The 72,089-nt window shown below is 40.9% G+C and overlaps 1 protein-coding gene across 3 annotated transcripts; it reads right to left on the reverse strand.

Annotated features, from left to right (window-relative positions):
- Positions 1-5,909: 5,909 nt before the first annotated feature.
- LOC100136799 (paired like homeodomain 2) lies at positions 5,910-52,399 on the reverse strand. 3 transcript variants are annotated; one of them, XM_014211930.3, is made up of 4 exons: positions 52,322-52,399; positions 13,992-14,060; positions 8,359-8,561; positions 5,910-7,134 (listed from the first exon to the last, which is right to left on the reverse strand). In XM_014211930.3, exons 2-4 carry the CDS (start codon positions 14,035-14,037, stop codon positions 6,571-6,573), a joined length of 813 nt encoding a protein of 270 aa, XP_014067405.1. In that variant the 5' UTR covers positions 14,038-14,060; positions 52,322-52,399; the 3' UTR covers positions 5,910-6,570.
- Positions 52,400-72,089: the final 19,690 nt, after the last annotated feature.

The following is a 72,089-nucleotide window of genomic DNA, read 5'->3' on the forward strand; positions in this document are numbered from 1 at the left end:
TGCATTGCTAGTAAGGCACTATAGATGTGCTTAAAATGCATTATGAAATGGATATTCAAAGGAAGTGTGACCAGCTTTCTCACCTCAACCTCTATGCAAAATGTGTCTTCAAAAGTTTGTTTCAGGTTTAAAAACTCCTCACACCGTAAAGGCATAACTCCTCCCATCCACCAGCAAAGTCAATGTAATGTTATCCTCTTTCTGCTCGTCTGAGCTGCTTCAATAACGTATGGATTACCGTTTGTTTTGTCTTATCATGTACAGCAGACGTTAAAACATTCCTATGACATGTTAAACAAGTCTTTCTGTCTCTGTTTTTCCCTCCAATGAAATGGATCACAGGTCATACAGCAACTACAGTACATCACACTGACATAAGAAACACACATCTATCCATTCAAGCATTTATTCAGACATTATCGTTGTTGTTTGAAGCCCCTGCTGTGACCTATATCAATCACAGGAAGCAGAGTGACACCACACGAGCAGGGTTCCTTTGTTTCAAGTGTCACACGTCCCGTCTGGCCATGTGCTCATATTTATTTTGATCTAAAAGGAAAAACGAAAACCAGATCAGCACTCTGAGACTCCTTGATACATCAACTAGCTCTCACAGTCTCACGTCAGAATTACATGTTAATCCATGTTTCTCAAACATCTAACTTCGAAGTTGTTCCAAACATCAAATTTCGAAGTGGTTAAGGTTCAATTTAGGCATTAACTCAGAATTTTTAAGGTTAGGGTTAAGTTTAGGCATTAACTCCAAAATCTTAAGCCCAGGCATTAACTTTGAAGCGTTAAGGTTTGGGATAGGCTTAAAACAGCAATATCTAAAACAACTTTCTAACGCTGGATTCAAACTTGTAACCTTTGGAATCAGAGAATCAGATGCTTACTCCCTTTCACCATCCCCACCCACAACGCCCTAGCAAGACCAAAACCTTGTTGAAGGTAACAGCGCTCACTGTTGCCCCTAGTGGCCGGTTTCCAGGTCCTCTCCCGACATCCTCAGACATGGATGGACGTCAAATACTGACTTCTATCACGGTGACCTGGCTGGTTACATATGGCCGGCCCAATGGCACCCAAAAGACACTTAGTGCACATCCCTAATAGGCAATTGCCCATTACTGTAGACGGGTTAGCTGACAACGTCACAAACATTATGAACGTGTTTGATGTGGCTGGAAGACGTTCCTTGTTATGATTCTGTATGGTCAGATAGCTAGCAACAATGACAAGAAGCTGCCAAATGGGGAATCGTAGGTGGCTCGTTTCAGCTCGTTGTATCTTGTAATTGATTCCATGTCTTGTTTTGGCTGATGTCATGTCTATGCTAATATGGCTAAAATTCGCTAGTTAGCTAACCAACAACTGTAACAATGTATTTGAGAGAAAGCAAGTGCTCATTGTGCAAACATATTTATGTTTTCAAGAAACATTTGGGGACTAAATATAGTTTACATGTTGTCAACAGTCTAAGCCAACCCCATCTGTTTTACCTCATAGTTGCACACGAGTCGGTTTTGTTGCTAAACAACCAACCCGTCCATATATTTGTGACAAGACTACAATAAAAGTGAATACTCAATATAACAACACATGGCTGAAGACAAGACTGTTAGAAAACAGGGCTGTTTATTTAAGCAATCCAGCCATGGATCATATCATTTTTCTATTCCAGGCACATTAGGGCCGTGGTACCGATCCTTTGAACACTTTCAAGGGTGAAGCCAACATGCTCAATGTGTAGCAATCGATTTGGAGCCAAAACATCAGAGATGTGGTGTTTTTTCTGCAGCCTTTAATATAACTTCACAGAACAGGAAGTGTGTGAGTCATGAAATTTGCCCTGGTTATCTGCTTTCACACGCTCCGGCCAGCCGGCCAACGGCCCTCGGAAAAGGGACGCCTGTGGCGGGAGCAGCTAGAGCTGTTTCAGCGTCACACACACTTGCACTCTCCCAGCCTTCAAAGCATGAGCCTGTGACTGACACAAGCAGACTTATATACACACACAAGCACACTCATTTACAAATGCACACACACAGGCGTGCACGCACACACACACACCACAGACACACACATACACATGCAAGCTAACAGACAGGCATACACACACACACACACACACACATCTAGGCATACACAGGCACACACACACAGGCACACACACACAGGCATACACGCATACAGACAGACAGACAGACAGACAGACAGACAGACAGACAGACAGACAGACAGACAGACAGACAGACAGACAGACAGACAGACAGACAGACAGACAGACAGACAGACAGACAGACAGACAGACAGACAGACAGACAGACAGACAGACAGACAGACAGACAGACAGACAGACAGACAGACAGACAGACAGACAGACAGACAGACAGACAGACAGACCAAATGACTTTAGAACTCCTTCATAGTAAGGTTCTCACTTTTAGGGGGGAGGGGAGGGAGAATGTGTGGGGTCAGCTCATATGACCTCTTGCTGCAGCCCCTATGTCAGGATTGGTCAGAAGCCTCCCACTGACTCAAAGTGTGGTCAACGTTTTTGTGTGTGTGAGAGAGGAGAATAATTGGAATTGATCTGAATGAACAAGTTTGTCTGAGATTATTCATTGTCTATTCCTACTATCCAGACAATTCAAGAGGGCTTGCCATTCTCTTTGACATTTATCTGGTTATGACAATACCAACATGAGTTGTATAATACAGTAGAGCCATCAAAAGGAAGGTATGCACCTTTACATGACTGAATGGGAATTTGCATTTAGTGGAAACCTCTAATGTAGGCCTGCTCAATAGTTATCTGTTTATTTTTAGCCAATTCCACTTATGGGAATATTGTATTTTACCAAAAACTAGGCCTAGTATTGTCAAATAAGGTCGTCAATTCCGCTAAAGTAACATGCTAATAGCCTTGACTACAATGTAACAGTGTTGAAAGTGTTAATACATTGGTAGCTTTTTAAATACTGTAATTCAAATTGACACGTTGGTAAAAATCTAAGGAAGAATTAAAGTATTTTATTTTATCCATGTTGTTTCGATAGTTAGACTTAATTCACCACCGTTCCTTGTTGAAAAGAGCAGAAACGAATATTCGCCCCCATAACTGGTTTGCACCCATATGAAAACATGCATTTCTATTTTAAAACATAGGCCTACATATTCTGTCTGTCATGAATTATTAATAATAATCCATTAATATGACAAAAACTATGCTTGATTTGATTGGGAGGGTGGACAATTTCCTCCAATATCTCTGTGAAATCAGAAACATTTGAATACAAATGTCATTTAATATGAAATTGCTAATGCATGTATTTATTTAAACTTGTGCACCCGTGTATATGAAATGAAAAATTGCAAGGATATTTCGAGTATATTTGCACAGAACAGAAAGGCCTAAACAAGTTGACATGAATAACAAAGTCGGTGGAAAATAGCTTTCAGAAGATCAGAGTTGCATGTAATTGGTGTGTGTAATTGGACAATAAATAGACACCATATTGGCAAAATGTCTCACATGTTTGGCACACCATGACATGAATATTGAGAGCTTGTTAATTATTTAGATTAGAGTTAACGAGACAGGCACGGGTGTGCTCTCACTTGCTTAATTTGAATTCCCAGTAGTGGAACAGAGGTGATTGGCTCTCTGCATTTTCTGTAACATCCTTATCATAAGGAACCCAACATGACTTGACTATTTTAGATAAACGAATTGAATCAGCATTCCCATTTTGTTTCGTGATAAGTAGGCTAAAATCACAATGGCAATAAAATAGGAGAACCACAAATAAACGGAAACATTTGCAAAGGTGTAACACATCTGCAAAAAGGTTAAGAAAATGTTGCTTATTCTCTAAAGTTTGTTCGAAGTTATTATATTGTTGCTGTTCAGAAATGTGGTCAATTGATTTCCTTCCATAATAAATGGAATCTTAAAAATGTTGCATGATTTTCACTTAAAACATTTGGAATCTTTCGGTCACTGAAAAAAAATGCAAGAGCAAAGCACTTGTGTTCAATTACCAAAATATAGGCATGTTGACCCTGTTAGAATGTCGTTATTTAGAAAACATCGAAATATATTTCTTACCGGGTAGTCCATGCTTTACAGAAAGAGAGGTCCGATGTCTTGGGCGGTTTCTTTGCGAGTGAGATGTGAGACTTGTCTCTTCAGGCCCTCAGCGCCCAAATGTTCATTGGGTTGTGTATTGAGACGCAGACTGCGTAGTCGCAAAGCTGCCAAGACTTATCCTTGTTAGCCTATTATTGCTTCACGTTACCTACTCAATCAAGCTCGAGATGATCTGAAATAGAAAATGTATGGCCTCCAGGTCTCTAGAAACACATTAGGTGGGCTCTTTTTATGGAAAAGTGTGTTTGGTGTGGCGCTCCAGCTGGTGGATTCTGCTATTAGGGCAACATTTTCACCAGGCATGTTAGGAGCAACAAGAGGTCCATTAAAGCATGTAATTTTAGATCATTTATTTTCCCCAATATATTTTTCTGACTAGAATAACTTTCATATCATGGGCCCATGAAAATACTGATTGGCTGTGGCTGCAGCACAAACAGGATTCCATAATAACATGAATCACTTTCCCCTCCAAATTAGGTCAATTGTTTTTTCTTTCATTGCATGATGAATAACAAGTTATAAACGTAACAATAGGTCACCTGAAAATGTGAAATAATCCCACAAGCCCAAATAAAACTACCCTGCACATTCCATTTGATTTGGAACGGAAGGCTATTTCCCTCGACATCTGCTGAAAGTTTGAAAAGGGATTTGTTATTCTTAATCATTGTGGCCAACAGTGGTAACTTTTCAATTTTTCATCTGCGCCCTAAAATGAGCTTGCGCTCTGCCCTGAAGTCATGAAATCACACGTACCCGCCTCCTCCGTCCCCTAGCTATATACCTCTCTTTGTTTGTTTGTTCAAACTTGTGAATTATATTTTCTCGGTGCGGTGGAGTTGTTCTGATTTTCTATAAACGCACTGGTGCATTTGATGACGGACCACAGCACATCATAAACGGGACTGTCTAGACAAAACTACAATGGCGGATCAAACGTGTCAACACAATGTATAAAATAAGGTTGGCTATCTGGAAAAGAATAGTAGGCTAGGCCACATTAAAAAAAAAATGTATGCACTTTTCAGCCAGGTATAACATTGCTATTGTCGTAGTCATAGTTGTCCGATTGTTATTGGTATAATGATGATTATTGTTGTTATTGTTATCTAATTGAAAAGACAGGTTGTTGTCCATCTGCCCAACAAATAAGCTAGAGCAAAAGTTCACATATTTACCATATGAACGCCTACGCCTAGAACATAACGTCATAGGCCTAGCTCTCAATGCTCAATAGGCTACAGAATAGTTTTGCAATAGTTTATCGTTGTGTTTATGAGAGATTCGTAGAACATTGCACTGGTCAAAATACAATAGCCTAACCTTGTATTATTGATTATGGTAATGTTTTATGTACAATTATTGATATAGACGAATAGGTTATGTAGGCCTATAATCACATGATGTATCAAAAAACCCATCTTAAACTTCCAGTGCTAGGCGATATTTAGCATCTCTTTTCAAGAGTCGTGCCCTCATGATTAATATACCTCAGAAGTTAATGAGCTCGTGCCTTTGTTGTTCGTTCCAATTCCTGTTTGTTGATTCCAGTGTTATTTCAAGCACCAGTGATCACTCGGGGGCCTTGGCTAAGAGGCAGACATGTATTCAGCCGTTAATCTGACGGGGCATCTTGACTCATATGTGTATTGGAGAGGGCCATTGTTTTCGCTATAGATTAGGTTAGTAGCTCGCATAATCGAACCCCAACAGACACATAGACTCGACAAAACTCACACGAATACTTGGATCGGCACAAAAATCCTCAACAAAAGTTTTGAACAATGTATTTACTTCCATTAAATAAAACACAATAGTTTATTTTTTTGATGTTGAAAAAAACGAAACAAAATTCCATACCAAATAGTATACACAGAGCAAAACCAATGTCATTTTGCAGGAACCTTTCGATGCGTCTTTTTATTCCCAGGATTGCTACTCTAAATCGATATTCACACAGACATTTAATAATAAATTTATATGTTAGAAACACACAACTGGTGCGTTTAGTATGTACATTTCCTTGTTTGCAAGCAAAACATTATTCCTTTTAGGGGTTTCCACATGCTTTGTTAAATTGAACCTTGAGAAGAGAGCAAGAGCATTCGCCTCAATAAACTGGAGATGATATTTAGATATATATACAACCTTTCAGTCAATTAACGTCCAAAATTCGAAACTTTCAAATAAACACGCTTCGAAAATAAAGTAGGTCTATCCTAAATTCTGCACTCGCGGGTGAAGAACAAAATACTCATTACCAAAAAAAAAAGCCTAATAACTTCCGTTTAAGTTTAAAGCTCCATCGCAGGGTTTAGCTCATTTCAGTGGTTTAGTCTTCTAGTGCCCTTTTGAAAAAGAAAAAAGGTAGTCTATCGTTCCTGTGACTGGGGTTTATGTATTCTCAGGTATTAGACTGGTCTATCCACGGCGTACTGGCAAGCGCTCAGATTTGAGGCCGGATTCTGAACACTGGTGTATCCAAAACTCGAGTGCTGCTTGGCTTTCAGTCTCAGGCTAGCCAGACTGGAGTTGCAAGTGTCCCTGTACACATAAGGGGGGGTCGGCGGGGCGTATGGGCAGGTTGGCGTGGGAACTCCCGAATTAAGAGAGGGGTTGCTGAGGTTGTTCAAGTTATTGAGACTGTTAAGGCTTGAACCGGGCACGCCAGTGACCGCGGACGGCACCATGCTAGAGGTCATGCTCATTGAAGAAATGGAGTTCGGCGGGGAGAACATCGTCTGCGATGACAAAGGATTGACATTCATGGAATTGAAAAAAGGGAAGCTTTTGGTAGACAGGGAGGCCGACGTTAGCCCTTTTGCGGCCCAGTTGTTATACGTGTAGCTGGGGTACATATCATCGTAGGGCTGCATAAGTCCATTGAACTGAGGACCGAAGCCGTTCTTGCATAGCTCAGCTTGTTGATTCCTTTCCCTTTTCCTCCATTTTGCTCGCCGGTTCTTGAACCAAACCTACAACAAACAAAAAGAGGAGTTCAGAATTTGATAATTATGTAGGTCTTTAGGCTATTAATGCAACATGTAAGGCCTCATGTGCTTTATTTTAGAGCCGACGTAAGAACGACTTGTTGGCTATCCAGTGCAATTCAGAAGAATTGATGGGTAGCCTATTTGGTCAGCAATAAACCAGATGTCGTATTTTCTTCCTTCATATGTGTGGCCTTTAGATGTGTCTTAAATCAAAATCAGACATACAACTGTAAATCAATTCAATTAATTTCTCACAAATGACAAATCTGGACCTTATCACTTTGCAAAAATATACCCACAACCAAAAGAGTTAACACAGGATATGCCTTAAATGTATAGAGTTGTTCTCAAACTTTTAATTCATTGACGTTATCAAAACAACTATTGTAAAGCAATTTATTTCAAAGCGCAACGCTCCTTGTGATACAATCCTATGTTGGATTGCAACAGGGTGTAATTGAGTCCCTTTCTCTCGTGCAAAGCAATCTGGGTTGATTCCAATATAATCCCAACACACATCAAGCGTTCCTAGCTGTGTAGGCCTATTCCTCCATAGGCAAAGACAAACACGTTAGTGACCTTATTTATACATCACTAGAGTGACAAATACAAAATACAAGCTTTGCACCTCTTTCACATGAACGTAGTACCACGATTGGTATCTGTCTGGGGCTAATGTCAATAGTCCTAACCTAATAGCTTAGCCTGTAGTTATTATTTGTTTTCTACAACAACTAATAAACAAACTTACTTATCTTGTTATCGGCAATGTTAGATGTCTAACAATACTGTGATATTATTCGTAAATATAGTAAATGTGTGAAATTGTTATATTCCAACCATTTCCATTGTATCCACTTCATTGATATTGACAGTAAAATCGTACTTGTTTTACAGTAAAACATATTTGTGCAAAGTGGATGGCCTATCATTTTAGTTTTTCTAAATAACAATAAATTATAGGCTTAGCCATCTAATGTTTGGTGTTTTGTAATTTGTTAATTGAGTCATATAATTGTAAAGAATAGCCAGTCTTGAGTATTTGCTTTTAGGCAACCTATTATGTCCTAAGAAAACATGTTCTGGCCGCCCGCAATTAACGTTATGCCTGTGTAATTCACGTCCTTGCCTCGACTCAATATAAGTGGCACAAATCCCCCGAAATTATGCACATAAATAGTGTTTGTTTATTCCCAAGGGCCTTACCCTGACGCGGGCCTCTGTGAGGTTGGTCCACACGGCTATCTCCTCTCTTGTAGACATGTCCGGATAGCGATTCCGCTGGAACGTGGCCTCCAGTTCCTGAAGCTGCTGGCTTGTAAAGTGAGTCCTCTGTCGGCGCTGTCGCTTCTTTTTAGAAGGGTCATCTGAAGAGTCGTCATTTTTGCTCTGGCCCTTTGAGTCTTTCTCTGTGGAGAGAGTAAACAAATACATCATTCATTGTGATCGGGTCAGTCACAGGCGTGAAGTATCTTCGGTGATATTAACCTCGTGAAACTTGAACCAATTTTAAATCCTTTGAATCAAAAATCAAATCAAACTTTATTTGTCACGTGCGCCGAATACTACAAGTGTAGACCTTACCGTGAAATGTTTACTTACAAGCCCTTAACCAACAGTTACTCTCATGCTAATACCACTAATAATGTTACGATTCCTTATTTTGGAATGTTTATGCAGATACATGACAAGAAGGTACTATAAAACGTGACTCCAAAACAATGTCAGTATGACATTGATTGTTTTGTTTTATTTGCACAATGTGCCAATGGTAATACTGTGCAAATGGTCATTTAAAACGTTTATCTGTTTTGTCTTTCATCGAATAAAGGCTTACATTTCACATTTTAAAAGTATTACACGTATAAAGGTATGCGCAAAGACATTAAACATGATCACAACAAAAATAGAACTTCACCAGAGTCAAAGGTTATGTAAGTAATGAGAGCGTCAAGTTCGGTGACACTTATAACACAAATAAACCAATTACTGGCACAATCACAATCCGAATATCTGCATAGTCAAACAAAGTGACCCTCTGTCAATCTGATATGTCCAATGACTATTTGCATTCGTAAAATAATATCTTCCTCGGTCTCAAACTGCCTTTGTTGAGAGGGGCTGTAGGGAGCCATCTTTTGTTTCTTATCAACAGAAAAACGGCCATTCCCTCCTCTCAAAGTCATGTGCTGACAGTATGCACCACGGGATGATTCTTACCTACGGACTCTGGACTGGAGGTGTCCGATACTGTGTGTACCTCTAACCGGTGTTTGGAGTCCACAGACCGCTGCAACGGCTGCAGACTAGAGGCCATTGCTAGTGCCTTGTGGTGCGTGGAAGAGAGTTTAGTCCCGGTTTGGTGGTGGTGGTGGTGGTGGTGGTGATGGTCTAAATTCAATGGATCCTTCATAGAGTTCATATGGATAGGAAAGCGCTCGACTCACTGTCAGAGGCAGATTAAGTTCTCTCAGTGCAAGCAAAAAAAGAGAGACGTCCGACGGATAGGAGAACGTGGGAATCAATGGTGTCAAGATTTATAGCAACGCTTCTCCCTCGCAAATTAAAGTAAAACAAAAAAAAACACCTTTGTTTAAACTAACTAAAATATATTTAGAAGAAACGCAGCATAATTCGCGTCGGAGAAATAAAACAGTGTTTTGATTGAAGTAGGGGCAAATAGATAAATCGGGCTGATACTGCTTGCTGCGCGGAGAATCAGAGTGACAAGGACAGGTAGGTGATATTAGATCCAGAGGCATACACACACTACGCCGCTCGCTCTTCATTTCAGCTGTTCGCTGCGCCCTGGCTGTACCACTGTGCCTTTCTCCTATGCCTTTGACGTCACCGAGAGCACTCCCATTTTCTGACAGGCCGTCAATGTGGACATGAAGGTTTGCCCAGCCAACCCGCGCACGGGGAAATAAAATATGTCTGCCAATGTGTTCATGCGGGATACATAGCTTATTTTTCTTCCAAATAAAACCGTGTAAAGAGAGACGGGACGCATGGTGTATTGTACCGACGATGCACCGAATGCCCATTTTGCAGACCCCCAAGATAAAAAATATATACAGTCTTCTTTCTTTCAATGAGAAGTCTATAGTACACCGTTATAAAACACCAGTATTGAAACGCACGTCACTCACGTCGTGTGCATTCTACTCTCAGACATTTACATAAGGATTTTAATGGGAAACATACCCAACTAGGGAAATTGCATCTAACATTCAAGTCATACCAACAGGGGCTCATGATGCGTTTATTTGGTCAAAATTGGCTAGCCAATTTATTGCGTTCTTGCTAATCTTATGTTCTCCCCATTGCAGAAACCATGCAATAGAGATCACCTGATGAACTGACCTTCCATAAACAGTCATCTTCCGAGCAATGCGCAAAAGAGCAACGCTATATTTATATGATGGGGAACCCAGGATGCACTGACCCCAGTGCCGATAGTTCACAGAACGGATGTTGACATTTTTCAAGTTGTTGGCCATTTCGAGCATAGCAGATAAATGATGACCTGCCAAATCAATCGTATTAGAAGTCAAGTGACACAATCTAGTCACACATTTAACCTTATTAGTCACCAAACAATTGGGCAAAAATGCAAGGGCCTTGGTTTATGGCAGTGTTTCCAGAAGTCGGTCCTGGGGACCCCAAGGGGTGCACGTTATGTTTTTTTGCCCTAGCATTACACAGCTGATTCAAATAATCAACTCATCATTAAGCTTTGGTTGTTTGAATCAGCTGTGTCGGTGCAAACAAAATTGTACCGATTCGGGTCCCCAGGACCGAGTTTGGGAAACACTGGCTTAGGTCATTCGATTTGCTCGAAATTACACATTTTATCTCGGTGCTTAGCAGGGTATCCTGTGCGCTTAGACCTTTCAGCTGTTCTCAGGAAGTCGACTTGTAGTGCTTTTTAATCTAATAAGATTCTCATTTGCCTAATAATTTGGAATAAGGACTTTTAATGACATCTAGATGATTTCCCATTGCAGATAAATGGCCGTATGCATGGGGGTTATTCTCTATGCAGGCTTTTGACAGTAGTTCACATGGGACTAGTATTCTTCCCCTTAGGCATGTGCGTTAATAATGCAAACAGCATTTAAATGTCCATGGAATTAAAATGAAATGAATATGTAACATGATAGAAAATGGTTTGATTGTCAGTCTCCACATATCATATAACAGATTAAATGTATTATAGTCCGTTGAATGCATTGTTAATAGCAATACTAATAATACAAATAACTTTCTTCATAACTACCAAAATGTATTCTAATTGTTTCATGCATACTTTGTATTTAATCTGGATGTAAACTGCAGAATATTTAGACATCACGCATCTTTTCTTCCCAATCTCCCGGATATCAGGATATGGGCGCTGCTAATACATTATTGGGCTAATCCAGTGAAAGCCCTTGATATACACCTCATTTGCACTCTTGTGGGAGAGCCGCGCGCGGACCATGGAGCGAGGGAGAGAGAGCGGTCAAAACCATGGTTATGGTTATGCCTCCATCCTCCCTATAGAGTTATAAAAATAACCTTGCGCTGTGTGTTTAGCCACCCCACTGTACACAGCTGGACAATAATATATGCAGATCTTGAATGAAGATGTGAATGTAGCCTGCATGTCTTCCTTACATCATTTATTTATTCAGTTTAGCTGAATATTCTCACGCCTGTCTTTTCGTGGGCCCTCGTCAGGCATATCAGGTGGATTTTATTTGTTTAAATCCCCCTCATATGATTCGGTCAGAGGTTGGGTCTATCACAGGTCATTTGGTGCAATGCAATTCGTTTGGGTCTTATACGTTGTGATCTACAAGTGGAAAGCTCATTTTATTTGAATATGACGTAGTCTCGGGCCTTATTAAGCAATAACCTGCATTCTGCGTGTTAGCAAGGATTTTGTGAACAACTTAACTGTTAAAATTCCCATTGGGCACAGAAGTCAACATCTATTCCGCGTTGGTTCAACGTAAATTCATAGAAATTTAATTGAAATTACGTAGAAACAACGTTTATTCAACCAGTGTCTGTGTGGTATTACCCTGAATTGCAGATGGTTTTAATGATACTACTACCACCACTACTACTACACTACTACTACTACTACTACTACTACTACTACTACTACTACTACTACTACTACTACTACTAATAATAATAATAATAATAATAATAATAATAATAATAATAACAATATACTACTATAAAAATAAAAACATTTAAATTGCATTGAACTCTAAATTTTTCTGTAGGCTCTGCAAGCCAAGAAATGTTGATTGCTCAATTATTTTGCTGAAAGTAATACTAGATTTGCAGTGGATTATCGGGTTCCTCTTCATTTTTACCTTCAGAATGCTTTATCTCTCTTCTGTGGATTACCGCGCGCGATACGCCATAGAGGGCCATTAATTAGCAATTCAGTCAATATAAGGGGAGACGACAAGGCTTTTTACATAGGATTAAGGGGACATCAGATTCCTCCATTAGTATATTCCTCCTCACGAATAAGCTTTCATTATACATTTAGTTTTCCCTGGAGTCAATCTGACAAGACCTGAATATATTAAGGCCGTTGTAAAACAGTTGAAAGGGATCGCCAATAATCAGGTGGCTCGAGTGTCTCTTCACTCCGGTGCCTACATGTGCAAGCCTCGTTGGCTCGTCTTTGCATTACCTCATATAATTATGTGTTTCTATTTATCTTATTATTGTTAATCAATGAGGGATCACAACGCCGTCCTCGCTCAAGTTGCTGCTATGGAGAAAAGTAGCCCCACGGGCTGATGCCTGCTTTGCCACTTGATTAGATCCAATATATCATGAATGAAAATAAAATTAGCTAAATTAAGAGTTGGCAAACTGGTAATTCGTTTAGCACTTCAACAAGATTCGTTTTATGTTATTCCCTAATTACACAATAAATGAAATCCACTCCAACCTTACAGACGTGGCCCAGACGAAATACACTGTATTTTTCGTTATATGCAATGTAGCCTATGTGAATGTTGTTCATGGGAATATTTCTGTGTATGGATTTAAATGCATCATCATATTTTGACCTAACTGATATGAGCCACAACTTGATGCAAGATGCATTGATAGCCACACGAGTGCAACACAAATAACATTCTGATACTTTTTAATGGTAGTCCCTTAGACAATAAGAGTGCCTTATATTTGAGGAAATATAATTAAAAAGCCTTTTATTCATAGGCCAAAGGTGGGATATTGGACTACTTGGTAGGCCCTACTTCAAATGAAGAGGACAACATGACAACAACAAAAAAGCAGCCCATATATATCGTCGCGTGTTATCTGTAACCCCTTGGCAGTATAACGAAAGCTGGGTGTATGACGATAGAATGAATATATGCTTAGGTCTTTCCCTACTCTCTTTCCCAGTGGCGCACTACTGCACATCAATACCCAGCCACCAGGTGGCAATCTAAGACAGTATAAGACCACTTTTCCTCAAAAGAACTGGGCTGATACACCTATATAGGCCTAGACGAGCGTTTCCCAAACTCGGTCCTCGAGATTAGTTGATTATTTGAATCCGCTGTGTAGTGCTAGTGCAAAAACCAAAACGTGCAGCCTTTGGGATCCCGAGGACCGAGTTTGGGAAACGCTGGCCTAGACAGATCTATAATATTTTAGGAACAAAAATGCATCTTATTTTCGGATATGCAAAGGGACCAAAACATGGAATGATGCTGCTATAATCTCAGCATCTGTTTTCTTCAGCGGGCGAAATTTGAGGAATTTCACATTGAAGTGTTGTGACACAGTAGTTACACATATATGCTCACCTATTTGTACACAAGTTGACGCAAGCTTGCGGCAGTGGGAGTCCATTATCGCAATTAGGGGAACCGCTTCTGGAAAAGAAAAGGGACTGGATTTAGTATGATAATGCTGAAACGGTTGCATCGAATACCCACAACCTTGGTGTGCTTAAAATCACAACATTTTTCTTAATGTACAATCAAGACATTGCAGTATAGGGTCAAACAAAATTGTCACACCTGTATGTTTCAATTGTCACACAATTGTCAGACCTGTATCATTTTTGATAAGGCCTAAAAGCACTCCACTATTTTCCTCAAGTTTTGTCAAATGTCGATCATTGGTTTTGAACCCTATAACACAAGGAGCTCTTTAAATGCAGTTCCTACAGAAAAACAATGCAACGGTTTACAGGGTGCTCTGTGACGGGGTTGGTGTAAATTGTTCCGGCGGCATGCAGCAGTTTGGGGCACTGGAAGTTGAGTGATTCCGCAGTAAAATCACGGGATTAGTGTCTGATTGAGATGTCTGTCGGTGGGATATTAAAAAATTCATTATCGCAGCTCTATACTAACTCGATATGAAGTAACACAGATGGGATTTTATTAGGCCAGGCTTCCGACTGTTTGCTTATGATAATTTAAGATGGGAAATTTGCATGCAATCATGCTGTTAACCGTTTTCCCCAATCATTCTCTTTCACTTTGGACCCGCCAGCGCCACACAGAACTCCTACTCGCCTCACCTGCTATATAGTCTACATCTGTGATTTTATTCAAAGGGGTTAGACATTGGAGGTTAAGTTTTACATGGTGTGTACCTGGAGAACCCTGGTTTGAGTGGAGCAGGTTCTTGTGTATTTCGAAGTAAAATGAAAGATGGGGTGTCAGGTTGTAAGGTTATTGCAAATCCCTCATGTCATCTAATCAGCGGCAGTAATGAGCTTTCATTCAATATTTCAGGTGGCTCCCCCTCGCCCCTAATCCATTACATTGGGTTTGGAAATGGCATTGACAGGGAATAGTAATTTCCAAGAAGTCTCACATAGAAATATGCGGCAGGTGGCCTAGCAGGTAAGAGCCTTTGGCCAGTAACCGAAAGGTCTAGGTGAAAAAGTCGATGTGCTCTTGAGCAAGGCACTTAACCTAAGCTAATTGCTCCGGTAAGTGGCTCTGGATAAGAGTGTCCACTAAATTACAAAAATTTGAGAAATGTACATTTGGAAAATAAAAATAATATTCTCTTGAATTTGGAATTTCCTGTTAATTTTTATGCCTGAATAAAATGACATTGCCCTAAAAAGTAGCAATAGCCTTGTACGCTCATAGACCTGTATGTGAGAAATTTTAGAATTTATTTGATAATATTCATTCGATTAATTTGACTTACAAATAAATTACAAAGTAATAACCGAGTAATTATTCAAATAGCCTAATAATACACGATTAGAAGGTCTCTTTACCTGGTTGTAGAAGTTGATATTCTACTAATTCCAATTTAACTTGCATGCATAGTTAGTGCACATTTGGGCTCCACGATTACAAATAATATAAATGACTATGTAAGTCTCTCGTTATGACAACCACTTTACTGCTACTAGGCATTTATGGCAACCACTTTACTACTACTAGGCCCACTGCTCCTGCCTCTATTAGGCCTACTACTACCATCATAGACTAACACTACCACCATCAAGGAAAACATAATAATAATAATAAATAGGTCCATTTAAAGTGGTTTATTGTGATACCATTAGTGTCTAATTATTTTAATGATATTATTCCGTCTATATTCGTTGTTAGCATAGTTGTGCGCCTAAATGATCCGTATTTAGGTATGTCATTATTAACGTGCCTTTTACAGGTGTAAATGATCCATGCAAAAGAAAAAAGGAAGTAAAACATATTTTTTAGGATTATTAGTCTACTATAATAAGCATGGAAAGATAATATAAATAGCCCATACTATTTTTATTTAAATCTGATCCAGTTTGAGATTTAGAGTGCAATCATAGCAATATCCGCAACGCAATTGATATATAATCAGTCCAGTAGACCACAACAAATTGTTGAATGATAGTCAACAATAATCTGTATTAATAGATTGTTTATTTCTTAAGGTTGCACCATTCACTTCAACAGCACGAATTCAACAGCCTGTCTGTATTATGAAAATTAATAACCATATGTTTCTGCATTAATTTGAGGCGCGAGACCATGAAGTCCAATCCATTCCATGTTCCATTCAGTGCTAACGTTACATCATTATCATCAAGCGGACTTACAAGGTGAAACCTGCCACGAACTCACTTATCATGTCCCTTTATCTTACTGCGGTGCTGATGAAATTCACATCAGACTTTCACAGATTACGCCAAAAAGGCTAACCCGAGGTGGAACGAATTCCTTCACTTGCATTAACTCTCGGCAAAGAGTGGCCTTCGCACTTACCGTAGTCGAAGACACCAGCGCTTTACGCCCTTTCTTGTTTTATTCTTGTCTGGTTAAGAGGTAAATTCCACACCGATGGTTCTGCTTATCACCCTTCAGATAAGAACCTGAAACATCGAACTTCCAGGTCCAAAATATTAAAGTTGCTGTCCGTCTCCCGAAGGAAAAAGTCTCAGCGCTACATAGATATCTTATCTTTCCCGCTTATCTGATCAAAACGCGATGCCACGTATGATTGTGTATTATATAAGCGCATACAACCATCTAGCTATAGTGCTTTTAGAAATTGCGAAGCAGGCGCTGTCATTTCAATAGGTCATTCTTTCTCCTTGGATCGTCTTCAGCCTCAACAACTTTTTTCTCCAGACAGACACCCTAAGAGTGGCGCATTTTTTTCTCTCTCTTGAGCTTTGACAGAGCGCGTGGGTGTGTGTCTGCGTGAGTGTGTGTGCCTCAGTGGGTGTGTTTGTCTGCGTCTACGTGCATGTGTAGTTAAAGACAGTGTAAACTTAGAAACGCTCAATTTACAACAACAACGAAATAAAAACTCGAATAAACTAATTGTAATAGAATTGAGTAAAACGTCATTCATAACACATAGCCTACCATTTGTATGTTCTTGTTTTTAGGCCTACATTAATTAAGATACTAGAATATGGAATGAATTCACAGTCTATATATGCTTGCATAAGCAAATAGATCTACATTTTTTTTTTACTCTAAAATTTCCGTTCAAAATAATAACTATTTCTATCTGTCGGTAAGATTAGTGCATTTGAAGCCTATGTTATTTCAAAGTAAATCTTTTCTTTGCAGCCTACATAGGCTACAGGAAATTTGCTGGAAGAGAGCCTTATACATGTTGAAATTTACCAGAAATCACTCTCAAACGCTATATATTCATGAATTGATTAGATTTACTAACCAGCATCACAACAATAAATGATAAAAGTAGAATTTAGTTGACAGGTGCAAATATGAGGATTGTGAATGTTCATATCATGACAACAACAATAAAAAATAAGTGCCATTTGAAACAGATTTACAGCGTCAGTGTTCACATTACATTGTGATGTCTTCAATGTTAATTTAAAAACATTGACAAACTATTTGGCAGTTCAAAGTGAATGGGTTTTGCGTTACAATTTCTGATGTAAATTCTTGCAGTAACGGGAGTAATAGTAGGCCTACGTTTGAATTGACACATTTGTTTTGGGATAGACTTATTTTTTTATTCTTTGGAGAAGCGAACAGCTGGCTGGGATGCAAATGCTCTTTATAGATCCGTAAGATCCAGACTGATTTTCTATTCGCATCTTAAGTGAACCAGCGGACCGGACGTAGGCTACATTTCATGTGCCTAATCCTTCTTTTACATTTTTAGTCATACTCCAATTAAACAAGTAATTAATGCACACAACCACATGGGAATTTCGCTGCAACGAGGCATTAAAGCAAAAACATGCACACGTAACGGCCTTATATCTATGCTTTTCCCACATTGTCCCTTTAATTTAGTAATGCGCGCAGAATACCATTACCCATAACATTTGAAACACTTTCCTAAAATGTAGGCCTATAGGCCCTGTGGGTAAACTATGCATTCGACGTGCATGTCTAATGGAATATTGTAAAGATATGATTATACCGATGCTATCTATCATTTGCGTGTTCTAAGGCGTCTGAGAATTGTGATAACAACGCAATCAGCAATTAGAGGAGGTTTATATGATCCGTGGACACAGGAAATCAATTAGCCTTATTTATGAGAGTTGCATCCCTGATTTCTTCTGCGTCCAGTCACAGGCCCAAAAACATGTCTATAGATAAATTACGAGCACATTCGTAGGCTAGTATGTACCAAGCCTGTAATGCATAATTGATAAGCAGATACATTTTCTGGTCTGTGACGCCCTATGTTAATATCAGGTCACTCAATTATCTGAAGATGACCTATACACACCGATTACATTTGATCTCCGTGTACAACGAACGCGCATGATTTCAAATCCCCCAACGCTGTTATCAAATATCAACCTGGCATGCATCCCTTTGGTACAGCAAGCCCAACCCCGCCTGTCATATCAGAAGGGGAAAAACGGTGGCGTCTTGAGAGGCACGTTGTTCTACTAACCACGCTTACCTTCATCTGGAGAATAAAGACGAGAGCCTGCCTTCTCTTTCTCACGAAGAAAGGTGCATAGGAATGCCTGAAGTTCAGTAAAAAGGCTGCTGCTAGTGCTATGAAATCTTTTGCCTCGGGGGCAAACCGGCGGCTTCTTTTCATTTCAAGCACTTATCGATTCGCTGTTGTCATCTTTGGCGACGCAGAAGGACACTTGAAAGAATTTCTAATGGGGCTGTGATGTGAGAAGGGAGGTGACCTGACCAAGCGCGCTCTTCTGATTCTTAACGAGGACATCAACCACTTTGCACACTATCAGCTGCCGACAGCAATACTATAGGCCTATTGAACATTTCAAGGTTTTACTTGTGCACAGGCCTACTCTATGAAACTTGTAGACATGCTCTCCCTTTCATGTAGCCTATATGTATGCATTTTATATTCCACTAAATGCATGTCTAATATAGCCGCCATATAACCAAATAGTGGTCAAATAATATGGGATTGACAAGCAATCGCTGCACTAATCAAGTCCATTATAGTCTATTAATTGTGAATACGGTATAATAAACATTGCAGTGCAAATGAAATGTGTACAATCCTATGTTCTTTGTTGGATTTAGTTATAGCCTACATCAAACTTGTATCTTCCTAAATTATTTATGATTTGATGTATGTTAGTAAATGCTTCCTTGACTGTGTTGTACTAGAGCAGAACAGACCTATCTCTCTATAGGCCTTGTTGCTGTGAGCCCAATAACTAGATTGTTAAGTGGGGTGGGTGTATAGAGGGTGAGTGATCACTGTCTTTAGCACACATTTGTTACAGATAATTTATCACTGATTCAATTGTCATTCATCTGTACTAGTACAGGCCTACAAAAACTCATGCACCAAAATCAGAAGAGTTGAGATATTGACATATTTGGCATTAGATCTCACGTTTCCCTCCACAGTGTAATTAATATTATACCCCTGAGACAAAGTGTGTATATTTCGGGAACACTTTCTTTCTTCTGACATGTTGGATAAATAGTTTGCCATAACCAATTCTTTTTAGTGTCCCAGTTTCGAGTCATTAAAGTCAAATCCAGTGTAGACCACGAGGAATCAATTAAAGTATAGTTAAATCGGACAGAAAATGCCCCAAAGCTGAACTTTATTGAAATGTTTCTCAAAGTGAATACTTCTTCCACTACCACTACCCTCACCTAAACCAATCAGATCTCTACTGTCAATACATTCCATTCCAGGTTGACATAAACTTCTAAAATGTTCATTCCATCTCACACCAAAAGAATCAAAAACACTGCACTATGCATGATGACAAACATATGGTCCACTATCAATCTATCTTGCAGCTTTAAATCTCTCTTTCAGTGGCAGGCTTTTTGGTAATGTGGACGTGAAGTCGATTACTCAGGAGTGTACGTCTGCCTGAGAAACTGAGCTGGCTTGTTTTTTTGCATCAGCCCTCAAAACCACAAGCGATTGTCGCCTAACGCTATGTCTGGCCGGCGCTCTGTGGCCATGTAATAAAATTTGGAGTCAAATTGGTCTTTCAAAGCCACAAATCTTTAAACAAATCAGTTTATGTACTGCTAATACGTTAGACAGAAAGTAATGGCTTGGAAGTCACTTCAAGTCAGCTTTATTGTGGGTGTAACTCCTCGACCATCGTTACATTCGAGTGAGGGGAAGGAGGCAGGAACAGAGAGAGAGAGATAAAAGGAGAGAGAGAAAAATAGAGGGAGGGGGCGAGAAAGAGGGAGAAAGATAGATTAGAGACACTACTGTCAACCCCTTCAGCAGAAAAAAAACGATATGTGTATCCATCAGTATTCTAAGTCGCATTAATAACAAAAAGCCGCCTGTAAATTAACTAAATTAAAAGGATGACTCTTGGATAGCTCTTGAGCTTGTTGAACGGCTTTCTGCCTGATCCTTATTATAGCCAGGCTGTGTCACAACACCCAAAGGGGAAAGATCCAGCACGACAGTAGGCTAGGCTACTACTCAGTCCAGCTAAACACGAGTCTGTGGTTTGACTTTAATAGAGCTGGCCCATATAATAATTTACATGGTTGCCTGCACTCCCTCCTGCCTACAAGCTAATGCAGTGTATATTTAAAAAGTACTCAGCTGTTTTGCCTATATTACCTTCCTTGTAATTATCCTAGCCTTGAGTTCCCAAAGAAAATGCATCACTGAAGTCATGGTGGTTTTGGACCTCAAATGGCTTCCAATGTCATTTCTGGTCAGGTTTAACAGGTATGGATTCCCCTTGACATCGGTCAGGCGGGAGTTCAAAGGTTCCAAAGAACAATGAAGAATACACTAGTAAGTCAACCCATGCTTATAGAACACAGTGCAACATTTTCAGTCTAGCAAAATAAAGATTGACACATAGATACGGGCATGTAGCATGGTGATCTTAATCACAGATGCAAAGGGACCAATAAATTGCTCAAGCAGTTCACTGATCAATTCCATGAAGAATCAATGGCGAACTACCACTAACCTGCCGAAGGGGAAATCGACAAATAATTAAATTGGTGTAATAAAATGGCCATGATGCTTCCATCTCATCAATAACATGTAAAACAGATCAGCTACACAATAACTCCCCTGACCGTGTACCCAGGTGGATCGCAGGGCGCAATCGGAATCAGCTTAGCCTTAATTGGTCTACTGCGGCAGAGAGTGACTGTGAGAGAGAGAGATATGGCAAGACAGATGTCGACAGTAGTAGAGGAGGGGGAAAAAAGGGGAAGATAAATGTGGTAGATCGAGAAAGCTGGTAGATAACAATAAAGCCTTTGCCACCTTTTGCGATCAAACCCTCATTCTACAATCAAGACCAATGGATTGCGTCCTTTTATCTATGTTAATTGGTTCCAATTGTGGTAAAATTGGTCTCTTTTTCATGGTACTACTCACCTGTGTTACATTGTATATGTGTGTACACAAACCATTATAACAGAACCACCATACATGCAATTGCCAGATGCCACGTTGGCCCACACTGATAAACATGATAACCTTCATGTTGATCATGCATCGTCTTGGTGATGATCTCCACTCTGACTCTGTTGAACTGTCGATGAGCTATGTTTTTATCAGTATTGTATTCAAATGATAGTCAGTGAGACACAAATACAATTTATGGATTATTTATTTATTTTACTTAACCCTTATTTTACCAGGTAAGTTGACTGAGAACACATTCTCGTTTACAGCAACAACCTGGGGAATAGTTACAGGGGAGAGGAGGGGGGGGGGGGGATGAGTAAACAATGGTAAAACAGTTCATATTAACATGGGACGAACAACACAGATCTATGTAGCGTTGTGGCCCTTTCCTCAAGTCAACTAAAGAAAAACTAATCCATGGGTGAGGGACTGTCAGGGAAACGCGTGTGTGTGTTTGTTTGTATGTGTGTAAGAGCGAGTGAGTGAGCGAAAGGGGCGCCTATAATCCAGTCCCTGTGTGAAACTGTTGACATTTGTGCTTTTTTCCCCTTCATTATGTGACTGAGGCTGTTTTGCGCTGGATTAGCTACAAATCTCCCATGCAGCACATTCAGCATGCCACTAGTAGTTTAACTTCATTAATAATGGATGAAGAGATTGTAATCCTCAAGCAAAGGAGCAGGAGTAGCAAGACACTAGGAGACAGGAGCGAGAAGAGATTGAGGGAGTCACAGTTTTTCATCCCAACACTATCCTGAATCGTTGACAAGCTGACAACATTCCCAATCATCGTTGTCCACTTGTAATATCCAATCTCATGTCAATAATACTGTTCAGGATGGAATTTGCCGGGAACTCACAAAGGTTGGGGTGTTTAAGCCAATGCCGGGAGAGGGGGAAAAAGAAAATAGGGGGAGAGACTTCGGAAATCTCGGTGGTGCGTATCCCAGTGTTTACCATTGATTGTGTTTACTCAAGCTTCTCATTGACGACTATTATGGAAGACTGAGGAACTACCCTGCCCTAACAGCTGAATAAAGGGGATTAGCGTGCAATGTATTCACAATCTCTCCACCACCGGCGATGCTTTATATCAACATAACGGGATATACATGAGCCATATAGCTGCTTATTGCACTTGGGATGAGTATGTAGTGGGGAATCACCCCAGACTTCAGTATCTGAAATGACTACATATCATTTATTGAGACGTGTTGTTGTAGCTGTGTTGTTTGGGTGGGGTTGGTTTGAGGTAGAATAGTTTGTTCTCCAACTATAGCTTTGTGGTGCTGGTGAACTCGCTGGCAACAGGGCCATCTGCACTGGTTCCTTATTGAGGGCTTTGCTTTGTGTTGCGGCTGCTGTCTCATTTGGACGACTGTGGGCATCAAAGGGGAGAGGTTGGTAATCCTGAGGAGACTCTCCACAACCACCATCTTTAGTAATTATGTCACATTCTGCTTTAATGGAATAATTCTAGTAAAAGAGAGGAGAAAAGAGAGAAAAATAAGAACAGAGGCTTTGATCTTTTTCTAAACCTTTTCCCAGAGGAATCTGAAGAGTTAGAGATACTGCCGTTCTAGTATCTGATGTGCTTCTTCTTCACTTCTTTCTTTCTCTTAGTAACTAAGATGAACTGTATGATATTATACCATGGGAATCTCATACAGTATCCATTAGATAGCTCAGACATATTTATTTAACAAGGCAAGTCAGTTAAGAACAAAACCTTACTTACAATGACGGCCTACCAGGAAACAGTGGGTTAACTGCCATGTTCAGGTGCAGAACGACAAATGTTTACCTTGTCAGCTCGGGGATTCGATCTAGCAACCTTTTGGTTACTGGCCCAATGCTCTAACCACAAGGCTACCTGCCACCCCTTATATAGAGTGGAATGAGGAGTAGATTAACGTTCCTTCCCTGTATCAAATAGATATGGACTACTTTTTAAAAGGGACCAGGGTTAATCAATGGCATAAATCTAACAGGGCAAGTTGTAACGAAGTGAATACTGAATGCTTGACAGGGGCTCCAGTATGCCTTTGATGTTTATAAACAACTCTGCGATTGCCATTGTCTACAATTAGAGGAGTGGAAAAGTACTACAGTAGCAAATTTGGTCCAACATGTTAGCCATTATGCTATGAGGCCTAGACCTTTTGAGTGCACAAGTAGCATTTTCCAAGTTACACTAATTCATGTCCATATTCAAAAGTGTCATGGGTCTCCAGTTGGGGACTTTATCGAAAAGTGTAAAATGTCACAATATTTAACTATTATTGTTTATCATTTCCGTTCAAACTGTTTTTAATGAAACATTAACTTTAAATCTACTAGTGTGATGTCACTTTTTAATTGTAATGCCTTACAAAATGCCTTACAAAATAATTTGCCTGGGAGGTCTTGCTAATCTGCTGTGGAGAACACGTTGGGAAATTAAAGGGAGGTTGCGCCTAGTGTGGCAGCTGCTTTCAAAGCTTCTATAAATGCCAAAGATAGAGAAGTTTTCCTTGGCACATCAATGAACTTTTCACAAAAGACACAAACTTGCCCCTGGAATGCTTCTCGTTTTGAACATGTTCATGTCTATGTATAACCACATATTGGTAATCCTGTTTGTTCATGTCATTCTAAATGGAGCTCGATTGCACAGCGATGCAACTTGTACCACTCGGATGACTCGCAATGAAAATGAAATCACCTCTCCATGAGATTTCAAAACAAGCCTGCTGATCCATACTTTGTATTTGCATGTTGTATGATCAAAATAACAGCAGAGAGGGAAGTTTGGCTTTGAATGAATGCCTGTGCTAAGATAAACAAAATCTATACTTCATGAAGAACATTGAAATTGTGACCTTGCAACAATGTTTCTATTAGGAAACAGCTCTGAAGCTAACAATACATTGAAAGAGGTATCTAACAATTAACTTAACACAATGAAGGCTCTAGGAAACCTGGCCCACCCTGGTCAACTTATTAAAATTGCTCAGAATTTTAGTACAGCTCTTCATGTGCTAATCTTGAACCATTACAATTTTGCATCTACTGTCTGTATTAAGTTCTAGTATCTAATCAAACACTGTGAGAGCCAAGTGAGTTATATAAAATATCACACTATAGGCATCCACCACCTGTCCATTTTCAGGTTATCAAACTACATACATCAGAGTGGAAACATGCCATTTCCAATTGCCCTGTCTTGATTCAGCATCCAATGTCATGTAGGCCCATTGCTGTTCCTTGCATTTGCTTCCAATGTCGTGCAATGCATTGTTACAGCTTGGATATGTTCCTACATTTTGCTATGAGCCTGTACAAGGCATAGTAAATACTAACAGGACAGCTTTGATATGTGAGGTGCCACATTGTGACAAATAAATGTGTAGTAGACTAAGCTTAGGCATTATCATCACTTAATGGCAGATGCGTGTCTCGTAAATATTGCTTCAAATAAAGTTTCTGAGGACACGTTTTGACTGACACCTTGGTTTGCCGCAGGGTTCGTGACCCCGGCATGCCTTGGAGGCTACGGTACAATACTAGAGTTTCATTGTAAACCCCCCCATTAGCTTGTTTCAGCCTTGATGCCTCTGTGAACACCATTTTGTCATCCCGTTAGGACTGTAAAGCCTGAAGGAGATGGTGGTGTCAGTAATGATGGCCTCCAGAGATGCTTTCCTGTCTACATATTGCTATTGAAATACCAAATGGGGTTAAGAATGAGAAGTTCATGAACACAGCTAGAACATTGGTCACTTGATTCTATGCTCCCCTTGATGATCACTGCCTCCACCTTTTCCATTCAAGGTCAGTTACGTAAACAAAAACACATCGTAAGTTATGATAATGGTTTTCCGCTACAAACGCCAACGCAACTTTGTTTAGACTAATTATTAAAATGTAGATTGTGTCGCTCTTTTGATTATTACATTACACAGTGACTAGGTTTTGTGTCATTGGAAGGCATTGGAAGGGGACTGCATTTTCTCAGAGCTATATTGGCATATCCCCTCACCTCTTCATATTTCTCACCCCTTGCTTCCTTCCTGGTAATGCTTGAACAAGTCAGTAAATCAACCATATGCAAAATGGTGTCCCCATTTCATGCCAGATACATCTCTTAATAGTCCCCTCCAAAATAAGCCACACCAAAGCAACAACTTTGTCACGAATGTGGACATTTCTTTGGCCACGGTCTCTATATGATGTGAGTGCTAAGACAGAGAAGGCTGAGTACCAAGTTACATCTGGACCCCCTGGTTGGAGGGAAAGCCAGCCAATTGACTTGAGCTAAGCTGCCGCTGGACACCTTGTTGCTTTTCCTGTCTATGGGTCTATGTATCCTATCGCATGGCAATGTGTCAGCCAAGGCCATATGAGCCCTGGGCACATTCCACCCTTCTAGCGTTACAATTAATTGCAGGGCTGTCACGAACAATGTTTAGCTAACAGGAAACACATTGGGCCACAAAGCAAAGTCCTAGATTGTTGACTGATGTCGTTAGAAGTGTTAAATCTTGTTCCAGGTTGTTTCACTCCCCACCCCTCCCCTTCTGTCTGTAGACCAATGTACTGTACTGTACAGTATGTTTCATAAGGAATAAAGCAGAGTCATGTCTGAAGACATTAGCGTTGTGTAATTCCAGGAGACACTCTGATGTTCCTTCGTCCTTTAGATGGGTACACATACAGTATAGTTGCCAAATGACACATCATTAAAAATAGAATGATAATTGTTATCATTTGTGATATCAAATCTTGTACCTTAGAATCAGACACCACAGGAATCGAAGCCAAAGACCAGGAAGACTTGTGAGGAGAGGGAGTGACGGGAGGAGATTGTTAATTACCAAAGTGGGGGTTACTGAGTTGATAAAAAAGCCTGAGAGCAGAGAGTGGTGAAGTGAGGCTGAAGCCTTTGCTCTATAACTGCTTTGATAGATAATTTAAATTAGATCATCCCTCTTCCCTATGCACATGACTTCATTTTGCATGTCTGAGAGAGTAGATGTTTTCGGCTTGGCCATTTGTGGCCCCCTGAGTAACTCCTTTATGCATCCTCTTCCATCTATGTGTAATTAATAGGAAACGTGTCACAAAATAAATTTGATTATCACAATGAATCGCGTATTATTACATCACATTCCATTTTGATGAGTCTCAACTCCAGACGAACCTTTTGAAAGAACCTTCTATCTTGACAAAGTTATCTGAAGTTTACAGTGAGGAATATATGAAAGTCTCTACCCTGATGTTGTAGGCCAAAATGCGGAAAGGTTATATTGCTGATAAATAGGGCTCAAGTGGTTTCCTTTAGGAAAATCAATCCCAAAGCCAGACAATGCATAGACAAACTAACTCATAATTTCTGTACGTTGCCCAAGGGACTGTCCTAAATTAACCTAAAGTTAAGTTATATCATCCTGAAGTAAATGTAGCATGAATAATGAATGACCTAAAATCACCTGGTGACCCTCGCTATCCTGTTCTACCATCAATAGTGAGGTGCTTTTCTTCAGTCATGGAAGGATAGCGGTGCATGGAGAAGGCTGCCACTGAAGTATTGGAGATCACACTTTACATTAAGGTACCCTTCATAGGGAGTTTATACAGTTGAAGTCGGAAGTTTACATACACCTCAGCCAAATACATTTAAACTCAGTTTTTCACAATTCCTGACATTTAATCATAGTAAAAATTCCCTATCTTAGGTCAGTTAGGATCACCACTTTATTTTAAGAATGTGAAATGTCAGAATAATAGTGGAGAGAATTATTTATTTCAGCTTTTATTTCTTTCCATCCTACAATCTAACCTTGATGCCCTGAATCTCACACAAATTATCTATGAACCTACCAGGTACAACCCTAAATCTGTAAACATGGGCACCCTCATAGATATCATCCTAACTAACTCACCCTCCAAATACACCTCTGCTGTTTCAACCAAGATCTCAACGATCACTGCCTCATTGCAGAACACCCATGCCGCAGACCGATGCCGCAGACCCACCCGTAATGAGTCAAACGCTCCCTAAAACACTTCAGCGAACAGGCCTTTCTAATCAACCTGGCTGGGGTATCCTGGAATGACATTGACCTCATCCCGTCAGTAGAGGATGCCTGGTTATTCTTTAAAAGTGCCTTCCTCACCATCTTAAATAAGCATGCTCCATTCAAAAAATGTAGAACCAGGAATAGATATAGCCCTTGGTTCACTCCAGACCTGTCTGCCCTTGACCAGCACAAAAACATTCTGTGGCGTTCTGCATTAGCATCGAATAGCCCCCGTGATATGCAACTTTTCAGGGAAGTTAGGAACCAATATGCACAGGCAGTTAGGAAAGCTAAGGCTAGCTTTTTCAAACAGAAATTTGCATCCTGTAGTACAAACTCAAAAAGGTTCTGGGACACTGTAAAGTCCATGGAGAATAAGAGCACCTCCTCCCAGCTGCCCACTGCACTGAGACTAGGAAACACTGTCACTACCAATAAATCCACAATAATTGATAATTTCAATAAGCATTTTTCTACGACTGGCCATGCTTTCCACCTGGATACCCCTATCCCGGTCAACAGCCCTGCGCTCCCCACAGCAACTCGCCCAAACCTCCCCCACTTCTCCTTCACACAAATTCAGATAGCTGATGTTCTGAAAGAGCTGCAAAATCTGGACCCCTACAAATCTGGACCCTATCTTTCTAAAATTATCTGCCGAAATTGTTGCAACCCCTATTACTAGCCTGTTCAACCTCTCTTTCGTATCGTCTGAGATTCCCAGAGATTGGAAAGCTGCCTCTTCAAAGGGGGAGACACTCTAGACCCAAACTGCTACAGACCTATATCTATTCTACTCTGCCTGTCTAAGGTCTTTGAAAGCCAAGTTAACAAACAGATTACCGACCATTTCGAATCTCAGGGTGCACCTCAGCCACGCTCAAGGTCCTAAACGATATCATAACCGCCATGGATAAGAGACATTACTGTGCAGCTGTATTCATCGACCTGGCTAAGATTTTCTACTCTATCAATCACAACATTCTTATTGGCAGACTCAACAGCCTTGGTTTCTCAAATGATGGCCTCGCTTGGTTCACCAACTACTTCTCTGATAGAGTTCAGTATGTCAAATCAGAGGGCCTGTTGTCCGGGCATCTGGTAGTCTCTATGGGGGTGCCACAGGGTTCGACTCTCTTCTCTGTATACATCAATGATGTCGTTCTCGCTGCTGGTGATTCTTTGATCCACCTCTACGCAGACGACACCATTCTGTATACCTCTGGCCCTTTGTTGGACACTGTGTTAAAAAACCTCCAGACGAGCTTCAATGCCGTACAACACTCCTTCCGTGGCCTCCAACTGCTCTTGAATCCAAGTAAAACTAAATGCATGCTCTTCAACTGATCGTTGCCTGCACCTGCCCACCCATCTAGCATCACTACTCTGGGCAGTTCTGAATATGTGGACAACTACAAATACCTAGGTGTCTGGTTAGACTGTAAACTCTCCTTCCAGACTCACATTAAACATCTCCAATCCAAATTTAAATCTAGAATTGGCTTCCTATATCGCAACAAAGCATCCTTCACTCATGCTGCCAAACATACCCTCGTAAAACTGACCATCCTACCGATCCTCGACTTTGGCGATGTCATTTACAAAATAGCCTCCAACACTCTACTCAACAAATTTGATGCAGTCTATCACAGTGCCATCCATTGTGTCACCAAAGCCCCATATACTACCCACCACTGCGACCTGTATGCTCTCGTTGGCTGGCCCTCGCTTCATAATCATCGCCAAACCCACTGGCTCCAGGTCATCTACAAGCCTTTGCTAGGTAAAGCCCCAGCTTATCTCAGCTCACTGGTCACCATAGCAGCACCCACCCGTAGCACGCGCTCCAGCAGGTATATCTTACTGGTCACTCCCAAAACCAGTTCTTCCTTTGGCCACTTCTCCTTTCAGTTCTCTGCTGCCAATGACTGGAACGAACTGCAAAAATCTCTGAAGCTGGAGTCTCTTACCTCCCTCACTAGCTTTAAGCACCAGCTGTCAGAGCAGCTCACAGATCACTGCACCTGTACATAGCTCATCTGTAAATAGCCCATCCAATCTATCTCATCCCCATACTCTATTTATTTATTTATTTATTCATCTTGCTCCTTTGCACCACAGTATCTCATCTTGCACATTCGTCCTCTGCACATCCTACCATTCCAGTGTTTAATTGCTATATTGTAATTACTTTGCCACCATGGCCTATTTATTGCCTTACCTCTCTTATCCTACCTCATTTGCACATGCTGTATATAGATTTTCCTACTGTATTATTGATTGAATGTTTGTTTATTCCATGTGTAACTCTGTGTTGTTGTATGTGTCGAACTGCTTTGCTTTATCTTGGCCAGGTCGCAGTTGCAAATGAGAACTTGTTCAAACATTTCGGGTAGCCTTCCACAAGCTTCTCACAATATGTTGGGTGAATTTTGGCCCATTCCTCCTGACAGAGCTGGTGTAACTGAGACAGGTTTGTAGACCTCCTTGCTCGCATATGCATTTTCACTTCTGCGAACAAATCTTCTATGGGATTATGGTCAGTGCTTTGTGATGGCCACTCCAATACCTTGACTTTGTTGTCCTTAAGCCATTTTGCCAAGATTTTGGAAGTATGCTTGGGGTCATTGTCCATTTGGAAGACCCATTTGCCACCAAGCTTCAACTTCCTGACTGATGTCTTGAGATGTTGCTTCAATATATCTACATAATTTTTCTCCTCATGATGCCATCTATTTTGTGAAGTGCACCAATCCCTCCTGCGTCAAAGCACCCCCACAACATGATGCTGCCACCCCCGTGCTTCACGGTTGGGATGGTGCTCTTCAGCTTGCAAGCCTCCTCCCTTTTCCCCCAAACATAACGATGGTCATTATGGCCAAACAGTACTATTTTTGTTTCATCAGTCCAGAGGACATTTCTCAAAAAGTACGATCTTTGTCCCCATGTGTAGTTGCAAACTGTAGTCTGACTTTTTTATGGCGTTTTGGAACAGTGGCTTCTTCCTTGCTGAGCGGCCTTTCAGGTTATGTCAATATAGGACTCGTTTTACTGTGGATATAGATACTTTTGTACCTGTTTCCTCCAGCATTTTCACAAGGTCCTTTGCTGTTGTTCTGGGATTGATTTGCACTTTTCGCACCAAAGTACGTTCATCTCTAGGAAACAGAATGCGTCTCCTTCCTAAGCGGTATGATGGCTGCGTGGTCCCATGGTGTTTATACTTGCGTACTATTGTTTGTACGGATGAACGTGGTACCTTCAGGCATTTGGAAATTGCTCCCAAGGATGAACCAGACTTGTGGAGATCGACAATGTTTTTTTTCTGGGGTCTTGGCTGATTTCTTTTGATTTTCCCATGATGTCAAGCAAAGAGGCTCTGAGTTTGAAGGTAAGCCTTGAAATGCATCCACAGGTACACCTCCAATTGACTCAGATGATGTCAATTAGTCTATCAGAAGCTTCTAAAGACATGACATAATTTTTTGGAATTTTCCAAGCTGTTTAAAGGCACAGTCAACTTAGTGTATGTAAACTTCTGACCCACTGGAATTGTGATACAATGAATTATAAGTTAAATAATCTGTCTGTAAACATTTGTTGGAAAAATTACTTGTGTCATGCACAAAGTAGATGTCCTAACCGACTTGCCAAAACTATAGTTTGTTAAACAAGAAATTTGTGGAGTGGTTGAAGAACGAGTTTTAATGACTCCAACCTAAGTGTATGTAAACTTCCGACTTCAACTGTACGTGTTTTATAAATTGCTCATATTAGGCCTATGTTAATTATTAATCCCATAGTTATTTTTGAGTTATAACTGTTTATAAAATAATAATTAATAGCCTATAACACCTTACACTTGCATTTTACATTTTAGTCATTTAGCGGACGTTTTTATCCAGAGTGACTTACAGTTAGTGCACTTATTATCCCGTAAAAGTGTTACAATGATGGGAGATAGGGACTAGGAAGATTTTCAGAAGAAAAAAAAAGAATAGAGCTAACCACAGGCTTTCCACCAGACACTGGGAGACAAGTTCACCTTTCAGCATGACAATAACCTTAAACATAAGGCCAAATCTACACTGCAGTTGCTTACCAAGAAGAGAGTGAATGTTCCTGAGTGGCCTAGTTACACTTTTGACTTAAATCTGCTTGAAAATGGCTGTCTAGCAATGATCAACAACTAACTTGACAGAGCTTGAAGAATTTAAAAAAGAGTGATGAGCAAATATTGCACAATCCAGGTGGGCAAAACTCTAAGAGACTTACCCCAAATAGACTCACAGCTCTTATCGCTGCCAAAGGTGTTTCTAACATGTATAGACAGGGGGGTGAATACTTATAAAATCAAGATATATTAGTGTATATTAGTGTATGAAAGTGTTTCACTTTTACATTGAAAAAGTATTTTGTATAGATTGTTGACAAAAAAATAGAATTATATACATTTGATTACAACTTTGTAACATGATAAAATCTGAAGAAATCCCAGGGGGTTGACTACTTATGATATGCACTGTATGTCACCTTTGGAGGAAAAAAATGGAATTAATTGATGTGTCTTTTTGACAAATGTACCTTTTCTGTAAAAAAGGAGCTGATATATGGGACGCAAATGTAGCTGTCTGTCCCGAGCTCATTTGTGCAGGAAACTGTGAGGGCGCAGTTGTAACAATGTTGCCATTTCGCTAGCAGGCTGGACCCAGTTGATACAATGTTGCAAATTTGCTATCGAAAGCTCAAGACAGACAGACAGAGAGCGAGGCAGACAGGTGGAGCAGAGAAATGAATGAGATTGAAAGAACCTGAACCAACTGTCACTGGCTTAAACCATGACAGGGAGGCGGGGGTGTTACTTTAATTTGGAACAAATGTATTTTCATATTTAGCACTGTAGCAGTACAACATTGCATTTTAAACAAATATGAGAACAGATAAATTAGAAATCCCCCCCAAAGTTAGATTTTTGTTGCATTTAGGGGAGCTCATGTCTCATTCGGGGGGCTGAGCACCCATGGAATAGAGCTAATCATCTCTGGAAACAATGACTGTGGCACCATACTGTAAGTGACTTACATTGTATACCCATGTGTGATGCTGGTGCCGTAGTGTGCTTACAGAGGGTGACATGGCCTAGGTCCAAGATCCCAGCAGAGAGAAGTGACTATCCTCCAGTGTGTTCAAGGCTTGGCCCCTACGAACCATCCCAGTCTTAACCTCCTCCTTGGTGCTCATGGGTACAACACCAGGCTTCCTGATGACTGAACTTGGAGGGCAGTTCAAATACCGACAGGTCACTGAAGGGGGCAATGTTAAGAGGTTCAAGGCTTTGCAGCCAATCCCACTCAACTTCTAGGATCTTTAAGGAAAATCGATCAACTCCTACAGTATATGACTCCATGACAGCTCCATGACAGTGGAGAGAAAAACATCACAAAAGGCACAACCGAAGCTTTGGAACTTCATCTACCATTTACAAAGATTTACAATTACTTACAAAATGTGAAGACCAACAACAAGGACGGTAACACTATCTCTAATATTGAAGAAAAAGAGATTATAGGAATGACTACGATGAACAAGCTAGATTAAGAATACACTCTGAAGAATTTGCCAGAAAGCCTAATAGAAAATGGCTGCCTTTTTTGTGTGCCTCACATTAAATGAAGACCTGCAGTGGGAACAGCTGCATGTATCAGTCTCTCCTGACACCCAATTAAATATCCATCCAATTAATTACCTCAGCTCACCACACACACACACACACACACACACACACACACACACACACACACACACACACACACACACACACACACACACACACACACACACACACACACACACACACACACAGTCTTGCGCAGCTAACCTTGTGGGGACATACAATTCAGTCCCATTCAAAATCCTATTTTCCTTTACCCCAAACCCTAACCTTAACCCTAACCCTAAATTCAACCCAAAAACCTAACCTTAACCCGAACTCAAACTCTAAACCTAACCCTAGCTCCTAACCCTAAACCCAATTCTAACCCTAACACTAATTCTAACCTTAACCTTTAAACCCATAGAAATAGCATTTGACCTTGTGGGGACTAACCCCCCCACACACACTCAGATCTCCTCAGCGTTTAAACCCAAGGATCCAATGAAAATGACATCTTGAAACCAGAGTAGGTGCGTCTTCCAACAAGACATCGAATAAAACTGGAATGAACAAACAGAACAGGGGTTCAGAAACACAGTTCGGCCCTGCGTTGATGTAGGGGAATGTTGGAACATTGCAGGAACACTGCAGTGCAGCAGCAAGCGGAGGGAAGAGTTGGCACAGAAGGTGGAACCCTCCGCCCGACGCATCAGAAGGTCACGAATGGGAGGGTGCAAAACACACTAGGTCGCCTGCCAGCTCTGCTGCCCAGGACCAACAGTTTCCTGCTGACCCACTCCGTCACGGCTCCAGAACTCCAGAGCTTTGAGCTTCGAGAACAGAGGCCACAGCCATGCAACTCACAGCAGGGCAGAACAGTGGAGAGGAGCAGGGAGAGGGGCAGTGATAGTTGGAGGAGGGTGGCAGCTGTTCACCTCAGCCACACGTCAACTCCACTGTCCTCCCTCCCTCCATTGCTCAAAGTTCCCTCAAAGCACTTTAGAAGGTGAGAATTGCCAGCCCCACAACAATTGAAAACAGAGCTGGCGGATCAGCTGTAGCCATCAATCATACTTCAATCAATCACTGTCAACCCCCTCCTCTCCACCAACCACGCGTTGCCCTCCAACCCCAGGCACGCAGCCCTCTAGAATGCTGGGTAATGAGGGATGCCACGGGCATCCAGGCATACGATTTATCCTCGTATTTGAGAGGGAAGGGACGCCCTCAGTGTCTATGTGTGTGTGTGTGTGTGTGTGTGTGTGTGTGTGTGTGTGTGTGTGTGTGTGTGTGTGTGTGTGCGTGTGCGTGTGCGTGTGCGTGTGCGTGTGCGTGTGCGTGTGCGTGTGTGTGTGTGTGTGTGTGCGTGCACTCCCAAGAGACTCTGCCAGCGTCATTTAGACGGGGAAATAAATCTAATCTGTGTTTAACGAAGGCACATGTCAAGTGCTTAGGAAATGTCACCAAAGACTTGACCATGAAGGAAGGCATTGCTGTATAAATCATTGTTATGAAAAATCATTCTAATAGATGGTAACAGACTGGGGTGTTTTGATTTGTGATAGAAGTGATGGAAGCATATACCTGAATCATTAGGCTACCTACCATGAATGACATATTCAGATATACTGTATTTCTCACGTAGTTATGACAGTGTGCTATCTTTCTGCTTGGTTAGGATAAACAATTTTGCCCATGTGGGGACATGATAGAGTGGAGACACGTCTTCCATATTGATTTGCAAAAGGGACAATTAAGATGTACTTAAGATGATCCCAACTTTTTGTGTATTTGGAGGTTTTCATGGATTACTGGGTTGTATTCTAAGGAGTGTCACTCTAATTCTAGAGCCTAAGAGAGTTACATCTGAATGTGCACTTGGGGTGAATCTGCATCTTCTAAAATACAGGCAGCGCATATCATCTTATGTCATAAAACGTTGGTGTTAATCTAATTGACAAACAGCAACTGCTGAAAGAGGGCCCAGTGTGGAATTGACGGTCAAGCCTCCTTCTTGAAAATTGTACACAGCGCAAATGGAAATTCCATCAGAAAAGTCTAACCAACGTATGATTTATTGTGTCCCTATGCAGATGCCTAGCTACCAGGTGATGAAAACCGAGGGAGATGGAGGAAACTCAAGTATATCATCTGGGACTTTGATATATTGCTATCGAGATCAGTGAACAGGAAAAGACAGGATTTAATATAGCATCTGCTAACTCAATAACATTATGCTTAAGATTTATTAGACATCATCCGATTTAGCATAAATACATTTGCTCGGTACATTTCCAAGCTGTGGCACATGTAGTCCAAGATGAATATCGTTCAAGAGTTACAGAAAGGTGTGCTGGTGCTATGACTGTGTGCACTGGGACCTGGTTCAAATGACCTGTTCAATCTTTTCAATACAAAGCTGTGCTTGATTGGGCTTGCCTGGCAACGTGGAATAAATGGAATAGTCCTGAACATGCAAGCCCACTGTCCTGGAACTCCAGGAAGGCTCAAGCAAATGCTGAAAGTATTTGAAAGTTTTCAAATACTGCCATAGCCAAGGGAAATAGGGGTGCTGAGGGTGCTGCAGCACCCCGTGAAGTTAAATACATTTTTTTTTTAAATACATAAAAAAAAATAAGTGGTGCACTGGGGCTTTAATATGCCTGTATTATCGGACCGATATATCCATCTGCAGCACGGCAAAAACCTTTTTCCACCCCACTCCCTCCCGCCGTTGAAGAAAAAAAATCGCAGCACCCCACTCTCAAACTACTTCCTGCGGCTATGAATACGGCAGTTTCTGTGAAACATAAGAACATAAACAATGCAACAGACTATAATACCAGCTATTCATTGAATGACTGAACCAACGTTTCACCACAGTGCCCTTGTTGGGTCTGTGTAGTCTCTAAGATTGCACTAGTGTCTACATGAGTAGCTCCAACATTGCCTTTATTTGAGTGTCATCTGTAGCCTGCTAGTTCGGGGGATGATGATGTTCTGCCGTTATACCACTCCCAGTCACCCCCTGTACCATTACTAACCTCATTATCAAGGAATGTGTTTTAGTTCCTATCCATTGCCTTTAGTTCCTACCATTGCATTTAGTTCCCTACCCATTGTATTCTCCCACTCTGCTATCACTTGTTGCCAGGACATGGAGCGCTAGCCATCTTTTTAATGAAATGAACTGGAATGGAAATTGATTCCTCTTATCTTTTATATGTTCTCCTTTCCAACCTCTTATTGTTGTCAACTTTTAAAAGGTACACGGGATGAGTTTCAGAGGCACATTATTTTGATAGCCAGACAATCTTCTCTCCTGGAATCCATTAAGAAGCATATTAAATGTCTTCCTAGCAGTTTGATTTGTAGTTTGAGCGTTAAGCTCAATGTCTGTCTGAGATCCTTGTGAATTTAAAACCCCAGAAGTGAGGGATTGTTTCAATGTAAATGGGGCATGAAAGCCCTTTATTAACTTTTGTTTGTGGTCTTGTCATGCTTGATTACAATTACCCAGTCACCTCTACTTTGTAGTACTTTGCTCCATGTGGTTTGCAGCATTGATGTACACCCTGTATACTATGAACAGTCAGACAAACAAAACACATATCACAATCCCCACATAGAACCGTTGACATTATTTCCTTCCAGGCGAAGTATAATCTGATCACTTCCAATTCCATCCTGGTTTGTTCGTCGATTTGTTGCTAGTCAAGAAAAAAGAGTTGTAGTCTTTCCTCATACAGAAACGGGAGGCTCCGCGTCAACATGGGATCTATGTGTTGTGACAGGGGGATGACTGTGTGCACAAACACAGGGCAAATTTTTGTGGGGAGGTAACTAAGGCCGGCGTGGTGTTGACACCTCCAGCTGTCTCCGGGGTGGAATAAAGATCTGACACCAGCAGCAGTATAGAGCTACAGACACCAGCTGGGCCTGGAGCCAGAGGAACGAGGAACTGTCTCTCCAGTCTTACCTCCTCCAAACTCTCTCTAGTCTTCTCTGTTATTTTCTCGTCTCCCTCCCTCTTCCCTCCTGTCCTTTCTTCCCATCTGCGTTTCGTTCTCCCTTTTCTCTTACTCCAGTGGTACCTGATCCAAACTCTCTTGACTCTGCTCAACTATTTTCTCTCCTTCCTCCCTCCTTCTTCCCTCTGCTCCCTTCTCTCCTTCCTCTCTGCTTTTCAGTCTGCCTTCTCCTTCCTTACTCCAACTGTACCTCCTCCAATTCTCCATTTCTCAAGACACACACAGACTCTGCCAACTTTACTTCACTCCTCTAACATTGCTATCAGTGATATGGTAGCTCTTTACTCCAGTGATTACTAAATTCCACCATTCTCTTCGCCCATGTGACAGTCTGAGAACTTGACCAGGGAATGAGGAATCATAGTAGCCTAGTGTTATGGAAGTTTGAAGCAGTGATGATAGGACATTTCAGTGGTACGAAACGGAAACTATGGGAGATATACCTACTACAGATATCATTTGTCTGCACCCTCTGAACAAATGTTTCCAAGCTATGTTAATTTTGGTTCGCTCAAATGTATCTCCATTTATTGTTCCTCTGTAGTAGCTAGCTAGAAAGTGCATCATGCCACTAGGATTTAAAACGTCTACACTCTTAGAAAAAAGGTCCTATCAAGAACCTAAAAGGGTTCTTCGGGTGTCCCCATAGGATAATCCTTTGAAGAACCCTTTTTGGTTCCAGGTAGAACCCTTTTGGTTCCAGGTAGAACCCTTTTGAGTTCCATGTAGAACCCTTAACATATAGGGTTCTGCATGGAACCCAAAAGAGTTCTACTTGGAACCAAAAAGGTTTCTCCAATGGGGACAGCCGAAGAACGCTTTCGAAACCCTTTTTTCTAAGGGTGTACACAGTTAGCATACTGTTATGGAAAAGTACAGCATAACTCATGCATACTCTATGCTTTAGCCAAATACACCATTACAGCCTCTTCAGGAATGACTATTCTTTCAGCCTGAACCCACTTTGATACTGAAGAGTAGAGCCAAATTAATATGTTAAAGAAATGTCTTAAGTCCTTTGGCCCTTTTGACTCACATATAAAAATATATTTCCAAGTTCCAATTCATGCTTTTGTAAGAAAAAAGGTTCAATGCAGAAGAAAACTCCAACTTAGCTGTGCTTTGTACATTCCCTTCCCGCAGCCGAAAGCTGCCAAAATAAACTGGTATAACACTGACATGTAACATATCAAATTGGACCAAAAATATCCTGTAACTTTTGCAGCCTGTAAGCAGTGGTGGAAAAAGTACCCGACTGCCATACTTGAGTAAAATTAAAGATACCTTAATAGAAAATGACTCAAGTAAATGTGAAAGTCACCGAGTAAAATACTACTTGAGTAAAAGTCTAAAAGTATTTGATTTTAAATATACTTAAGTACCAAAAGTAAATGCAATTTAAAAAGTTACAGCAAAAGTATAAAATCGGTTCAAATTCCTTATATTAGGCAAACCAGACTACACGATTTAAATGTTTTAAATTTATTTTACAGATATTCATGGGCACACTCCAAAACTCAGACATCATTTACAAATTAAACATTTGTGTTTAGTGAATCCGCCAGATCGGAGGCAGTACGGATGACCAGGGTTGTTCTCCTGATAAGTGCGTGAATTGGACCATTTTCCTGTCCTGTTAAGCATTCAAAATCTCACAAGTACTTTTGGGTGTCAATGAAAATGTATGGAGTAAAAAGTACATAATTTTCTTTAGGAATGTAGTGAAGTAAAAGTAAAAGTTGTCAAAAATATAAATAGTAAAGTAAAGTACAGATACCCCAAAAAACGACTTATGTAGTACTTTACTTAACTACTTCACACAGATGGCGGTTACCAACAAAAAGAGCAACTGTTTGAAATTGAAGAAGAACTGTCAATCAGAAGCATTCACTCACAAATAATGCTAAGCGTTTTCAAAAGTGTAGTGGAGGCACTTCACGCAGAGAGATGTAGCCGTGTTTAAACTTGAGATGTCTGTAATTTTTGCCTTGAAACTGTGCGTTGCAAACCAGCACTCTCACCACGTGAAATTAGCCTTTGTGTCTTGCCAGGGAACATTCACGTTCCGGCAAAGAAAATGGTGTCACTACTGTAGTTTAGCTCCACTGTTTGATTATAACCAAAACACTGAACACAGCTATACTGCATGTGAGAAATCATGCAGACAGAAGGAAAATACTGTATGGGCAATTGTGCAGCCACACAGGTACACAATTCAAGACAATAACAGCATGTTTGTTACCTATATAACTTACTTTAAGCACCAATGTCCCAGGAAATACATGATTAGCCATATAGTTCATGGCCCTAGTTTATACAGCTAAAACCACAAAAAGATAAAGATGAAGATAAAAAAGAAACAAATTTCACAGTTAAAAGGGTGTCATAGGCTTTCCTACTGCACAAGCATCACATGACATGATATCACATGAGTAAATATTCAAGCAGAGACTTTCACAGTGATTTGGCCCATAGCATGGGACCCAGTCAATTTACTGCAGTGCCAAGACCCACAACTATAAAAGATAATTGTTATTTTAAGAATTTTCATTGAGAGAATCACTAGCCCAGTTTTGCTGGAATATAAATTAGCCCAGAAAAGTCTAGATGTGCAAGGAAAAGGGCAACATTTGCATTTACTCTTAACTGATGCACCAAATAGTCCAATTAATTAGTCGTCTTTGGTGTGGTCACTGAAACCACATACAAGAAACATCCGATTTACTGACAGAGCTTTCGACACCAGGAATTTCCCCTCAGCTCTGTCTGTCTCTTACTTTACTCTCCCGTTCTCCCCCCTTTACTCCCTGACAGGATAAGTTACACATATAAAGACTGTATCAATGTAATGGTAAAAGTCAAACAACTTCAATTGAGGGGGTACTTTTACTTTTCTTGCTATAAAATGAAGGGGGAAAGGATTGCCTTCAGATGTCATTTGGAGGGAAAATACAGATGCTGTGGTAAACGATTGCAGACGAAAAGAACGAGTAAGAGAGAGAAAAAGGAAAATAATGATAACAGACTGACGTGGTTCACAGCCAAATTTTTGTGGTCACTCGGCAGAATTACAGAAGCAAGAAATTTACAGTTTTTCAGCTCTTTTCTTTTCCCTGGTCTTACACTCTTTTTTAGGGCCCCATATCCTCCTCTATCGCTGGTAGAGAACTCTGTGTTATGGTATAAATGGGGAATAACGTAGGTGGAATTTCTTGCTGCTCTGATTTAATTTGAGTTGGATGCTTTGTCGTCGGGATTTAGGCTGCGTTTGTCTTCCGAGGTGATGATCGCATCGTAACCCTACCAATATCCCAGCATGCTGTTGGGATTTCTAGGAACAGAGGGATGCTTTCCCAACATGGTCGGTTCAAGCCCCTGCGGCCGTGCCACCATGCACCTCCCTCTATGGCACCCTCTAGCCATAAAGTCACTACCTCGTTGACAATGGATGGAAAATTGTGTCAAATAATTTCAGAACCTTTTGACCTGCTTTGGTTTTATGTGCATTAGGGAAATTATTCTTTGATTTAAACCTCTTGGTGACAAGAAAGATGGGCCCGTGGGCAAACGTGGGTAACCGATGGAGCGGGTTGCCTCTTCAGTTGCCTCCTAGCCCAGTGAGAGAGCAGCCCTGAGAGGTAGACACCAAATACAGAAGGCTATTTCTTACCAGGGGTGGGTGGATAACTACTAAGTAAAATAATGTACAGAAGGGTAACAATATGGTAACAACACATGCAAAGTTATGACATGCATTCAATCAGCATTTATTGTCTTTTAAGGAAACTGTGCTTTTGGAAGTACCATGATTTATCATGTTAAAATAGACTTGTCTGTTCATTCACCTGTGAATGAATAATAGACTAACCTGTTTCTTTATGTCCTAGATTTCCTGTAATTATTACTCATGGCTAACCGTTCATTTACATCTGCGGCGAGAGAGAGAGAGACAGAGACGACATGATGAGACTGAGGTATACGGCTGTTGGCAATATGGACCTGGCTGGAGGAGCATCGAGACGAAATTAATAAATATAGTAAAGATTTGGCAACATGGACTTTAGACACAACAAAGTCTACAGTTCACTGGAGCTAAATCAGGAAAAACTTGGAGAAATACTCCAACGTAACCCAACCAACGCGTCAACAAACTAAAACCCAAAACACATGGGTGGGGCACTTGCTGAAATTCCTTATGAAGATTTAAATTTCATTATTCATTAAAAGCACCATCTGTGGCTGAATACAACTTAGTAAAAAAAAAAGATGTAAAAAAAACACAAAGCGCAAATGGAGTCTAGACTGGAAGCTACTGTAACAAAGATGGTGCCATTTGTTTTGAAGGGTGTCTGCACTCTTTCTAGAGTCTTTTGTTCTCAGCTGGGTTTGTGTTCTTTGGAGAGCGGCCCAACAACCAGATGTTTCTCTTTGAGCCACTGAAACTGATACTATTTTTCAAACCCACTCCGACTGCTCCACTCAACACCCACATAATGCTTCATTTTTATAAGTGGAATCAATATGGTCTTTGAGGTAATATTCTCCGTCATAATTTAGTTGGTGCTAGAATGGCATCTTTAAACTTGCTGAAAATTATATTTCCAAAGTAAAGCTATACGTGGGAGGATTTGGTTTCCGAGAGGGAAAAATGCAACAACAAAAAAACGATCAATATGATTGTGAAACAAACAACATATCATTAATTCCTGTGCTTTGTTTGGCAAGCAAACACAAAAACACATTTCTCATTTGGGGCAGGATTTTCCCCCTTTCCGTTCTCATATTGCCTTGTGCCTTGGTGTTTTCCTCCTCTGCAATAGTAAATTAGTGCTGGGGCTAGAGGAGGTTTGCTCAGGGAGTATAGTGATTCACTGACCTTGGTAATTAGAAGAGAAAGGCTGCTCTTGGACAGGGCTGAACTTTACCACATTGTATTTACACAATTAACAGTTGGAAATAAGTAACAAGTTCCACAGTGATGCACAGAGATAGCAAAGATCAATACTCAATGAAAAAGAGGTGCATCAAAGACACAAATAATAATATACTACTTGATTAGTTTGGATCGTTAAACTTCAGGAACTTCCTACTTTCACTATTCAATGCTCTCATGGTATGTTTGCATCCTTTCAACACTGGATGAATTTATAGATGCTACTGCGAAGTAAATCTCACTGAAATAAAGTGTGCCCAGGCTCTATAAATATCGCCACAGCCAAAAATACCTCTGCCCTTCCAGGAAGTCTTTTCACTTGTTAAATCACCAAGAGCATTGGACCAAACTACCAGGATGGAGTGCACTACACAGCTTTTCTCTCTATACAGTTGATCCTATGACACAATATCCCAGTGCACACAAGACAAAAGTGTAATTCGTCACAACAGATGCCAGCCTCCCTCCCTCCAGCCTCCCTCCTCCCTCCCTCCTGAAAAAACTAAAATGCCAACAGTGACACATTTACCTCATGGGGACCATTTGAATTGTCGCTATAGCTCACAAAAAAATATGTGCCATTGATATACCTGAGACAGTCTTGAACAAGTGGCTCCTATTTGCTTGTTGATCAGGCAAGGTTTAATTTCCTTATCTGTACCTGTCATGAGATGGTCCCAGGGCCATTAAAACATACCAGATCCCTGAGAGAAATAAAGTGATGGCTTTTTTAGTGGGTCAATCCATATATGTTTCACAATAAATAAAGGAGGCCTTTGTTTGAATATTTTCCAGAATTATCTCTGCTACAAATTGATGAACGTCTCTGATTTCAGCCCTGTTCCAACTTACACACCATACATTTCTTTCAGGCATAGCTTCTTTGCAGAGTGGGCATTACCATTGTTAAGAAAACAAGCAACATGCATGGGGTGAGATGGATCACATCATGCACGTTCCTGATTGTTTTGTTTGGTTGAACTGACCGTAGTATTTTCATAGGGATGCTTTCAGACTTTAAATTTAGCTCCCTGTCGTAATCCCCGACATTGTTCTGTTAGTTGGGAACTATGTCAGACACGTCGCTGGATATAGGACGGCCAGGCTAGAACATAGAGGGAAGAACTCGGGGAGTCAAGTGCAGTCCAAGTTCGCCTCGCGCCACTGTGTCAACGACCAGACGTGAAGATGACTCACCACACAACTGGAATCGCAGGGGGTCAGCGGTCAGGGTTTCGGGTGTCTCTTGAGGGCAACAATAACCAATCAATGTTAAGAAAACAGACCAGAGAACAACTTAGACTAGCACAGGAGGGGGATCACATGTATGCAGTGTTCAGTTTCTTGACTTTGGAAGTGGTCGAGAACAACTTGCACATGGTTGTTTAAGCTCTTGAGATCTATTAATGTGGCTACACAGTACAATTTGTCAGTATTTCCCAATTTCCTCGGCTGTTGTTTCACCTTTGAGTGACGGAGAATCCCTTAACGTGATGCGGATACAAGGCAGCATGTTGAAGCGTTCTCTCTCCTTCTCTTTCTCTCTCGCTCTGTCTCTCGATCAATGTCGAAGTTTTTCAAAAGCTTATTTTAGAAGTGTGATGTACACAAATATCTGTGTTGTTTATGGTACACAGGAACTTACACTTAAACTGTGATCACAATGTATTGTTTTTGACATGGTCACATGGTCTCTTGTTTTTACTATGGTTTCCCAACAAGGGTTAAATTACATGTGTTGTCAGACATGTTGATAGCCGCTTGTAAAATCGACACACGCTCGCAAGAGGTGTGCTCATACTGACATTCCCCATTTTGTTTGTCAGTCAAAAGGGGTGCGTGGCGGTCGAGGAAATTAATTAACTCTGCAACACGGTATCAAAGGGGGAAACCCAATATCTATGCAGGCTACAGTGGAGAAACCCACCTGTTTAGGCAGGGAAGAGGGAAGGGGGGTGGTGGGGTACTCCATCCACAGTGCCCATAATGTGCTTGACGGGGTTTCCATATTACCCACTCCTCCCACACCTTCCAGACCAAAGAATCACAGGTGGGTTCGAAATGGCTGTCCTAACGCTACACCGGAACGACAGGTGGGCAAGTGCTTTTTATTTTTTACGATGTCTGCCCTCTCCGTCTGTAACATTTGGGAAACGCAACACGAGACGTCAGAAATGCCAGCTGTAAAGGAGGTGGACAGAGGTGGACTAGGGGGAACTGTACACCTGGACTGTTAAGTTTATGGTTCTGGTCATAGTTACGTGATGTGGTTAGACCATTACTAGGGAACCAAAAAAAGCTATTGTTTTGAATGAAATGTGAGACGTGATATGTTGGTTGTTTAAAGTGATCTGTAAAGAACAAGTGAAATTAGACTAGTGATATTGTGGTTATCATGGGTATGCTGTATGTAGACTGAGCATAAGTTCCTCAGCCCTTCATCACTCTGTGTAATAGATATAGATAATGTATCCAGTGTGGTTAAGTCCAACAGCAGCCCCGTCACTTTGTTTGGAACAGAGCAGGCAATCGTTGGTTCTCCGTCCCTGTCTCATCCACCACTGTTCGACCTATACTGTACAAACCCAGTAGTCTAATAATAATCGATAATTGGATAAATATGTGAAAAGGCCAACTCAATCACCAAAGAAAAGGCAGTCCCTGTACATAACTGCAGCAACAGAGATATGCACTGTGGGAACATATTAATTCTGCACTGTCCTATATGTGGTTCTGTATGTAGATTAGGCACTGTGTGGCCATTTTTAATACTGCCTATTTTGATATATGTTAGCTGTCAGTCGAACTGCGCAAAAGTTCAACAGAAACTCAACTTTGGACATTCATTCTGGGTGGTTAAGGGTTAAGGTTTAAGATAGGGTAAAGAGTAAAGATAAAACATTTAAAGGGGTGCATAACACTGGGATTGAACCTGTGGTCCTCATAGCTGTAGCTTGCTGTTTAAGGCTTTCCTCTTACCCCATGCACAATGCCCTAGCAAGCACTGAGCCTACTAGATATTAATAGGCACTCGCGTTGCCCCTAGTGGACGGTAGGAAACTTGCAATGGAAATAATAATGACACCTGGGCATCGTAATCTGGTGCCTGCAGTTATGCACCCAGGAATCATATTCCGTACGAGGACGGCCTGGAAATGGCTCTGCCAAAAGAAGGTATTTTCTACACTAAGCCCTGAGCCAGTCTTCAAAGTCTACTGTGCCTAAATTAGACTTGATTTAAAATAGGGTTCAGCATGTAGAAGTCAGGTCAAAGTAATGATTCATGACAGTGAAAGTGATAGAAACCAGACATCACCGACAGAGAAGTTGATGAAAGCCCAAAAATGATCATGTCATCATTACTAACATGCAGTAAAACGATATTAGCCAGTATTCTTGGAATGAATGGAATCTCTCCCTTAAAAACGATTGCTGTAGACGGTACTTAGTCATTTAACTGAGGTTTTCTCAAGTTCCGACAACTGTGTTCAATCGTACTCAAGTTCCCTCATTAATGTAAACCATAGGACTGCTCAAGCAAGGGTAGAGTAAAATGTAGAATCCTAGTAAGTGGTAGCTGCAGTATTTGTCAGCTAAAGGGTTGATACTTTACGCCATGGCCTCAAGACATGTGCAGGCAGCCAAAAGGCAGAAGGTACTGAACGCTTAAGTGAACAGCCAAAGCCAGGTAAAGCCCCATCCAAACCACTTGGAAAATATCACTTGTGAATTTCCACTCCCAAGTTGGGGAAACTCCAACTGACCAGGGAACTAAGCATCTCCAAACCACCCTTAGGTTGCTTACTACTTGACTTTAAGTCTGGTGTAATTACAAGACAACATAATATTAAAATTATGGCAATACAAATTACATAATAAAGACAACATTTATATTGTAGCTAGGTGTTTATATTTCAAATGGGTCCTACCTTTTCATCATAGAAGTTGTTTCTGGTATATGGAATGCACAAAAACCAAAGCATGAAGATTCATTTTTTTTTACTTAAAATAATGTGCACAAGCATTTTTGAGAACAAGTTGACTTTTAGTATGTATATTTTATATTCATTCCATTTGAGGCTCATAATTGAGGAATCCTTTCTCAAAATGTGTCACCATAGATTTCCCATTACATTTCAAAACGTTTCCACAGCACCTCAATTTCTGTCCCATTGAACTACGGACAAATGTTACATGTTCATCATACACAACCCTATATGTTAACTAAATTACCATACAGAAGTGATAATTATTCTCGCTGCTCAAGGGGCCAACATATAGTTAGATCAAAGTTAAGCTCCATCTCAAGTGGAATCTGTTACCGTCCCGTCAATCTTTAGCTCTCCTTACTAACTATCTACTATTCTGGACTTGACTGGAGATTTACACCTTTTCCATCATGGAACAGAGTAGAAGAAGATTTGGCAATGGCTAAACATCCATCTTTTTATTTAGAAGCTTTAAATCCTCTCTGTTGGCTAACTGGATGTGCATCCTCTATTTCTGGAGAAGAGGAGTGATGGGCTTCTAAAGAGTGTACAGCTTGTTTCACTCTTGATCAGGACCTATTAATAAAGGTCCCCAGGGTGTGTGTGTATGTGTGTAGAGATAGTGTGTGTATGTGTATTGTCTGTAAGTGAAACTGTGTGTGTGTGTCTCTGTGTGTAGCATGTAGGAGAGGGCTGGTTAGACACGCACAGGGCAGCACAGGGGACAGACAGCTGGTGGGGTTCAGGATTCTGAAGGTTATGAGCACAGTGCCCCCAACACACACACACACACACACACACACACACACACACACACACACACACACACACACACACACACACACACACACACACACACACACACACACACACACACACACACACACACACACACACACACACACACACGTGTGCCAACATACACACTTGTGCACACATATACACACGCATACAAACATGTTAGGAATAGAGAGTTTCGTAACAGGCACACACACACGCCACGGCCTCTCGCCTAGACAGGTGGGCCGTGGTTCTGGTTTCACCACTGCCTTTTTTCAATACAAACTCACTCCGCAAGAGGAAGGGTACACTCAAAACGCAAGCAATTCCTGCAAGAACTCCTCTAGAGTGAGGACCTGCAAGAGGCCGACCCATCTGTCCGTCAACAGGCTCTCACTCTCTCCCATTCTCGCTGCCCTTTTGGTCCCCACCTCCCCTCCTTCTCTTCTCTCTTTTTCCATCCCTCCCTCCCTTCGTCTCCCTCCCTATCGCGCCAGCTGTGGTCTAGTACAAAAACTGATTTTCGGAGTGTTAACCATGATGTTCTTCCTACCCGGCAGCCAGATTTCATTTGCAGAGCACAGGGGGCAATATCTAGGGTAATTCCCGGGTTTAGTGTCACTGATCTTCTCACAGCTCACCTCGGGAGAGAAATTAAAGCCCAGATAAGGCCCCATTTCTGCTTCCAGCTCTGTCTTCCCTAGGCTCACCAGGACCATTCCTCACAGAACTGTACTATCAGGGCTGTCTGAGATGACACCATGGTCCTCCTGTCCTACTGCATGTCCACCTTCCACTGGCATTTTAATAGGTCAGATCTAATCTCTGATTTATACAATTTACATACATACACATACATACGTTGAGTGACTGACCAGATGATTACAGGTGAAAGGTATGATCCCTTATTGATGTCAATTGTTAAATACACCTCGATCAGTGTAGATGAAGGCGAGGATACCGGTTAAAGAAGGATTTTTAAGCTTTAAGACAATTGAGACATGGATTACGTATGTGTGCCATTCAGAGTGTGAATTGGCAAGACAAAACATTTAAGTGCCTTTGAATGGGGTATAGTAGTAGGTGCCATGAGCATCATGAACTGCAGCGCTGCTGGATTTTACACGCTCATCAGTTTCCTGTGTGTATCAAGAATGGTCCACCACCCAAAGGACATCCAGCCAATTTGACACATCTGTGGGAAGCATTGGAGTCAACATGGGCCAGCATCACTGTGGAACATTTTCGACACCTTATAGATTCCATGCCCCGATGAATTGAGGCTGTTCTGAGGGCAAAAGTGGGTGCAACTCAATATTAGGAAGGTGTTCCTAATGTTTTGTACACTCAGTGTACACTTCACATACAAATTCTACACTTTACAATTGCATTCATAAACACCTGAAATTATGACATTAAGGCAATAAAAGCAAGGTTTAGGACATACTAATGGAATATTTGATCTCAACGTGTCCTTACCAGATCACATAATAATGTAATCGCTGACTAAATATCATTGTGTCATGTTTGATTTTAGTTCTCATGAAGATGTACAGTATGTGTCCTTTAGCTAATGACACACAAATGTTAGGTAACATTTTTTAAGTGCAAAACGCATTGAATTTAACGTATTGCGATGACTTGGGCATTTAGATTGAGGTGATGGCTACTTCCATGTGGATTGCAATGTCTTGTTCGTTGGGTAAAGGCCATGCAGGGAAAGCAATAAGAGAGACTCCAATGATTTTAATTTCAGAAATAAACTCCAATGATTTTAGTAGTACTTCTCCCCATTTCAAGCAGCAAACGACTTGCCTGGTATTTATTGAAAACCTTGTCAACTAGCCTTTTTAGGACTCCGGTAAATGTCATCTAGTGAAAATGTGACTTCATAAGAATCCTAATTTAATTTAAAAGCTGTTAAAATCGACAGCATCCGCTTCAAAGGGTGGTAGAGGACATATTACTCCTGATTGTAGCAATGTGATGAAACATGAATGAAATGTCAGAAGATGTGTTAATTTTCAAAATTCAATCAAAATGTGGCAGAGCGGCACACTTTGAATATTGAACTGAATATTAAAATGCGACAAGGGCGTCATTTTGGGAAAAAAATGCTTTTTCACCAGTACAGGCGCATCCTAGTTTAAGGTTGGGGGTTCTGCCAATGACATTGGTTGTCATCGCTCAAGTAGTGTGTCTGAGCCTTGTGGTGGGAGCAATTAAAACAGGAGGACTTGTTAACCATGTGCTTTGGCTTAACACAGTGGAAGTGGAAATACAAGTTACAGAATAGGACACAGAATAGGGCACAGTCGTGTGCTTTATGGCGTTCTCTAAACATGATACAGGTGGCCAAGCGAAAACACACATGCTCATACCCACACACACACACACACACACACACACACACACACACACACACACACACACACACACACACACACACACACACACACACACACACACACACACACACACACACACACACACACACACACACACACACTTAAATCCTTATATAGTAAATCCTTCCAACCGATTAAGGCTTCCACCTCTAATTGTTTAGTACACATTATCATCACTTCTTCTCATACTAATCTCAATATTTTTCCATCTGGCACAAAGTATGCCTGTTGGTTGGATTGACATGTTAAAGCCAAGAGCCTCAATGTGTTTTCAGTTGGAAGGAGATATGAGGTCCCATTATGTGACATGCTTCCCTTTGAAATCATGTGCCAGCCTGAGGAAAACATAAGAAAATATTTGCCACCAAGCACGTTCAAATTCCCTCTTGAGAAAGCCACAGCTTCACATGAGAAGCATTACTGGGAGGGAGGCCTCTGAAAAACATGTTTTTTGAATTAAAATATTATGAGCTCGTTCAAACCAGATCAATTCTCTAATTGGCTCTTTCACAACATTTGCATATTGTTAGATGGAAGAGGTTGATTGGTTGTGGTGTCTTGAGATTGAGGTTGCTCGGTGGGAGACGGGTGGTAGAAAATGCACGCACGCACGCACGCACGCACGCACGCACGCACGCACGCACGCACGCACACACACACACACACACACACACACACACACACACACACACACACACACACACACACACACACACACACACACACACAGTGTATGGTGGAAAGCTGCTGAGGAAAGCAGCCTCACCAGGAGAACAGAGGAGACTGTTTCGACACATGAGGCAAAACAAACAGTCTGACTTCTAAGCTTTGGCATGCAGGATGACTGGGACCTCGGTTTCTCAGCTTTCCTACAAGATGTCTTTAGTCTTGTTTTTTACTCTGTTTTTCTCCTCTTTCTCTGTGTATGTGTTTCATTAATCCCCAGAGAGGGGATGAGAGAGGGAAAGAGAGAGATAAAGAGATGTGGTTGTAATTCATTCAGTAGGCCTCATACATTTTTGTAAATCATTTGTACGATCAAACACACTGACACACACGCACTCACAGGCACACGCATACACAAGCACACATACACAGACAGGCATGCACACACACACGCACGCATGCACACACAAACACACACACAGAGAGAGAGAGAGAGAGAAGTGCATCTCAACAGCCCACCTTTACAATACAGAGCACAGCTCTGAATCATAAAGAGACAAAAATAACTCGATATTTTCACCACACAATACAAGAGTCCTCACTTTTGCTGTCAATTCGCGATTACACAGACGTTGACGGCACCCAAGGACCACTCAACGTATTCCTCCTGTCTTTTCCCCCTTTTGAACCACTGCCATGTTAAGGAAACCCAATCTATTGTTTGAAGTGAACAGATTCTTCTCGAGATTGTCAAATACTTTATGCAAACAGTGTTGTGTTTTGTTGAACCTGTCCTAGGTGTGACTTAATAAAGATGAAAACTCTAAAGTGCTGGTTCCCCCTCACCAGGGGACTGAATGAGAACCACATGCACAAATACAGCGCAGTGCTCAGCGTGAGTGTGTGTGTGAGAGAAAACAGTAATCACATAGGTTTCCTGTGAAAAACAATAACATTTGTTTTAAACCGATGGCATTCTTCTCAGGGAGACTCAGTAGCTCCCATGGTAATACGTCCCAGACTTCCTGAGTACTGGGAACTAGCTAGCTTCATTGACTACTTCTAGGGCCAGTGGGAGGTCAGATTGGGAAGCTATAAGATACAATTTGTGAACATTTCTTCAACCACAGAATAATGACCAAATTCACAATAGACTGTACTCATGGCCAAAGTATACACACACAGTAATATTGGAGGACAGCAATGTGGTAATGATCTATGAAAGACAATTTCTGTCAGCATAGAGTTGTTATCTCAGATGTAGCATTAGCAACAAGTACACCGTACAGAAAGCTCTTAGACTTTAGAAATGTCTCTCCTTGACATTGTGCTCAGTTGCTGTATATAGGCCGATGTACGTACATGAAAAACCCACCATTTTGAAAGACAGATCATTTCACAACATTCTTCCCTCTATATAACAAATGATGCCATGCGCACCCCACGTGGCTCAGCTTAACCGCGATCAAGTGAAAGCTAGCAGGGAGCTCCCAGCGTGTCTGGTTCCCTAATGTACAGGGGCACTGGGGCAATGATATATCACACTGTTTTCATCACAAACCCATCAGGCTCTGCTTGCCTCAACTTTGGGGTTTCTGACCTAAGAGCTTCCCCCCTGTCGGGGTGATTTTACTTGGACAAATTTCTCCTCCTAGTCTCTTCACTGCAAGGGGAGCCATGGCAGACACTCATCTGCCTCCCATTACACTTCCCAAATTGAGAGCATACATGGATGACGTGTTAATGGATAAAAATGCAGCGCAGGGACATTTAGTGTCGGACTGTTAAAGAGCAACTCCCCCCTAGCCCTTCAAACTGCTGGGGCAGACAAAGCTCCATGCTTAACCTTGCTACAACGCTACTAGCCACCTTATTGTTATTCTTCACAGCTCGGTACATGGTATTATCAGTGGTTGTTATGTCACGGGACTAGCAGACTAGACGTACACATTTACATGTCAGTCACATATTGGAAAGCGTTAGTTCAATTGACATAACTTGATAAATTCAAGTTTTCCTTGCACCTTTTTTGTTGATGGTACTAAACCCTGTCCCACTAATGCCGCTATTTTCACTCATTACAAATATGACACCAGATGGCAGAGTTAGTGATAAGGTAGTGGAACCTACGTCTGTTGTAACATTGACCCTATTTGCTAACCCCGGCCCTTGTCTTAAAATAAGTAGCATTTCAGTCCCATGTTACTTTACAGTATCTCTGAAACCTCCAAAATCACCAGATTAGATCAGATTAGTTATCGGAAACAAGCAGAGGTGGGTTACCTTTCGCTAGCTGTCAGTGGTGGCGAGTGCAGCGTGCAGTCAGTCAGTGTGGGCGAGTGTCTCTCACGGCAACAGAGAATACAAGTTGTTTGATACTGTTGACTAGCATGATGGGTGCCACTGTAATCCCACAGAGGATCATTCATGACCTCAACACTTAAATATAGAAGCACAGACACAAAACTCCTGCTATTCTGGAGGACGACGGGCAGACAGGCCTTCCAAAGCAGAGTGCTACTTCTTATTCTTCAATTTGAGCACAGATTTTTTGTTGAGTGGTCATCTACTGAATGAGTCTTGGACATTATCATTTAAACTGTTTTAAAAAGTAGGCCTACAGCACCATGAACAAATTTGAACATATACAGTAGGGGAGCGTGGGGTATCTTGATACATTTTATACCTTTAGCATCACTACGTCAAGGGAAATATAGTATTCTTTCTGACAAAGATATCAACATCTATTTCAGGATGTTGTGTATCCCTGGAAATATTCATCATTTATGTAAACATAACAGTTTTGAAAACATAGCTTGTCACACAAAAGTGGTCTCTTGGCACAACTTACCCTGGGTATGGGGTAAATTGAGCATAGGGACAGGGTAAGTTGAGCTGCCTTGGGGTAAGTGGGTGATGGTGTTCTGTAACAATGGGTGATGGTGCTGGTAGGTCAAATTCATGGAATGGGGGTGTGGTATAGGTAAGGCTTTATTTAGGGGTCTGTAATAAATAATTTATTTACAAACAGTTTGCTCACCATTTATTAATCATTACTCACCCATTAGTAAATCTTAGTTAGCTAGTTATTCATAAATGTATATATATTTCCTTAAATATCCTGTGTTGTGTGTTTATTATTTTACCAGGTACTACTGGAATGTCTACTAATGGCATGACCATCTTTTTGTGAGAAATAGTATGCATTTTATACATAAAACTGACAAAATGTCATCATTTGTATGGGATTTGGTGGCCATTGGCTCAACTTACACCAAGGCACTTTCATACTAAGTATAGGACCTAATATTGTAGCTTATAGAGACCCCAACTGATGTATAAAGCAATCTTAATATGATCTACTTTGGTTGGTCCGGTGTGGCTATGTTGGCTTATGCCCTTGGGGAATCCCCGTCGCCATCTTGGAGGGTGGTCCAAATGATTAGCCAAGCAAGCGAAGTTTGCAACTTAAGCCCGTCAGCCCTCGTTTTTAGATGGCTTTGCGAGTATACAACTATGTTCACTCCGGGGCCTGAAACTCCCCATAATTCAATTTGCGACGATTGTACATCCGCTAAGAAAAGTTAGCGAAAACTTAAAAACAACATCAATGGAGAAGTCAACATACAAGTGTAAGTAAAAATGAATGCAAATAAGTTCGAAATTTTCCTACGACGTAAGAAGTAAATATGTTATTGTTTGGTTATCTTTTGGAAATTGTAGAAATAAAACATTTTCCTTCTTCAGAACTTCCAGCTAGGCAGGCTAACGTTAGTTAGCTAATTAATTTGCTAGCTAAAATACAGTAGACATATATTAATAATTATATATTTCATATAGAGTTGAAGTCGGAAGTTTACATACACCTTAGCCAAATACATTTAAACTCAGTTTTTCACAATTCCTGACATTTAATCCTAGTAAAAATTCCCTGTCTTAGGTCAGTTAGGATCACCACTTTATTTTAAGTATGTAAAATGTCAGAATAATAGTAAAGAAAATGATTTATTTCAGCTTGTATTTCTTTCATCACATTCCCAGTGGATCAGAAGTTTACATACACTCAATTACTATCTGGTAGCATTGCCTTTAAATTGATTAACTTGGGTCAAACGTTTTGGGAGGCTTACACAAGCTTCCCATAATAAGTTGGGTGAATTTTGGCCCATTCCTCCTGACAGAGCTGGTGTAACTGAATCAGGTTTGTAGGCCTCCTTGCTCGCACAAGCTTTTCAGTTCTGCCCACACATTTTCTATGGGATTGACGTTAGGGCTTTGTGTTGGCCACTCCAATACCTTGACTTTGTTGTCCTTAAGCCATTTTGCCACAACTTTGGAAGTATGCTTGGGCTGATTGTCCAATTTGGAAGACCCATTTGCGATCAAGATTATCTTCCTGACTGATGTCTTGAGATGTTGCTTCAATATATCTACATAATTTTCCTCCCTCATAATGCCATCTATTTTGTGAAGTGCACCAGTCCCTCCTGCAGCAAAGCACCCCCACAACATGATGCTGCCACCCCCGTGTTTCACGGTTGGGATGGTGTTCTTCGGCTTGCAAGCATCCCTCCTTTTTCCTCCAAACATAACAATGGTCATTATGGCTAAACATTTCTATTTTTGTTTCATCAGACCAGAGGACATTTCTCCAAAAAGTACGATCTTTGTCCCCATGTGCAGTTGCAAACCGTAGTCTGGCTATTGTATGGCGGTTTTGGAGCAGTGGCTTCTTCCTTGCTGAGCAGCCTTTCAGGTTATGTCAATACAGGACTCGTTTTACTGTGGATATAGATACTTTTGTACCTGTTTCCTCCAGCATCTGCACAAGGTCCTTTGCTGTTGTTCTGGGATTGATTTGCACTTTTCGCACCAAAGTACGTTCATCTCTAGGAGACACAATGCGTCTCCTTCCTGGGCGCTATGACGGCTTCGTGGTCCCATGTTGTTTATACTTGTGTACTATTGTTTGTACAGATGAACGTGGTACCTTCAGGCGTTTGGAAATTTCTCCCAAGGATGAACCAGACTTGTGGAGGTCTGCAATTTGTTTCTGAGGTCTTGGCTGATTTCTTTTGATTTTCCTATGACGTCAAGCAGAGGCACTGAGTTTGAAGGTAGGCCTTGAAATACATCCACAGGTACACCTCCAATTGACACAAACAGTGTAAATTAGCCTATCAGAAGCTTCTAAAGCCATTACATCATTTTCTGAAATGTTCTAAACTGTTTAAAGGCACAGTCAACTTAGTGTATGTAAACTTCTGAGCCACTGGAATTGTGATACAGTGAATTATAAATGAAATAATCTGTCTGTAAACAATTGTTGGAAAAATTACTTGTGTCATGCACAAAGTAGATGTCCTAACCGACTTGCCAAAACTATAGTTTGTTAACAAGAAATTTGTAGAGTGGTTGAAAAACGAGTTTTAATGACTCCAACCTAAGTGTATATAATCTTCTGACTCCAACTGTAAGTAGACATACACTCATAATTGACTGAAGCGCATATAAAATACGCACAAGCTACCGGTGGCTGAAAACACAATCATCGAAGGATGAACAAGTGACACATTTCCGGCCATGGGTGGTCCATTTAAAAATCATTCCTTCCTCCCATGCCCTTCAAGTATATACTCGTCAGACATCTTGATACATCATCAGAAGTGTCCTCTTAATTTGAGGACTGAGTGGATCGGGTGTGTCTTGGACCGCAGCCCTTGGCTCAACTTAGCCCACTCTCCCTTGTATACATGTTAATTTTCTATATAAAATACTTGGATTTTGTGATTTAGTTTTAAGGTGTTTCACTATAAACAGAGTGCACACCTGTGAAGATGAAATTACTGACACTAGGACATTGTCCTAAACATTGATTTTTGCAATAAAACCAAACTACAACAGAAATACCTATCAGAAAAGGCATTATCAATAAGCAATTATTTACCCTCAGCTGTAGAGGGACCCCAGTCATATGAGTCTGGCCTGGTCATATGAGTGAGTAATGGATTTCTGACCATTAATTAATGCTCTCATCCATTTATTATTATTGCTATTTTTACAGAGGACAGCAATTATGGCCCTTGATCCATCTTTATTACAACTGGAAATCTACCCCCCCCCCCCCCCAAACCCCCCACCACCAAACGACAGGGGAAAGTTGAGAAAAAGGCATGGGTGCATTGTGTAGGCCTAAAGGGACCGAGTGGTAAGCCCCACTGACACATCACATCATCCAGTCTAACCAAAGAAAGATGTGCACCGCTAAACCTGCCAAGGCTTACTTTGATGCTGAAAAGTAAAAGTCTTCTGGATGGAGCATGATACCACCGAATGCAATTAGGGGCGATATAGACAAATGTAACATATTTTGTCTTCTTTACACATCCTTTAACAACTGCTGTGTCAAAATGCTTGACTGTTGCCAAGAGAAAACATTTGAATATGTACCACATTTTCTCACACTTATGCAGATGATGAAGTTGAAATGAAAAAGAAAATTGTGAAGGAATTAGGGACAGCCTATGGTCTAAATTGAATTAGCCCTGAGATGACTTGCAGTAAGAAATGACATTTCATACTCTCAGAGAGAAAGAGTAAAAATGTGAAACACATGAATGTGAAAGAGAGTGCGGTTCCAGCGACGCTTTTTTTTTGTGCTGACTCCACTTACTAAGATGAGTCACGCATACATCAGTGCTGTGTTGTGGGATGAAAACCAACACCCCACAGCTCCTCAAAACACACACAGACACACTCTATGACGTGACTTTACACTGCAGTCTTTTGTCTTTCATGTTCCAATGATAACTAACCAGGCATAGAACCATCGTCATTCCATGTGTTTATAATCATTAAAACACATCTTTGTCAATTTAAATCCCCAAAGTTTTAGTGAGCTCCTCCAAATTTCCGAGTGTTTCAAAAATAAAGCTGAGTGTTAACGTGGAATTCTGAGTCAAGTGGAAGGGAAAAAATAATCGTTCGCTTTTAGCTAAGGACACTTGTACAGGACACGTAATCCCACTTTAAATCTGAAACTCAAACTAAAGGGTTTTTAATGCTTCAGATCTAAAATATGGAGCTCACAGAGTTAGAAATCATGTTTCACCGAGGCGTGAGTAGCTCTGTCACTATTTTATAGACACAGAATCCCAACCTGCTGTGAATGTTTTTTTTTTCCTTCACGGAAAGTTACGCGCTCCCTACTGCTAGACGCTGACACTTGCAACTCATCAAAGAAAATGATGTTCTGAGCAGATGCAAGTGGAATATGCTTTTATAGTTGGCACAATTTAATTGTCATGGCCCATAAAGTGATACTGTCAGTTATGATATAAGGATTTGGCAGGTTAACTCTCCCGTAACATAATCAAGATGTCATTCTAGCTATGGATCATCATCCACATATAGTGAAAATATTTTCATTGTTTAAAATAGTCTAAGGATTAAGAAACAAACATTTCAAGTTTTGATCACTATTGAATGATCTGATGGGTAAACTTATTAACTATTATATCGCTGGCTAAGAATGCTGCCCCAAAGAGATTTTGGATGTCTATTTTGATAATTGTCTTTAATTATTCCACAGTGACCCTCCAAGCATGTCATATCATTATGTATTTCAGATATGTGGCAGAGAACAGGACGTTGACAAACTGTAAATTCCTGTGCCCGTGTCTGACCAAACTCAGCCTGGGTGGGGGGCATAGCACTGCAGACACATTGTACATACTTCTGGGTGATGATGGGTTTATTAACTAGGTTATCCATCACCGGACTTCCTAAGTCCACAGGCCTCCAACTAATACCACATCCGAACGTATGGAAAGATGGAAAGTTCGACGACCATCCACACATAATGTACTATCCCGCCCAGAGAAGATGGCCATCAAAAGACTTCTCTCTACACTCAACAGTGTTTCATAGTTGATAAAATACTACATGGTAGACATGACAGAATATCATATTGAGCTGGTTTCAGTTCTGTCTGCCTGACTTTTAACCAAATATATACTTCCCAAAACCCCACTATTTTTCAATTGCAGTGTGAGAGAAGATAAATCCCAGTGACTGGGCCAAAAGTACTTCTCAAATTTTAAATTAAGGAGACGACAGTGGCTTTCAAAGCAAACCATTATGATAGTTAACATAAAACCAATTAAAGGGCCAGCTGTGGGAGTGACGTGAATAATAGTGTTTAATTTGTCTAATCTTAGCTGGAGCAGTGGGTGCTTGAGTGGGGGGCACTAGGGTGGTGGGGGTGCCTCAGGTTAGGCTGGTACCCTGCTGGCACTTGAAGAGATTGGGTTTTGCCGTGGTGTGGTACAAATGCCATAAATGGTTGGCTGGCTGTGTTGTTGTTTTTTGTGCATGTCGTCCTCTGTCATTTGTATTTGGTCTGTTGTTCGGATACTTTTTGAACGCTGTGGACATGGAGAAGCTCTCTGGAAATGTAGTGCTCAGTTAAAAGGCTGCTACCGCTTGGCACGAGCCAAAAGGAGCTGATTGAGGAGCTTTTTCAAGGCCACTGTAATTTGCTCCCACACTATAAAATCTCTATAAATAAATAATTTTGGAACTTGTTCATATATGTAGTTCGGAAACTATTTGTAAGTGTATTTACTGTGCCCGTATAAAAGTAAGCATTTATTAACAGTAGTTTTAATGGTTAACATCACAGCTGATTTGGCCTTGTTTTAGATTTGGGTAATAAAAAATGTTAGGGGCCATGACTAAATTCAAATGTGAATTGGTTTCGGGTGTGGTTTGATGTGGGCGTCTCGTGTGTGTTCGCAGATGGGAAGAGTTAGACAAATTATTTAGCCAATTAGCTTCAGACGGCTGGTGTGCAATCGCGGCAAAATTGGTTTTACTTTGGATAGCCTATCTCTGGGGCTAGTTAAGGACCGTCAATAAATTACACAACATAAATGAGACAATATTTTCATGTTGCACACCTTTCAGTTTTCTAATTAAAACCTTTAAAAACGTGTTTATGAATTCCTATAATTATAATTGGTTTCAGGTTTTTGAATCAATGAAATTTGGAGCTATTGGAATTTTTACATATTGCTACATTGTGTAATATACCGACGCTCCCTAACTAGCCCAGTTGGGATATCCAAAGTCAACCCACATTTACCATGGGCATTATGATTGGGTCGTGTGCAGCTGCACTCCGAATTGATGATTACTTGTGTGCTTCCAGCTGTGGGGATGTCGCCAGGATTGAAATAAAACCAACCTTAATTTATGTTGTGATGCAGTCATGACCACAAGTCTCACAAAACTCTGTTTTGGACAAGACTGACTTTATGACCAAAATTATCCTATTTACACTTTGTAGTCAATTCTGACAGTTGAATAAATGTTTCTGACTCATATTGATGCCACAGGCTGTTTTCCAAATGAGAAGTTGTTTTTGGGGAAATGTGTAAGTGTTCATCACATACAGCTTGTGGTTTACAGTTGAAGTCGGAAGTTTACATAAACCTCAGCTAAATACATTTAAACTAAGTTTTTCACAATTCCTGACATTTAATCCTAGTAAAAATTCCCTGTCTTAGGTCAGTTAGGATCACCACTTTATTTTAAGAATGTGAAATGTCAGAATTATAGTAGAGAGAATGATTTATTTCAGCTTGTATTTCTTTCATCACATTCCCAGTGGGTCAGAAGTTTACATACACTCAATTAGTATTTGGTAGCATTGCCTTTAAATTGTTTAACTTGGGTCAAACATTTTGGAAAACCTTCTTCAAGCTTCCCACAATAAGTTGGGTGAATTTTGTCAAATTTTGCCACAACGTTGGAAGTATGCTTGGGATCATTGTCCAATTTGGAAGACCCATTTGCAACCAAGATTTAACTTCCTGACTGATGTCTTGAGATGTTGCTTCAATATATAAACATAATTTTGCTTCCTCATGATGCCATCTATTTTGTGAAGTGCACCAGTCCCTCTTGCATCAAAGCACCCCCACAACATGATGCTGCCACCCCTGTGCTTCCCGGTTGGGATGGTGTTCTTCGGCTTGCAAGCCTCCCCCTTTTTCCTCCAAACATAACAATGGTCATTATGGCCAAACAGTTCTATTTTTGTTTCATCAGACCAGAGGACATTTCTCCAAAAAGTACGATCTTTGTCCCCATATGCAGTTGCAAACCATAGTCTGGCTTTTTTCATGGTGGTTTTAGGGCAGAGGCTTCTTCTTGCTGAGCGGCCTTTCAGGTTATGTCTACATAGGACTCGTTTTATTGTGGATATACTTTTGTACCTGTTTCCTCCAGCATTTCACTAGGTCCTTTGCTGTTGTTCTGGGATTGATTGACTATTCGCACCAAAGTACGTTCATCTCTAGGAGACAGAATGCGTCTCCTTCCTGAGCGATATAATGGCTGCGTGGTCCTATGGTGTTTATACTTGTGTACTATTGTTTGTACAGATGAATGTGGTACCTTCAGGCGTTTGGAAATTGCTCCCAAGGATAAACCAGACTTGTGGAGGTCTACAATTTCTTTTCTGAGGTCATGGCTGATTTCTTTTCATTTTCCCATGACGTCAAGCAAAGAGGCACTGAGTTTGAAGGTAGGCCTTGAAAAACATCCACAGTTGCACTTCCAATTGACTCAAATGATGTCAATTAGCCTATCAGAAGCTTCTAAAGCCATGACATAAATAATCTGTCTGTAAACAATTGTTGGAAAAATTACTTGTGTCATGCACAAAGTAGATGTCCTAACCGATTTGCCAAAACTATAGTTTGTTAACATGAAATTTGTGTAGTGGTTGAAAAATGAGTTTTAATGACTCCAACCTAGGTGTATGTAAACTTCTGACTTCAACTGTAAGTGTCTACATTTCCTCCATTTCATGTCCCAATTAAATAGAGCGGTGTCAGAACTTCTGCCTGACTAGCCTGAAGCAGTTTGACAGGGCAACGTGTATTGCTGATTTTATACCAGCTTGTTCCAACTGTTTACATTTTTATTTTTCTGTAAAAGCTAGCATTTAAAGACGGTCCTGCAGTGTACATAAATCTCCAGTGTCAATGTAAATGGTCCCGGTGGCCATTTGATTAATTGTTCTGCAGTCTTATGGCTTGAGGGTAGAAGCTGTTAAGGTACATTTTGGTCCTAGACTTGGCGCTCCGGTACCGCTAGCCATGCGGTAGCAGAAAGAACAGTCTATGACTTGGTTGACTGGAGTCTTTGACAATTTTTTGGGCTTTCCTCTGACACCACCTAGAATATAGGTCCTGGATGGCAGGAAGCTTGGCCCCAGTGATGTACTGGGCAGAATGCCCTCTGTAGCGCCTTACGGTCAGATTCCGAGCAGTTGCCATACCAGGCAGTGATGCAACCGTTCAGGATGCACTCGATGGTGTAGCTGTATAACTTTTTGAGGATCTGGGGACCCATGCCAAATCTTTTCAGTCTCCTGAGGGGGAAAAGGTGTTGTTATGCCCTCTTCAGGACTCTCTTGATGACATTAAACAACGGTGTTTAATGGACACCTCCAACCACCGTTCAGCACTGTGGTAACCAGAACCTTCATCAACACTTCCAGAGGAGGATTCAAACCACTATGGATGGCACCTACCCCTCCATTATTTCAAGAGGCCTTTGTCATACCCTCATCCCCCCCACCACCACCGCTACTCCAGCCCAGCGCAATTCTTCCTCCTCAATACCCCCTCTCTCTCCTTCAAAACAGGGCTCTCATTGACCTTCCCAGTGCCTCATTGTCCCAAAGTGAGTTTTGATTACTGGCTTAAGCTCTGAGAAGGTTCGCCTAGGTGGCCACATCTGATCTTTTATACTAATTCTGGATTAATGCAGGGTCTGCAACACTGCGTCAACACCGTTGCTGAGAAGGCCCCTGCCACACAGAGCTAAACATTAATCCCCCTTAATGCTGAGAGTCAACTCTGAGTCCTTATCAGAATTTGCCTTAATCTCTGCCTAGGCTGTACAAAACTCTCCACTGGTCTACGGTAAAAATAAATACACCAGGGTACAGATAATGGCAAAGTGAACTGCTGCATGCAGAGAAATAGGAAATCCTTTTTTACCTTGGAGAAGTTGAATGAGTTGTTCTGGTTAGAAGAGCTGGAGTTGAGAGAAGATCTGCACATGGACGGGTTTACAACTTGAACTTTATTTTAATTGCCGCTGCTGTCTATATCTTCCTACTCATCCTAACGGTCTTCATACTCACCAGAGGGAATCTCTGACAAGGCATGTGTCCTATCACAAGTTACGCTTCTGATAGCTATCCAATCAGCATCTGATTTGATTTGAAGAATCTCCTTCCTCCTGCCTAACTCATTGCCAGACTGTTTTGAACAACTTTTCCCCTCTTTTGCTCTTTTGCTCTTTTTTCCTGTGTTCCCTTTCAGAATGCACGTGTTCTGCTCTTCTGTGGGTGCTAGTCAGTGACTGGTAGAGAACCCTCTCTTGAAGACAGCCCTTGCCTGTAATTTTCTCAAAATTATTAAGCCTCTAGGAGGGAACGGGTGACATGATCATCTTTTATTTCAGTGAATTCACAAGTCTGCTTTTGCTTACAATTTTTTTGATACATATTTTCTCAATCTTTAGTTATTGTATGCGATGTTGCAATGTTGAGAGTCATTGTGCAATTTACAGCTTGTCCTGATTTTGTGTCAAATTGTACTCAGCAGACAATATAAATCAACACCCATGCAGGAAACAGAACTTGATCCACAAGTGTGAAAAAATGTATGCACATTTGGTTGCAAGTGTGTAACTGTATGTTCAATTCAAGTCGCATATTTCTCCTAACATTGTTTATGTAGATTTGTACTTATTTTTACCTTAAATGGTTGACCTTTGTAATAGCACACACACCTTCTCGCTAAAATGTATAAAATAAATGTAATTTAGTAGATACTCCCATCCAGGGCGACTTATCGGAGCAATTAAGGTTAAGTGAACTGCTCGAAGATACTTTGACAGATTTTTCACCAAGTCAGTTCAGGGATTCAAAACAGCAACCTTTCGGTTACTGGCCAAACAAACACTCTTAACCACTAGGCTACCTGCAACCCTACATATTGGGTTGCTATATAGCGAGATATTATAATATAGACAGCTTAGCTTAAAAATATAAACACGTCTCCTATAGTGGATAGGCTATAACATAACTGACTTCATACAAATAACATTCCTTAGTAAATACTTTTTTTAAAAATTGAAATTACATTGGGCTTTATCAACAACAACGTATGGTCAGACTCAACATTAAATATAGGCCAGAAGAGGCTACTCGAGCAACTACCAGTAGAAAGGCTATAATTACCGATTAATTATTGCCAGTTACCAGTTACATCATAATAACCAATTTAATGGACATTGTTAAACAGTACTAGCTCGTAAGTAGGCAATACAATACAGTGACCCTGTGACAGTGCCCATGGAATGTAAAGTGTATGACCTAATGGTAACACTTTACAATAAGTCTCTGTTTTGCCTGTACCAACACACTTACCTTCCCTTGTAATTATACTTTTTTGGTGACTCATTATTAGTTTAGATTTAGTTATAATTGAAACAGCTAGTAACAATTTCTAATGACCTTGTAGCTTGCACATGTTAATGGTGCTGGATGCTCAAGTGTGATGTTGGTGCAATTGCAAATATGTTTAATTGCATTTGACATAATCCATCTCTAAAATTCTAAGCCTTTGGAGGGGTGGGCGAATATATACGAGAAAGCTCAGGAAATATATTGTTTTTTGGACATGTATTTAACCCCTTTCCTGTGAACTTTTGGGGGTTGTAGACCAAAACGGAGATCACCATCTTGTTCATGAGAATATCCCCTTTGCATAGGGGGTCATATTAGTTTATAGACAAAACGGTTTGGACGCTACAGACAGAAGTTGGCACATCGGCGGTACCGACTTCAGACAGGTGTCGTGGGGCTTGTGGGGGTCGTAGATAAAAACGGAGAACACCATCGTATTTGTGAGAATCTAATCTTTCCGTATAGTGCTCAAACTGTTTGGACCCTGCAGATGTGTTCGTGAGAAGACCGATTTCTGGGATGTCTCATGCTCTGACAAACACTGCTGTAGCTCGGCCACCTTCCACTGCAGATGCGGAAGGCCGACATAGGCGGATGCAGTGGATTGAGACACGGTCCATGCTATCTGAAACTGACGGATTTTGATGGGGATTTTTTATTATGTTACTTAGATTGACGCAAGGATTTAATAGCCTTTCATCCTTCAAATCAGATGAATCCAAACATTCCCCAGCCAAACATATCCAAAGATCCTTTTGAGGGGATGCCATAAGAAAATTATTTTTCTTTCACTCACAATATGGAGAAAATAACTCAGGGGTTATCTATATACAATATAACAAGGCAGATAATGTGAATGTCAGTACAGTGTTAAGAAACATGGAATTTATGATTCAAAAGTAATTTCTGTTTGTGAATTCAATAAAATAATATTTTGTATAAGTTCACTGCTCCTGTTTCTAGCAGGAAGGTTTACTAAAGAAAATACAGGATAGTTTCAAAGGGGAGGCGGGATTTCCTGCTAGGGAAAAGAGTGGCCGAGCCCTTTGGGTGAAAGAGCGCTACAGCGCGGCACCAAAGGGAATGCCAGCGGGCTAATCTCGCTGTAACCCGAGCACACAAACACCACCGCTAATACAACGTGGAGAAGGGAGGCTGTGTGACTGTGTGTCGAGCGGGCCCTGTGCATGTTAAGCTGGCAAAAGTAAACAATCAGCCTTGGAAAAACGGGGGCCGTGTAATTATAACGTTTTAAAGTAAACGCCATGGCAGAGAGTAAGCTCTTATAAAACAGAGAGCATGGAGTAGAAAAAGGTCTGGGAATGCCACGCACATACCGGCATACCGAGGCCTTAACAGACACACTGTTTAAAATGACTTTCACTTTCACACGATCGGATAACACGCTGTTGTCTTTTTTAAAGAGTCTCTGTTGGCCAGTTCTCAGCTTTAATAAACGAATCGTTCTGAGGTTGGGGGTTGGAAGTTTTAATTGAACGCTTTCACTTTGGCTTCAAGGACTCCATATGCTGAAATCCATCATTTCTGGAGGCAATGTTTTCTCACACATTCAGGCTCAATCGAGTTCCTTGTAATTATGGATATGAAGAGATCAATGTTCTTGGATGATTTGGTTCCTATCTCTTTGGACCAATATCTCAGTAGTATCCTTCCTGAACACTACCCTGTTCTCTACTGCCTTTTGCCCTTCCACAGACTCTGACTCACTAAATACTCTTTCCCTCCCTTTATGAGCTGTGAATTGACCACAAACCTAAGCCATCGTCCTTAATGTTGTACCTCTACCTCTTCTCATCCCTTTTCAGTGTCCTTCTCTCTTTTCAAGCCTCTGGGAAAGAAAGGGAAAAAACCCAAACCCAACTTTAAAATGGAAAAATCCCTTAATGCATTTCCTACCTTATCTAAAACACCTACATATCTGTCTCCAGTCTGCTGCCTTTGAAAGGATATTTCAGGCCTGGGATTGAGTGGGAAAAGCTCCCTTCACAGGCAGGGCTAGGGATGAGTTATAGGCATCTAAGAAACTGGGAATCTCAGGGGCCTGACCATGGCTTTAGCACACAGCTCGAACCAAGGTTAGGGTAGCAGCAGAAACAGAAGCAGTCCCCAGCTACCCAATAATTTGGAGAAATATACAGAGCCAGGGAGAAAGGAGAAGGGAAAGGCAATTTTAACTTTCTGTTTCTGTCTGAGTAAAAACACACCTTATCTCTGTTCAAGCAAAAAGTACATTTTTTATTTTTATTTAACCAGGAAGAAAATCCATTGAGACACAGGATCTCTTTCGCAAGGGACACCTGGCCAATAAAGCAACAGCAGTCAACACAGCATTACAAAATGTAAGCATACAATACAAACTGCACTACAACACTACAACAGGCCTACAGGAAACATGATACTCCTCCTCATCAGCGATTTGGGCCATAGTTTTAAACTCACTAAAGGGCAGTAGTACATCTAGGTCAGGAATGGGCAACTTTGATGGCGGTGGGTCCCACAAAAAAATCAGAACTCATCTGACACCCACACCCACACATATAGTCAGAGCAGGCCCTGTAGCTGTCTGCGCATGTAAGGTGGAATGGTGGGTTAGCGACTTGAAATGAGTCCAGTCTCTAACACAGAACAGGCTGCATACATATACAATAAGTCATCATAATCAATTACAGAAAGAAAAGTGGCTTAAACAAGCAAGTGGGAAGCAAGCCCAATTTCAGTTAAGCTTCCTTACAAAATTATCTACAGGAATTTTGTTGGACAGCTTATCATCCAACCAAAGACTGAGGTATTGCAGGATGTCACCTTTTCACGGGTGTGCCCCCAGACGGCAAAATGCTAACCTCTGGCAGAGCGTGAGCTCTGGTGAATGTCATGTGTTTACCTTTTTTGAGCATTCAAGACTAGTTTGAGACCATCTGCAGTCACTGAAAGGCAGTCAGAAGCTCTTGAACAGCCCGAACCAGAGAAGGAACATTTGCGTAGATCACAGTATTATCTGCATACAGATAAAATTTGGCTGGTTGCATTGCATTTTTCCAGGTCATTAACAAAACTGGAGCTAAAAGGAAGCCCTGGGGTACACCTAGTGATCTCAAGGAAGCTAGACGCAGGACAATGTTGTTTTTATCAAGTGTATTTATGATGTAATTTGCCACTGCCATAGCTATTGAATCATTACACTGGTATGAATGAGGTCAGCAAATTACTGTTGTGATGTTCTGTGATTGAAGAGTGCATTCGGGAAGTATTCAGATCCCTTGACTTTTTCCACATTTTGTTACATTACAGCCTTATTTTAAAATTGATTAATCGTTTATTTCCTTCTCATTAATCTACACACAATAACCCATAATGACAAAGCAAAAACAGTTTTTTGAAAATGTTGCAAATTTATTAAAATAACACACATAAATATGACATTTACATAAGTATTCTGACCCTTTACTCAGTACTTTGTTGAAGCGCCTTTGCCAGCGATTACAGCCTCGAGTCTTCTTTGGTATGACGCTACAAGCTTGGCACACCTGTATTTGGAGAGCTTCTCCCATTCTTCTCTGCAGATCTTCTCAAGCTCTGTCAGGTTGAATGGGGAGTGTCGCTACACAGCTTTTTTCAGGTTTCTCCAGTGAAGTTCGATCGGGATCCAGTCCGGGCTCTGGCTGGGCCACTCAAGGACATTCAGAGACTTGTCCCGAAGCCACTCCTGTATTGTCTTGGCTGTGTGCTTAGGGTTGTTGTCCTGTTGGAAGGTGAACTTACGCCCCAGTCTGAGGTCCTGAGTGCTCTGGAGCAGGTTTTCATCAAGGACCTCTCTGTACTTTGCTCTGTTCATCTTTTCCTCCATTCTGACTAGTTTCCCAGTCCCTGCTGCTGAAAAACATCCTTACAGCATGATGCTGCCACCACCATGCTTCACCGTAGGGATGGTGCCATGTTTTGCTCCCGAGTGCCGCAGCGGTCTAAGGCACTATATCTCAGTGCTAGAGATGTCACTGCAAACCCTGGATCGATTCCAGGCTGTATCACAACCGGCCGTGATCTGGAGTTCCATAGGGTGACGCACAATTGGCCCAGAGTCGTCCGGATTAGGGGAGGCAGGGGGAGGCTGTCATTGTTAATAAGAATTTGTTCTTAACTGACTTGCGTAGTTAAATAAAGGTTAAATAAATAAAAACTCCAGACGTGACGCTTGTCATTAAGGCCAAAGAGTTCAATCTTGTTTCTCATGGTCTGAGAGTCCTTTAGGTGCCTTTTGGCAAACTCCAAGTGGGATGTCATGTGCCTTTTACTGAGGAGTGGCTTCCTTGTCACTCTACCATAAATGCCTGATTGGTGGAGTGCTGCAGAGATGGTTGTCCTTCTGGAAGTTTCTTCGATCTCCACAGAGGAACTCTGGAGCTCTGTCAGAGTGACCATCGGGATCTTGGTCACCTCCCTGACCAAGGCCCTTCTTCCCTGATTGCTCAGATTGGCCCAGCAGCCAGCTCTAGGAAGAGTTGGTTGTGGTTCCAAACTTCTTCCATTTAAGAATGATGCTTTGGTACCCTTCCCCAGATCTGTGCCTCGACACAATCCTGCCTCGGGGCTCTACGGACAATTCCTTCGACCTCATGGCTTGGTTTTTGCTCTGACATGCACTGTCAACTGTGGGACCTCATATAGACAGGTGTGTGCCTTTCCTAATCATGTTCAGTCAATAAAATTTACCACAGGTGGACTCCAATCAAATTGAGAAACATCTCAAGGATGAACAATGGAAACAGGATACGCCTGAACTCAATTTTGAGTCTCATAGCAAAGGGTCTGAATACTTATGTAAATAAGGTAGGTAAATAACAATGAGGCACATAATAATGCATGTATAAATACATGTATTACTACACTCTTGACGCAACTATGGGTCAAATCTAATTTGAGAAAAATTGCTTTACATTCAAACATATAAAAGATAATATGAAAATATAACTAAGCCTTATAAATCAGGACTATGAAATGTTACCTCTATTTACATTTGTTTTTATGACAATGCCAACAGTCTTACTTGCTTTCCTAAGATATCAGGACTATTCCCATAGCCTTAGTGAAAATGTTGAATTAAGAAAAGTTTGTCAGTCCTTTCATGTCATCCTGCCCCTGTTCCCCTGCTTTTAGCACTCCTGCCCCTTAATATTAGTGTGACTATAACAGGCTGGACCGATCTGGCCCGGTAAATCATCCAGCAAAGGATAAAGTTCAAGTAGATAAAATCCAACAGATGTCAGTGGGAGGGTAGTCTTCATGACCCATAAAAGTGCTTTCATCAGAGAGCCGAATCATTTGTTTTGAATTATGACATTGTTATCAAAAGCGGCGGCAGTGGCCTGTTTGTGGGGGAATCGGATCTGTTTATGCGAACAGAAGGGGAGAAATGCCCGATCCCAGCGGAATTTTGGGAAAGTGTGGTGAGAGTGACGGCTGACAGGCAGAGCCAGCTGGGGGAACAGTTTGATTGACAGCTGTCATGTCTGGGTTTGTGTTTATGTTTGTGCAGTGGACTAGACATTGTGTTTTGTCTGGCTCTCGTCTACGCAACAAAGTCAAGGTAAACATCAGTCCTCAGAGAAAACTGAAGAGAGAGGAATGTGATTGTCACAATAGTTTTGTTGAATTTCATAGAATGTCATACTTGTGATGTGCAGATCAGCAATGCCTATATACGGTGTTTTCTGTGTTTCAAATGTAATTGTCTCGCAATTCAATTTGGGATAAGATCAAACACAAACTAAGATTCTGAAGTGATAAATTGAATCAATGTTGACTTTTTCTGTATCATCAGACACACATGGGACTTTTTTCTTTCAATTTTAGTCCTCTTGAAGATAATGCCATTGGGGGTCGTATATTCAGTGAAAGTTCAAGTCGAGGTTAAATATTTGCCTTATCTCGCAGATATTGTATGCTGTCATCAATATAAATGACAGCCTGGGCAACCAAATTTACCTTTGCACTTTGAGATTATTTTCTATAATGAAAAGCACTATATAAGTTAATTAAATTAATATTATTTATTGTTACCTTTTGTGAATCTGCCCCTGAAATTCTTTGATTTATGATTTAGTAAATATTGTATATTTTGCCTTACACTGAGGATAAGTCATTCATGAGAGTGTGTTGTCTTTTTGAAATTCAAATTGTCTGTGATATAGGAAATGAGTGGTCAGTAGAGTAGGTGGGGGGACTTCTAGAGTTCGCTTGCATACATGTGGTGCACTTCCATTTCAAACACTTATTTTGTGCTTGAATTTATGACTTTCTTAATACTTCCTATTAACACATAACATAGCACTTAATTTAATGTCAGTCTAAGGCATAAACTGGATTTTTGTAGCACACTGCAATGAAATAGAGTAAAGCAAACAATTACCTTACAGAGACAAGGAACTGTAAGAGTGAAATCGGCTTCTTTTTCTCTTCTTTACTTCTTCTTCTTGACCTTGTAAGTCAGTCACGAAAGCATGTAAATCTATCCCCCTTTGAAAACGAACAGCTTCACTGGGAGTTTCACCTTGACCTTTTTATAGCGTGCTGAGGAAAACCATTGCATGTCTGCAACTGAAGCTACTTGAGAACCTTGCCCTATCACTTCCTGGGCCTCCCTACTATTGAGGAAAAAGCTTATAGAAGTAAAGTAGCTCTACATGAATGATGACAGTAATTCACTTATACAAGTGCAACAACTGATGTTCGTTATATCGGTCAATATGAACAACCTCTGAAATGCAGCACCAATTCTTTGTCATACAAAGGACACTTATCATGACCTGTTCATTAGAAATGTTGAAACAAGACTGCATCTCTCAGCAAGCTATGTGTATTATTTTCACATTTAACACTAACTGCTTCATCAAACTCTTTTTCTATTTTCCCACTGAAATGGTCCTGAATTGTCTGTTGAGGTTTTGTCTATGGTATTTAGTGAAGCAGGAGGTGTTTGCAAGCTGGAGGCAGGGCAGGGGGTCTGAGAGTTTTTGATAAGGAGGTCCAAGAGTGCTGTGCTCCCACTAGATTATTCTCCCATTCACAGTGTGGGGGCGGTAGACAGGTAGTCAGATAACTCCCAGCAGTCATAAGGCTCTTTATAGCTTTCCCTCTCAGTGCCTTATTGCCTCCTCTGGGACAAAATATCACTGGAATATCACTCACTGATATTAAAAAAGTTAGATTATAGCTATTCATTTTTGGTCTTTCAACAAACCCATAAACATTACGGAACATTCATTCGTTTTAAGACTCAAAAACAGACAATGTCACAATTTGCACTCAAATAATCTAGAAAAAATTATTTTGCTGTAGGGAAATGTTAACTTGCACAGACAGGAGAAACTCATTTCTTAAACAACTGGTCAGAGTATGGGAATTGTCTAGTATAAACAAGGATTAAGTCAGGAAAAGCTATTGTTTCGGGGTAAATTCCTTGCCCATTGAAACAGAGGGGGTATTTTGCCAGGCAGTGGTTTACTTTGAAACACACAATAGTTCCCCAAAGGATGTAATTGCAGAGGCTTGTAATTACAAGCATAACACTAGTTTAAAAATCAGCCTCTTTGGGAGTTGTTAGTCAACACCCATTATCCCTGGGTGCTGCATTGATTAACCTGTGACACATTTCTTTAACACTCTGCAGGGTAAGTAGAACTGACTGGCTACGGATCCAACTTTTTCGGGATCTGTAGTCCACTGAAACTGAGTGTGCGCATGTTAGGATGGCATTCTGCACATGTGTATATTCTCTACATGACGTGTGGAGAACATGCTACTCAGGTGGATGGTGCTTGTTTAATAAAGTTAGATAAAAGCTGAATCAATGTCTGTAAGACCACATATTGATTGCGTTCTACATAACAGAACCAAATACAATAGCATAGAATAACATTACTCTAAGACAAAAAAACACCCATTTTTTTCTCTCATATGGCCAAAACGTGCCGCTAGGCAAAATACACAGGTATGCTACAGTTTGATAGCACCATCTGCTCTAAAATTTGCTCAGTGTACATCATTCAAACAACACTGTAGGCTACTTCGAAACAACACTGTATGATTCAATAAGATCTTAATCCAAGTCCTCATGAAACTGGTTGAGATCAAATGGTGTGTGTGCAGATGCTGCATGGACATTTCATCTGTAAAACTTGAGGAATGATCATTCACAATTGAATGCTGTGGTGTTTATCCGGTTCTGATGTAAAATACTATAATTACGTGATCTTGCAGCACATGAACAAAAGCTTTGGGATCTTAAGTCCAGTGGACTAAAGATCCCGAAAAAGTTGGATCCGCAGCCACGGCCTAAATAGAAACTGATAGGAAGGAACCTTCAAGGTAACATATGATGGAGAATTCCCTTATAGTCTGTGTGCTTTTTTATATGTTTAACATATGGAAGTATTTTCCAAATTGTGACTACAGAAGAAGTACACTGTAATATGGGAGTGA

The sequence above is a fragment of the Salmo salar genome, chromosome 09 (assembly GCF_965601325.2).
Source record: "Salmo salar chromosome 09, fSalSal1, whole genome shotgun sequence".
Taxonomy (NCBI): Eukaryota; Metazoa; Chordata; class Actinopteri; order Salmoniformes; family Salmonidae; genus Salmo; species Salmo salar.

Bases quoted from the DNA above. Each gene is read 5' to 3' on its own strand.
- LOC100136799 (XM_014211930.3), bottom strand. From the start codon at position 14,037: ATGGACTCCCACTGCCGCAAGCTTGCGTCAACTTGTGTACAAATAG. The intron at 8,562-13,991 runs GTGAGCATATAT...CTCTCTCCACAG, and splicing joins GTCAACTTGTGTACAAATAG to AGAAAGACTCAAAGGGCCAG. The intron at 7,135-8,358 runs GTAAGGCCCTTG...TGTTTGTTGTAG, and splicing joins TCACAGAGGCCCGCGTCAGG to GTTTGGTTCAAGAACCGGCG.